This window comes from Lissotriton vulgaris, chromosome 8, assembly GCF_964263255.1.
Source record: "Lissotriton vulgaris chromosome 8, aLisVul1.2, whole genome shotgun sequence".
Taxonomy (NCBI): Eukaryota; Metazoa; Chordata; class Amphibia; order Caudata; family Salamandridae; genus Lissotriton; species Lissotriton vulgaris.
Genome location: NC_141696.1, coordinates 179,180,943 through 179,253,031, shown reverse-complemented (window position 1 = coordinate 179,253,031; position 72,089 = coordinate 179,180,943).

Here is a 72,089-nt window from a genome sequence, read left to right as displayed (position 1 = left end):
CATTGGAAATGTAATCCGGACATCATGCGGCCCTGCCACTGCAGATTTCTTTCTGTAGTTCTACTTTTTGCACTGCTTTACCATGCTCAATGCTTTGAAGGGCAAACAGATATCTGGATGGGGATCATCTTCAAATTACAAGCAAGCTTTTCCGTGAAGGGTGAGGTGTGTGAGAAAGATCCTTTCTTTCGCAAATAGATTTCCATTGATTTATTTTCTGCACCCTCTTAATGTGCAAATGAAAAATACCGATGGGAAAGGCGGCCTCCACGCATTCTCAGTCAGCCGGCCAAATACCTACACACATTAACCTGCTAAGCGATATCACATAGTGTTGGTGTGTTCTCTGAAATAAAATGCCGGCTTCACATGTTTACCTTGGGGGTTATATGAATAAATTAATGGGTAAATAAATGCATCAGAAAATCTGCCACTGAAGTTTGAGTATAATGGCTCTGAGGATGATATAAGAAGCAGAAATCCGTTACAGTCTTCTTACAAGTTCTTTGTTATTAGAGAGCAAAACTGACAGCATCTGCAAATGTCACTTCCATACTCCTAAGTATGTACACCACACCCACAATTTTGCCTGGTAGTGGTACTTATGTGCACTAATCCCATGCAGTGTTACTCAATCAATCAATCAATCACAGACATTTATAGAGCGCACTACTTACCCGGAGGGTCTCAAGGCGCTAGGGGGGGGGGGGGGGGTGCTGCTACTGCTCGAATAGCCAGTTACTGAGTGCAGTAAAACTGTACAGAGTTGCACATATGCAAATACACCATATGTGTGTCCACCAGAAGTCACGCTAGTGGGCATCTTGACCTGTACAACAACAGTTCAGAACTCGGGGGAGGTGGGGCTCTGTCGACATTTGGCCCATGCCACCCCAATTACTGTCAATGAGGCAGAAGACTTCTCAATCATGGCGCGATTTTGTGTGTTTTTTTTACACTGAATGGCTTTCAGTGTAGGAAAGGCTGGTGGTTATCATGGCATGCTGGTACTGTCTGGATTCATGCTGTGCATGGAGGATGCGCTGTGCAGTAATATGCTGGCATGCACGGTCGACACATTGTGCTGTAGTGTGCTGGCGTGCATGGAGGATGTGCTGTAGGTGCAACCTACATCAATGTGTGCCAGACAGAGTGCTTCATTTCCAGGGAGGTACAGAATTTGCAATTCTTCGTTGTGTTAACAGAAGTGTCTGGTGCATCTCATCGTATCACACACCAGACCTTGTGCCTGGGCAAGACCCTGATCAACGTGGACCGGAAGGGGTGCTCCTCAGACCTCGTAGTTTCCCTTTATTTCCCATTCATCGCTTGTACCTTCCTCGCACTATCACAGGCCTCATCACAGTGGACCAATTGCCCTATTCCCACCTGGCCCTCCCAGGGAGGTCTTGGTGCCTGGTAGGTGGGAGAGTAAGTGACTAGGCTAAAGGAACACTTCTGAGAAGGTTCTGAAGCTGGTTAAAAGACTGAGTGACCCCCCTGTGCTTCTCAGAACTGGGCTGGTGTCAAAAGGCCCGGGCGGAAACCTGTTTCTAACCAGTTATTGCCCCAAACCGGCTTCTGCTTTACAACCTATTGGTGAACTTCCCGAGTGTCGCCAAGACCCCTTTGTTTGTGTTTTACTCTTGTTTATTTAGACTACTTATCCCCACCCGCTTTCCAGGGACCCAGACTATTTGTGACCTCGACCGCGTGTGGCCTTGTCTCTGGAGGGGGGCTGGTGATTCCCATCTACGGTGTCGGGGACAGTGGGTTTAAATAGGAGGATGATGGGAGACTTGGAGCCATGGGGTCTTCAGTGTGATCCAAAAAGTACAGACGAGCAAAGTTCTATATCAGAAGAACAACCAATTTTGCAGGGAAGGAAAAAAAGGAAGAGCGGCACTCCTCCCTCACCATCAGAAAAAGAAGCAGCAAGTGCTCCTTTAGGAAAAACTGCACACAGCGGGTTAATAGAGCAAAACACAACCACGAACAAGACCTTGTCAGACAAACCTCCCCCGCATAATGCACAGGTGCAGGGCCAAAATTCCAACCAACTCCTCAATCCACCTGGAAGTACGACGACGTTAAACCAAGCACCCACCAACAGTCTTGCCAAACATCATCCAGGTTCCTCCCCGGAGTATGAGAAAGGAGCCGCAGCTCAGACAACCCGAGGAAAAAAGCAAAAGTGTCTCAGCGAACAGATCGAGGGCTTTTCCACATCCATACACAAATTAACAAATGCTCAACCAATGGGCCCTCTGATAAAATTAGACCAAATGCCTTGTGCCCAAATACCAGAGCTAAATCCTGGGCCGTCTAGGGCCTCCCTCAGCGGCGATCTAACTTCCATACTCTTTTACCCGGAGTATAAGTCCAAAGGAAGCCACGATATCTTGAATCGCGGGAACATCATAAAGCTGATACAAGCAATAGGCCTGTCAAACACCATTACCTCGGAAGACATCACATCAGTAGAATTTATTCCACCATGCCACGACCAAATAAATGAAACCACGAAGGTCACCTGGAGATCGGAAGAGGCAAGGAATAACATCTTAGGGCACATAGAAACTTTTAAACAGTGGGGCATACTCATACAACCGGGGAAGGAAGTGGCCTACCCTCATGTCCTGCATGCAAGCCGTCACACCGAGTGCACGCGAGTCGAAAGGGGAGCAGTATATTCAGTCCTTAGGGGTGCTTGCAATAAAACACCGATTTGTGACCATAAAGTCAGGAAACCAAGAGACAACAGGATCCCATCCAACAGGGATCGGGACGAGGCCGGATCATGGTCATGGCTGGCAGGCACCCTCAACACTACTCGGCTCCTACGCTGACAGCTCAACAGTGAAAGGAGCGCGACTATGTGTCCCCTAAAGATTTGCTCGTGGAACATAAACGGTTTAAACAACAAAATGGAGGACCAAGCGATAATCTCCTATCTTCGAAAATTCGACATATTATTACTACAAGAGACATGGCGATCTAACCCGCAGCACATAGAAGGCTTTAAAACTCATCACACTCCAGCCCAAAAATTGAAATCTTCGGGTAGAGGCAGTGGCGGCCTGGGGATCTACATTTCAATCGACAACGCAATTGCCTCATGGGAGTTAACGAGTTCATCACACTCCCTCCAATCCGTGGGCATTTCCTACACCGTCAACAAAGGCAAGCGCAGGTCTCTCGTCCTAATGAATGCCTATGTCCGCCCAAATTCGACATCAAGGCAATCTTTCACTGAAGAGGTAACAGCAACAATACTAACAGTGAAAACTGGATCAACTGGATCCCCCAATCCAGAAATAATACTATCAGGGGATTTCAACATGTGGCTAATGTCTGATTTACATAAAAACGAAGTAACCAAATCACACGAAAGCAATTGGGTCATACCACCGCAGGACCACCCAGGATGGAACAAGGACGACCTGAGGGGCCGCTCTCTACAAAGCAACCTTGAGAATCTGGGTCTCAGAGCCCTAAATGGGCGCTTTCCTCGAGACAAGCCACCTTGCTTCTCCTACGTATCGAAGACCGGTGCCTCGCTAATTGATTACACCTTTGTTAGCCTGTCACTTCTTCATGAAATAGCAGGGTTCAGTTTTGGAAGCAGAACGGAAAGCGATCACCGGCCTCAAGAAATAACGCTTATCTCCGGACTAACCCAACATGAAGAGGAAAGGGCACTGCCATCCGATAGGTATACGATCAACCTTAAACGAATTAAGTGCTCCTTCAGCAACTTCCAACAAATAGCAACTGAGGCCAAACAAATTATCGAGAGCACTAGCAGAAACACCATCGACCATATTGCAAACTGGTCAAATTTTGCAATTGAACTGATCAATAGACACGCCAAACCGATAAGACATGCCAACCCGAATGGGCAAAAGCTGACGCCTTGTAGGAATCTCGACATACAATCTGCAACAAGAACCATGAATCGGTTAAGGCGGGCTTTAAAAACAAATCCAAAAGACCCGCTAATAATAGAACAATGGAGAGAGGCCCGCAGCTACTTGAAGAAGGCAAAAAGAGAACAACGTAGAATTCATTGGAACTCCTTCTGGGTCAGACTACAGCACGACATCAAATCAAATAACTCTGCAAGGTTCTGGTGCACTATCAACAGCCTATCTGGGCGCGCTCAAAAAGTCGCATCGTCAACCATCTTGGAGTCCGAGTGGGTCGACTTCCTAAATACTCATTTTAATGAACGAAAAGATATCACCTTTTATCAGAATTCCATCGCTGAAGGCACTAAAGTAGGGCCTACTGATCAGGAATCCAAATTGCTTACAATGGAGTTATCCCTCAATTCAGATCAAAACATTGAAAGAATAACACAGGGTCCCAGGAACCGAAAAGGGAAAGAACCAAGTATCATCCAGAAGGACCAAATCGAAAAACGAATCAAAAAGGGTCGCAAAGATGGGGCGCCAGGCCCAGGCGGAATTCCTCAGGCTGTGTTTAAGGAGGACGTTACTTTCTGGGCCTCGAAGTTAGCCACCCTTTTTAACACCATCCTACATAACAACATCATTCCGCCCTCTTGGCAGGGGTCAATTCTTGCGCCAATTTTCAAAGGCGGGGATAAAACATCACCTGGGAATTACCACCTCATAGCCCTCATAGACAATGAGGCAAAGTACTTTGCCGGATTGTTGCTGAATTCACTTAGAGCATGGGCAGAAGACCACTCAGTAATTCCTCCAAATCAAACCGGCTTTACAAGCAATACTGGCACCTCTGTCAATCTAATGACCCTCTCCTGTTTGATTGACCAGGCGGAGGCCAGTTCCAGCTCACTCTATATGGGATTCATCGACTATAAAGCCGCTTTTGATAACGTGAATAGGGCAATGCTTTGGCAGAAGCTCTCCAGGTTAAACGTCCCAGAAGACATTTTAAGGGCCATACAGATTCTGCATCAGGACACATGGGTGAGGATCAAGATTGGGGACGGCTCTAGGTTATCACGCCCAATTCTGACAACAAAAGGCCTAAAACAAGGATGTGTTTTGGCCCCCACCCTTTTCAATTTGTTCCTATCAGACCTTCCTGAAGCCTTAAATAAGGTAAATTCCCAAGCTCCTAAAGCAGCTGGCTTCGTTTTGTCAAACCTGCTATATGCCGACGATGTGGTCCTCCTTAGTAAAACAAAGATTGGTATGCAAAGACTATTGGACGCAATCTCCGAATATTCAACCAAAAATGAGCTTCAGATCAACAACACGAAGACAAAAATTTTGGCGGTGCGTCCAGGAAGGGCAAAGAAGCTGGTTTGGGTCCTGAACCGGGAAAGCATAGCTGAATCCAGCTGCCATAAGTACCTTGGCGTCTTTTTCAATAACAACGGCAGATATAAAAACCACCTTGAAGAACAAAAAAAGAAGGGAGCAGCACTTGCTTTCGCAATCAGCACCCTACACAAAAAGCTACTTGGCCCAACATTTGCACCAACAATACAGGTCGCGCAGGCAAAAATCATTCCAACATTAACCTATGGTAGCGAGGTGTTAAAAGGATTGGACAGTGGCAACTTGGATAAAATCATCGCAAAAACTTATAGAATAGTGTTCAAGCTACCAAACCAAACATCACCGGCGCAAATCAGGCTGGAACTGGGCATCTGTAACCAATCATTGGCCAGAGCCAAGAGCTTCTTAATGTGCTGCCACAAATTGAGGTCATCGAAGGAAGGCAGCCTAGGCCAACACCTATGGGCCAGTCTTAACAAGAACCTTTGGCGAGCAGGACATGACTATTGGGAAAAAGGGCTAAGAACCCTAGGTTTGAACGACCTTTGGAATCTGCAAGTAAGCCAAAATGAATTCAAACGATTAGCAAAAATAAGCGCTAAAAAACTTTCTTTAGTGGAAGACAAGGCTCGGCTAGCAAAAAGAAGTCACGGCTGGATGACCTTGCAATCCTATGTCCAGCTGATTCCACAGCCGTACCTAACCTTAACATTCACTGCACGTACAAAACTAAGCTTCTTAAAATTAAGAATGGGACTCATCAACTTGTCGTGTCACTTGCCAAAATGGAAAAGAGTCAATGGCCACGAACCCTGTCGACTTTGTGGGAAACACAAAGAAGACATCACACACATCCTATGCCTCTGCCCAAACCTGTTGCACGAAAGACGGATCCTCTTAAGGAAACTTTGGAACAAAAATATGGTGAGATCATGCAGGGCTGCAGTTCTGGCATGCTTTGATCCCCGGAACACCAAACTAAATTGTGCCCTGGTCAGGTTCTTGGACCAAGCAGAAAAAAGAGTTAGTGATGTGATCGATCCAAGTGACCTTCCATCAGCATAATATTTGCTACTTTTATTTATACTGGACTGGAATTTGCATTCCTTTTTTTACATATGTACACTTTTAAATACTTTTATCTTTTGTAACTTGCAAAGGTTTTTTTAAATCAAGCAATAAAGTATATTAATCAGTGTGATATCCGTTTAAATGCCGGGTATTAGTGGCACCACATTAGGGTGTCGGTGTGTATGTGTACGAGAGTGTCCTGTACAGTCTGGGCTGGTACCTGTTTATATGTTGATTTCCTGCCAAAATTACATGCAGTTTACACTGGTTTTACCCAGGTGGCCCGGCCTGCAGTGCTGCTAAAAAGTGTTATCATTCTTTTTATGTACATATTACTGATGCAGTTGTAGCCTAAGGTGAACCCTTAAACTGTGTGATTTTGCAGTAATAGGATTGTGGGGGGACTTGGGACTGACAATGTGTTGCACCACATACGGGTGCTGTGTGGGTTTTAGAATGTAACTTTTGCTCATGTGTGCATATATTGAAATCCTATCAACACGATTGGGCCTAGTACTGCTAATAATATTGCAAAATGTGATTTATGCCGATAAATACATGATATTCATGTTGCATTGATTAATGTATGTGCTGACTAAAAGCAAAATTTGGTGTGATGTCTCTTTTGTGACGTTCGGTGTATTTACCCGTGGTGGCGTGCTAAGCCTTTGCTTTAAATATTACCTCTGTAATAATCCGGACTGCTCAGTTCCAAGCTGCCCAAGGATTAGCGTGGGTATTACAGGTTGTGTAATAACCTGCCCTAGACTGGAGCGATGGATTATGCCTGGTTGGGGGTACCCCTTCAGCCAACCAGATGGTGCTGGTTCCAGAAATTGTCCCATTCAGAAGTTAACCAGGCCGGGATTCCAGCAGGTAACCCTGTGTTAGCCAATGGGGCTACTAACTTTCCTCAGCAAAACAAAAACTTTTAGAGGTTTTACAGCTAAGCCATATATAAACGTATGTGTCTTGCTTAACAATATAAAGCTCCCGGCCCAAGGGCTCTATAGGCCTTCCTTATAGTAGACTTACACATACTGGTGGCTTTGCCATTAGTTGTACTGTTAAAGTTGAGCTTGCAGTGAGACAACTGTCTTTCCAGTCTGCAGTGGCAGGCAGGGAGCAGGGGTTTAACACAGGCCCCCGCAGCCCTCGTGGTGCAGGGGGCCCCCTCAACACCGCACTTCTGCTGGAGAGCTCCAGATTGAGCCCGGAGGGGGCCCCTGCACACACTCTGCAGGGGGGGCCCTCAAGTTTTGTTACGCCACTAGTTTGCCCTACAAATGAAAGGGTGGTCCTATTTTTCGACCTTCAGTAAACCATATGTGAGCATGTTTTGAAATTTAGGGGCCTAATGTATATACAAATTAAGAATTAAGATGCAGTATTACCTTTTGGTGATTAATTAAAGGTCACTTTCACATACATTTTCAGTATTACGAATCAGCAATTGCAGCAACAAGTGAATCCTTATCTGTCATACAGGGTACTAAAACAAATTTGGCTGGGAAAGCAGAAAAGTATATTCTGTTGGAGTACCCCAAAATTGCATTAAGGAGATTCAGCAGTGGTGTCAACTGGCACAGGAGGAGGAGAGAATGAACTTCTAATGATACAGCATCTATACGAATTGCAGACCTTATTGAGGTTACTTTAAAAGGCGTGAAAGGAACCAGTCAAACTGGAATAGCATGAGGAGCAAAAAAAACTATGGATTTAGGCCCATATCTCGGTACTGGGGTGAATGTATGACATTGTTCTGCATTCTGTCCATCAATTGTTCTGTTTTTAAAGGAACCAGTCACATTGACACATTAGTAAGATCCCAGACAAAGGTCAATGGTTTGCCCACCCCCAGTTCTTTTGTAGTTGGTTCACATTTGGATTGCATGACCATGTATTTTGTAAATTTCTACCTCAGCCACCCTGTCCTTACACCATATTTGTATCACATTAACCCACCGATCATTAGATGAGAGAGGTAAGGAGCATTACGGGAATTGTAGCAATTCTTTTAATATATTAAGAAATACTCCAGTGATGTGGGGAGCCTGGGACTCACGTCTGAGCAAACACTGTGTTTTTTGCAATTTTCTCCCCGAGTGGGCTGGGTATGCTCAGACGTGAGTCCCAGGCTCTCCACATCACTGGAGTCAAGGCTGATAGCCAGAAACCGGTCCTTGGATGCTTGATTCCGGTCTAGGAAAGACATGGCTTGGTAGTTTGGGCTGGACTGTTCCCATGAGGCACAGGGTCAAGGCGGATTTGCATATAGCCGTTGTCTGACCTAGGGTGGTGTGGAGTGCAAAAAAACGATAGATTTACGCCCAGATCTTTGTACTGGGGTGAATGTAAGACATTGTTCTGCATTCTGTCCATCAACTGTGTTTTTTGCAATTTTCACCCCGAGTGGGCTGGGTATGCTCAGACGTGAGTCCCAGGCTCTCCACATCACTGGAGTTAAGCTATCCAGGCTGAAGAAGACTTATAGCCATAAACCGGTCCTTGGATACTTGATTCTGGTCTAGGAAAGACATGGCTTGGTAGTTCGAACTGGACTGTTCCCATGAGGCACAGGGTCAAGGCTGATTTGCATATAGCCATTGTCTGACCTAGGGTGGTGTGGAGTGCAAAAAAACGATGGATTTAGGCCCAGATCTTTGTACTGGGGTGAATGTAAGACATTGTTCTGCATTCTGTCCATCAACTGTGTTTTTTGCAATTTTCACCCCGAGTGGGCTGGGTATGCTCAGACGTGAGTCCCAGGCTCTCCACATCACTGGAGTTAAGCTATCCAGGCTGAAGAAGACTTATAGCCATAAACCGGTCCTTGGATACTTGATTCTGGTCTAGGAAAGACATGGCTTGGTAGTTCGAACTGGACTGTTCCCATGAGGCACAGGGTCAAGGCTGATTTGCATATAGCCATTGTCTGACCTAGGGGGGTGTGGAGTGCAAAAAAACGATGGATTTAGGCCCAGATCTTTGTACTGGGGTGAATGTAAGACATTGTTCTGCATTCTGTCCATCAACTGTGTTTTTTGCATTTTTCACCCCGAGTGGGCTGGGTATGCTCAGAAGTGGGTCAAAGGCTCTCCACATCACTGGAGTCAAGCTATCCAGGCTGAAGAAGGCTAATAGCGAGAAACCGGTCCTTGGATGCTTGATTCCGGTCTAGGAAAGACATGGCTTGGCAGTTCGGGCTGGACTGTTCCCTTGAGGCACAGGGTCAAGGCTGATTTGCATATAGCCATTGTCTGACCTAGGGTGGTGTGGAGTGCAAAAAAAACGATGGATTCAAGTCAAGTCAAGTCAAGTCATAAAATTTGTATAGCGCACTACATACCCAGAGGGTTTCAAGGCGCTTAGGAGGGGGAGGAGGATTATTTGTCAAATATCCACGTTTTAAGCTGCTTTCTGAACGCTAGGTGGTTCTGGGTGAGGCGAAGGTAAGCGGGGAGTGAGTTCCATGTTTTAGCAGCCAGGTATGAGAAGGATCTGCCTCCCATGGTGGTCTTGTTGATGCGGGGTACAGTGGCGAAGGCTTGGCTGGAAGAGCGTAGTTGGCGGGAGGGGGTGTAGAAGGACAGTCGAGAGTTGAGGCAATCTGGTCCGATGTCGTAGAGTGATTTGTGTGCGTGGGTAAGCAGTCGGAAGGTGATCCTTTTATTGACGGGTAGCCAGTGGAGGTCTTTAAGGTGACCGGAGATGTGTTCGTTGCGTGGGATGTCTAATATGAGCCTGGCTGAGGCGTTTTGGATTCGTTGGAGTTTCTTCTGGAGTTTAGCGGTGGTACCTGCGTAGAGGGTGTTTCCGTAGTCCAGTCGGCTCGTGACCAAGGCGTGGGTGACTGTTTTCCTTGTTTCGGAGGGGATCCAGCGAAATGTTTTTCTGAGCATGCGAAGAATGTTGAAGCAGGAAGAGGATACGGCGTTGACTTGTCTGTTCATTGAGAGTGAAGAGTCCAGGATGACGCCAAGGTTCCGTGCGTGGTCTGTCGGAATGGGTGCTTTTCCGAGGGCTTCCGGCCACCAGGAGTCGTCCCAGGCAGAGGGGGATGTGCCTAAGATGAGGACTTCTGTTTTATCTGAGTTCAGTTTCAGACGGCTTTGTTTCATCCATTCAGCGACTTCTTTCATTCCTTCGTGTAGGTTAGTTTTGGCGGTGCTGGGGTCCTTGGTGAGAGAAAGGATCAGTTGAGTGTCGTCCGCGTAAGAGATGATGTTGAGGTTGTGTTGGCGGGCGATGGCCGCGAGGGGGCTCATGTATACGTTGAAGAGGGTGGGACTGAGTGATGATCCTTGAGGCACGCCGCAGATGACTTCAGAGGCCTCGGACTTGAATGGAGGAAGGCGGACTCTCTGGGTTCTTCCGGTGAGGAACGAGGTGATCCATTCAAGTGCTTTTCCTTGTATTCCGATGTTGCTGAGGCGTTGTAAAAGGGTGCTGTGGCAGACTGTGTCGAATGCTGCAGAGAGGTCGAGGAGGATGAGGGCGACTGTGTCTCCATTGTCCAGTAGAGTACGAATGTCGTCTGTTGCTGCGATGAGGGCGGTTTCAGTGCTGTGTTTAGCTCGGAAGCCAGATTGAGAGGGGTCGAGTGATTTGTTGGCTTCGAGGAAGGCGGCGAGCTGGTTGTTGACGGCTTTCTCGATGACTTTGGCCGGGAATGGGAGAAGCGAGATGGGGCGGTAATTTTTTAGTTCGGTGGGGTCCGCTGTGGGTTTTTTCAGAAGGGCGGTGAGTTCAGCGTGTTTCCAGCTTTCCGGGAAGGTGGCGGAGTTGAAGGAGCAGTTGATGACGTCTCGGAGGTGCGGAGCTATGACGGAGTCAGCTTTGTTGAAGATGTGGTGAGGGCATGGGTCTGTGGGGGATCCAGAGTGGATGGAATTCATCAGGCGGATGGTGTCCTCAGTGGAGATTGGGTTCCAGGCGTTAAGGGTGTTAACGGGGGGAAGATGGTCAGCTGATGGAAGGGTGGGTTGGTTTCCAGGTTGGTTGTCGAAGCTGTTGTGGATGTCAGCAATCTTGTTGTGGAAAAAAGAGGCTAGGGAGTCGCAGAGGGTTTGAGAGGGGGTGATGTCGTTAGAGTTGGCCGAGGGGTTGGAAAATTCCTTGACGATGTTGAACAGTTCCTTGCTGTTGTGGGCGTTGTTGTCAAGTCGATCTTTGAATGCTGTTTTCTTGGCTTTTCGGATCATTTGGTGGTGAGTGCGGATGGCGCTTTTGAAGGCGTCCTTCTTGCTGGTGGATGGGTCCTTTTTCCAGGCATTTTCAAGGGAGCGGCACAGTTTCTTGGACTTCTTGAGGTCGTCGTTGAACCATGAGGCCTTCTTGGTGCCAAGTTTGTGTTGACGTCTTTTCAGTGGTGCTAAGTTGTCTGCGGTGTTGGATAACCAAAGGGTGAGGTTGGAGGAGGCTTCGTTGGTGTTAGAGGAGAGGGCTGGGGAGGTTTGAAGGAGCGATGTGGAGATCTGCTCTGTGGTGATTTTGTTCCAGTTTCTTTGTAGAGTTGGTTGTAGGTGGATGATGGGTTTCGGCATGTTGTAGGTGAAGTGAACGCAGCTGTGGTCAGTCCAGAGGAGATTCGTAGTGTGGCTGAAGGAGACATGGTTGCTGGAGGTGAAGATGGGGTCGAGAGTGTGGCCTGCGATGTGGGTGGGGGAAGTGACCAGTTGTTTAAGTCCGAGGTTGGCGAGGTTGTCCAAGAGGGTGGCGGTGTTGCGGTCGTTGATCTTTTCAAGGTGGAAGTTGAGGTCTCCCAGAAGGATGTAGGGATGTAGTCTTTGGAGGGGAGCGCGTGTGGGGTGATGAAGTCCGTGATGTCTTCACTGAATTTTGCGCGTGGTCCTGGTGGCCTGTAGAGGAGGGTGCCTCTGAGTGTGGTCTTGGGGTCGATGTGGATCTGGAAGTGAAGGTGTTCGGAGTTGGCGAGGTTGGCGTCGGAGCTGGTTGAAATGCGGATTGATTTCTTATGGACGATAGCGATTCCACCTCCTGTATGGTCGGTGCGGTCCTTGTGTGTGATCTTATAGTCATCAGGGATAGCGATGGCGATGTCAGGGGCGGAGGAAGCGTTCATCCATGTTTCCGTTAGGAAGGCGACGTCCGGAGAGATGGTGTCTAGTAGGTTCCATAGGTCAATGGCGTGCCTGTGCACCAAGCGGGTGTTGAGAAGGATGCATTCTAGGTGGTTGGGGTCGGGGATCTGTGTTGTGGTCGTAGCGGAGATGTTGTCGGTGCCGCTGAATTTGCAAGAGTAGCATGAGAATGGTCCATGGGTGTGTCCGGGAGCGGCTTGGACGCAGGTGGGGGCGCGACCGGGGTTGAGGGCTAGGAGGGTGGCGGCATCGTAGGTGACGCGGGGGGGCTGGGTAGCGTGAGGGGCAGGGGGTCTGGCGCTGGGCGCGGTCCAGGCGCGGACGGGCGTAGACGGGCTTACCTTTGGCGCACCTTCGGCGTGTCCGTAGCGCGTGGACGCTGCGCGTTGGGACATCAGGCATTAATGGATAATGGAGGGGGCGGAGCGTGGGAGGGGGATCTGGGAGGCGGGAGCGAAGGAGGAGGGTCGGGTTGCAGGCACAACAAAATGGACGGGGACGGGGAGATAAACAACAACAGGACCGGGAAGTGCGGGCTGGCGCTGGGACACTGTCACAATTATAGCAGTCTCAGTTAAGTGAAAGCAGTGCGCAGCTTTCCTAGATGTTATATGCAAATCAGGCTAAGCAATGCCTATTAAATACAATTCACGAAGAGTCACAAGTAGAGCAGGACAAAGCTGTGCACTACGCGGCCAGAGCGGGAGCAGGTCCAATTAATGCAGAATCAATAATACTATACAATTCACTAAGTAATTACTAGTACAGCAGGGCAAGGCTGAGCGCTACGCGGCCAAAGCGGGTGCAGGTCTAATTAGTGCAAATTCAATGATAGAATACAATTCACGAAGTAATTGCAAGTAAAGCAGGGCAAGGCTGAGCGCTACGCGGCCAAAGCGGGTGCAGGTCTAATTAGTGCAAATTCAATGATAGAATGCAATTCACGAAGTAATTGCAAGTAAAGCAGGGCAAGGCTGAGCGCTACGCGGCAAAGCGGGTGCAGGTCTAATTAGTGCAAATTCAATAATGTCAGAGGTGGGTGAGCAGCGCTACGATACCACAATCAGCGCTAAGGTTCAGGAGGGATGGTGGAGCGGCCGCCTCACACGGAGTCAGGCAAGTCACGGAGGCTCCTCAGTTGGGACGATCCTGGTGTTTCGTGGGTGGGAGGGGGATCTGGGAGGCGGGAGCGAAGGGGGAGGGTCGGGTTGCAGGCACAACAAAATGGACGGGGACGGGGAGATAAACAACAACAGGACCGGGAAGTGCGGGCTGGCGCTGGGACACTGTCACAATTATAGCAGTCTCAGTTAAGTGAAAGCAGTGCGCAGCTTTCCTAGATGTTATATGCAAATCAGGCTAAGCAATGCCTATTAAATACAATTCACGAAGAGTCACAAGTAGAGCAGGACAAAGCTGTGCACTACGCGGCCAGAGCGGGAGCAGGTCCAATTAATGCAGAATCAATAATACTATACAATTCACTAAGTAATTACTAGTACGGCAGGGCAAGGCTGAGCGCTACGCGGCCAAAGCGGGTGCAGGTCTAATTAGTGCAAATTCAATGATAGAATACAATTCACGAAGTAATTGCAAGTAAAGCAGGGCAAGGCTGAGCGCTACGCGGCCAAAGCGGGTGCAGGTCTAATTAGTGCAAATTCAATAATGTCAGAGGTGGGTGAGCAGCGCTACGATACCACAATCAGCGCTAAGGTTCAGGAGGGATGGTGGAGCGGCCGGGATGGTGTTCTGCATTCTGTCCATCAACTGTGTTTTTTGCAATTTTCACCCCGAGTGGGCTGGGTATGCTCAGACGTGGGTCAAAGGCTCTCCACATCACTGGAGTCAAGCTATCCAGGCTGAAGAAGGCTAATAGCCAGAAACCGGTCCTTGGATGCTTGATTCCGGTCTAGGAAAGGCATGGCTTGGTAGTTCGGGCTGGACTGTTCCCATGAGGCACAGGGTCAAGGCTGATTTGCATACAGCCATTGTCTGACCTAGGGTGGTGTGGAATGCAAAAAAACGATGGATTTAGGGCCAGATCTTTGTACTGGGGTGAATGTAAGGCATTGTTCTGCATTCTGTCCATCAACTGTGTTTTTTGCAATTTTCACCCCGAGTGGGCTGGGTATGCTCAGACCTGAGTCCCAGCCTCTCCACATCACTGGAGTCAAGCTATCCAGGCTGAAGAAGGCTGATAGCCATAAACCGGTCCTTGGATGCTTGTTTTCGGTCTAGGAAAGACATGGCTTGGTAGTTCGGGCTGGACTGTTCCCCCTTGAGGCACAGGGTCAAGGCTGATTTGCATATAGCCATTGTCTGACCTAGGGTGGTGTGGAGTGCAAAAAAACGATGGGTTTACGCCCAGATCTTCGTACTGGGGTGAATGTAAGACATTGTTCTGCATTCTGTCCATCAACTGTGTTTTTTGCAATTTTTACCCCGAGTGGGCTGGGTATGCTCAGACATGAGTCCCAGGCTCTCCACATCACTGGAGTCAAGCTATCCAGGCTGAAGAAGGCTGATAGCCAGAAACCGGTCCTTGGATGCTTGATTCCGGTCTAGGAAAGACATGGCTTGGTAGTTCGGGCTGGAGTGTTCCCATGAGGCACAGGGTCAGACTGATTTGTATATGGCCCTGTCTGAACTGGGGTGGTGTGGAGTGTAAAAAAACGATGGATTTGGGCCCAGATCCATGTACTGGGGTGAATGTAAGACATTGTTCTGCATTCTGTCCATCAACTGTGTTTTTCGCAATTTTCACCCCGAGTGGGCTGGGTATGCTCAGACGTGGGTCCCAGGCTCTCCACATCACTGGCGTCAAGCTATCCAGGCTGAAGAAGGCTGATAGCCAGAAACTGGTCCTTGGATGCTTGATTCCGGTCTAGGAAAGACATGGCTTGGTAGTTCGGGCTGGACTGTTTCCTTGAGGCACAGGGTCAAGGCTGATTTGCATATAGCCATTGTCTGACCTAGGGTGGTGTGGAGTGCAAAAAAATGATGGATTTACGCCCAGATCTTTGTACTGGGATCAATGTAAGACATTGTTCTGCATTCTGTCCATCAACTGTGTTTTTTGCAATTTTCACCCCGAGTGGGATTTGTATGCTCAGACGTGAGTCCCAGGTTCTCCACATCACTCGAGTCAAGCTATCCAGGCTGAAGAAGGCTGATACCCAGAAACCGGTCCTTGGATGCTTGATTCTGGTCTAGGAAAGACATGGCTTGGTAGTTCTGGCTGGACTGTTCCCATGAGGCACAGGGTCAAGGCTGATTTGCATGTAGCCATTGTCTGACCTAGGGTGGTGTGGAGTGCAAAAAAACGATGGATTTAGGCCCAGATCTTTGTACTGGGGTGAATTTAAGACATTGTTCTGCATTCTGTCCATCAACTGTTTTTTGCAATGGTCTAGTAATACACCAGAAAAACATGAGTTTGGAGTGTACAGTAATAAATACCTAGGGGCCGACTATAACCTGGTTAGGAAACTCTTCTGATCAAATTGGTTTTGGAATCATTTCCGAATTAATCGGGTTCTGCAAGTCCAACAGACTGATTATGATGCATCCGTATGCTTCCGGATGGGATCAAGGGAGCCTGTGTTCCGAACAAGATCAAAGGCTCCCATTGAAAAAAGTGATTGTTGGGGAAAACCATGCACCCTGTTATTTGCAACCCATGGTGCTTGCCATAATGTGCAAGGTTGTAAAGAGGGGTCTCATGTCTACTCCCACGGGCCCTACCCAGAGACCTCAATCAATCAATATATTAGATTACTAGTAAAGCGCGCTACTTACCCGTGAGGGTCTCAAGGCGCTATGGGGAGGGGGGTGCTGCTACTGCTCGAAGAGCCAGGTCTTGAGGAGTTTTCTGAAGGCAAGTAGGTCTTGGGTCTGCCGTATGTGGGTAGGGAGGGTGTTCCAGGTCTTGACGGCGAGGTAGGAGAAGGATTTGCCGCCAGACGTCGTTTGTTGGATGCGGGGGACAGCGGCGAGGGCGTGGCTGGTGGAGCGGAGTGGCGGGTGGGGGTGTAGAAGCTGAGTCTGGTGTTCAGGTAGGCTAGTCTGGGGTTGTGGAGTGCTTTGTGTGCGTGGGTGAGGAGCTTGAAGGTGATCCTCTTGTCGACGGGGAGCCAGTGTAGGTCTCTCAGGTGGGGGGTGATGTGGCTGCGGTGGGGGACATTGACGATCAGTTGGGCGGAGGCGTTTTGGATGCGTTGTAGTCGTCGTAGGTGTTTGGCTGGGATTCCTGCGTATAGTTTGTTGCTGTAGTCCAGTCTTGTGCTGACGAGGGCTTGTATCACCGTTCTTCTTGTTTTGGTCGAGATCCACTTGTAGATCCTGCGGAGCATGCGGAGCGTGTTGTAGCAGGAGGAGGAGACGGCGTTGATCTGCTTAGACATGGAGAGGGAGGAGTCAAGGATGAATCCTAGGTTGCGTACATGGTCTGTGGGTGTTGGTGCTATTCCCAGTGTGGTCGGCCACCAGGAGTCATCTCAGGCTTAGGGGGTGGGTCCGAGGATGAGGACCTCCGTCTTGTCCGAGTTCAGCTTCAGACGGCTGCTCCTCATCCAGTCGGCGACGGCCTTCATTCCCTCGTGGAGGTTGGTTTCGGCAGTGTGTGAGTCCTTGGTGAGAGAGAGGATGAGCTGGGTGTCGTCGGCATAGGAGATGATGTTGAGGCTGTGATCGCGGGCCACTTGTGCGAGGGGGGCCATGTAGACGTTGAACAGCGTCGGGCTGAGAGATGAGCCCTGTTGGACGCCGCTGATGATGTCGGTGGCTTCGGATCGGGAAGGGTCAGAGGCGGACGCTCTGGGTTCTGCCGGAGAGGAAGGACGTTGTCCAGTAACGGGCCTTCTCTTGGATTTCGGCTTCTAGGAGGCGTGTCTTTAGAGTGCGATGGCAGTCCGTGTCGAAGGCAGCTGACCGGTCCAGGAGAATGAGGGCTGATGTTTTGCTGTTGTCTAGAATGCGCCTGATGTCGTCTGTAACGGTGATGAGGGCTGTCTCGGTGCTGTGGTTTCGTCTGAATCCGGACTGGGACGGGTCCAAGATGTTGTTGTCTTCCAGGTGGCGGGCCAATTGCATGTTGACGATTTTCTCGATGACCTCTGCTGGGAATGGGAGCAGGTAGATGAGGTCCGACTTGGGCTTCTTGAGGGTGAAGGGGTGCCTGCTATGGGCCCTTGAAGTCAGATTCTGACAGACGTTTCATTTCTGGCAAACCAAATCGGATCGGCCATCCGAATCAGTCATCATAATCTCTTGTTTGGAAACCAAGTTCATAGAGCTGTACGAATGACTCTGTCTGTCCGAATGCCGTTCAGACAGCTTGAATGGTTTCCTTACATCATAATCGGTCGTCCGGAAAGGTCTCCTATTCGGTCAGAAACATTGGTTCTGAATTGGATTCGCCGAACCCAAATACCATTCGAAGCCTTTCCGGTCTATATTGTAATCGACCCCATAGTGTGTAAAATACTGTAATATGTGTGCATACATGTGTTTTCATTGTATGGAAAAGGAGCGATCGTCACAGATAATGGTGACGTTGCATAGCCCCAAATAATCATGAAAGCAGAAAATAGGCCTTAAAGATAGTTTTTAAGAAACGTAGTACAAAAATATGAGTTTGAACATGCTTTAAAAGAAGTAATTATATATTAATATGTGTAGTACAATGTTCTTAATGGATATTTTTGCATACTATTTTTGGATGTGTTGGTGGTCATTAAATGCCTGCTTTAGTTTTCTGTTTTCGTGACATGTCCACGGGGATCGCTAAATCATCGCGAAGATCCTCAAAAACAAAAATAAAACATAAAAAACGTAACAATATTTTGGGTACTAGGGTGGCTCTGACAAGAGCCTAGTTGTGTGTATATGGCTGCTACACATAAGACCGGTTGCAAAATTTCAGGTCACTAAAAACACCCTGTTGCCTTCATCTGTAAATTGCACTCCATCATTTTTATACATTACATGCATGTCAAAACACAGATTGTTGTTATAGATACAGCCCATGAGATGGTCTCTGAGGAATGCAGAAAAAGTTTTATTAACATGTTTCCTGGCTTTGTCAATCTATTGACAGAATTGATTTGACCACTTCCATTTCTGTCTTTCGCATATATTAGAGTACACCAAGACAGTGTGAGGGAAAAGCGACATCAGTTTTGCAAAGTTTTCTTTCATTAAGATATCCAGCGCTCCCTCAGTCAATGTGCTTAGGTCATTGCCACCACAGTGCACAATCATGAAATGAGGCGCTTGGGAATCCACAATGGATGTAAACAAAGCCAGCAACTGATGAAACTTTAACCCTCTTTGGGCAAACCAAGTAATCAGCACATATGGCAAATCCAAGTCCCTGTCAAAACCTCTCTTTTTTACAGCTTCCTTAGCCCACTAGATGTAGCTGTGGCCCACAATCCAGTTAAAATAGAGGTTTTTGAAATAATATATATACAGGTGATCAAGATCGCAGAGGCGATCGAAACGCGTCTGAGGCGGACACTTGTCTGTTTTATTTTGGTGAAGAATAAATTCACGATGAAATCTTTAAAAAACAGCCTTCGTAGCTTCTTGGGGGCATCCTGCTGTGGTCTGTGCCTGTGACCTCCCTCCGTGGACTTGAAAGGGTCAGGATTTTTGTTTGATATATATATATATATATATATCGATAAACCATGACATTGGACTAACAGCGATCAAATATTTTCTTGATCAACAACCCATCACCCAGAGAGAGCATTCGAAAATGATCATGGAAATGATCTCACTGTGTTTGCACAACAATATATTCCTATTCAACAAACTATCTACAAACAATGCTGTGGCACAGCGATGGGAGTTTCCTTCTCTCCAAGCTACGCCAATCTCACCATGGGATGGTGGGAGAAGGGCGTGGCTTGGAGAGAAGAAAATGACCATCACATGGCCAAAGTGGCCCTTTGGCTACGTTTCATCGACGATCTCTCCCTTTTATGGAAGGGCACTGAAGCAGAATTCCTGACATTCTTCAACATCCTCAATGAGAACTCTCTTGGGTTGAAATTCACATACACCATCAGTGCGAAGGAAATAGTCTTCCTGGACACAAAGGTTTATATAGCAGATGGAAAAATCAAAACAGCGACCAACAGTCTTCTCCACGGCCTGAGCTTTCACCCCCAAACATTGAAAAAGAGCATTCCGTATGGAGAGCTCCTGCAAATGAAAAGAAATTGCTCGGAGGATGTAGAAATGGAAAAGAAATTCAAGGAAACGAAAGAACGCTTCAAACAGAGGGGCTACAAAACCACAGACCTCAACGCATGTGAAACAAAAGCAAGATGCAAATCAAGAGAAGACACCCTCATCAACAAACAAAGCATCGTGACCGTTGCCACAGAAGAAATCACACAAAACAAAACAGAGGATCAACCCAGGATGATAATGACTTTTAGTAAAGAAAGCTACAAGATGCAAAAAGCCATGATGAAATTCTGGCACGTACTGCGCAAAGATCCAGATATAGGAACAACCATAGGAGATCATCCCTTAATCTCCTATAGAAGGGCACCGAATCTCGCAGACCAACTAACCCAAAGTCATTTCGAAATGAAAAAAACAGAGTCCTGGCTTGATACAAGAAAACATGGATTTAACAAATGTGCAATCTGCAAAGCGTGCAAGATAGGACGGAACATCAAAAACTTAAAAGACGCTGCCGGAAAAAACTTTGTAATTAGAACCAACATTAACTGCGAATCGTCATTTGTTGTATACATGATCCAATGTTATTGTGGAAAATCCTACATTGGAAGCACGACATGCTCGGTAAAAACACGAATACTTCAACACATTCGAGCCATCCAGAACAGCGATTACTCCTATGCAATTGCAAAACATCTAGCAAATCATGAAAACAAAACTTGGTTAGATGTTAGATATTTTGGACTTGCAAGTGTACCACAGCATGAGAGAGGAGGCAATCGCATACAAAGATTAAGACGACTTGAATCCAAGTTAATCATGAGGTTCAAAACTAAACAGCCTGTTGGCCTCAACGGCGATGAAGAACTTTATGTTCATTTATAAGGACCAAGTAATAGACTATCCTGCACAAGGCACAAACTCTTGATCAATAATTATATAAATTGTTTCTTTGAACCAATGCTATAGTAACCTTGCTAATAACAGTCACGTTAACTGAGTTATTTTTTGGTTAAACAGGACCGCCAAACATTGACAAAGTAATGAAATCTCGTGGGCAGCTGCATACATTGGGGACGTAGGGCACTCAGCCCTTTAATGTCAAAAGGACCTTAAGTCCATACAGTTACGCATTACAATCAACCCTCAGGTAAACAGAGAGTTGATTACATATGCACGTGTCTTCACGAGCGTCAATAAAGCGACACTGTCCTTGCTAACTGTGGACACGCTTTTTACATGCAGTAACATAAATAAATGCCCCAATGTTGCAAAAACCCACGACCTTGAAATGGATAATTGAATTGGCAATATTGTCAATATAAACTACAAGTCCCAGCATGCCTTAGTTAAACATAGGGTGTGCCTACAGGCTGAATGTTTAGAAATAGTGAAGGGACTTATCACCTAAGCTACCGTGAACAGGAACTACGGTTCGAAACGCGTAGGGTGTTTGTCACGTTTGAAAATAAAGAAACTGCTAAATTATCAAGGAGTGTGCAGCGATTTTCTGGTATCGTACGAATTTGGGACACTGTCCTGGTCCCATCGCTGGCACCAACTGACCAGTGCTCCCGCTGCGACAGGACAACTCGTGAGACTATATATATATATATATATATATATATTCCACACGTTCAACCCAGCGCAATCCTTCCAAGGATAGTCGAAAAGGAATCACACAGGAGCCGTGGCCTCTATTCAAGTGCAGGTGTATTCCAGACACAACGTCCTACGCGTTTCGGAGTAGGATCACTCCTTCATCACGGGCAAACTTTGTGCATTTCATCATTGTTAATATAGTAAAATAACGTGTCATGTGATACAATCAACATAAACAAAATACTACTTCATATTATTTTCATCATATGAGTGTTTCATGTTCATAATAAAAGGTTTTTAAGGGCATGGGTGACTGACTAGCATAATTTCAACATTTACACCAAGTCCCAATTGCAAATTACTTATTGTTCGTATGATGATGTCTCATGGTTTACGAATAGCGGGTTTAACAAAACACATGACTTTCTAATGGTTTTTTGTCCGATTTGAGACACTTCTAATGTTTTCTCGTCCATGTAAATAAATAAATGTGATTTACTTGTAATTGTGGAAACAAAAGAAATCATTTTCAACGGTCCTGAGATTCGAACCCGTCATCTCAAAAGACAAAACAAATGCGTATGTGTGTTTAAACACTTGAGCTACACGCAATTTCTATCACTCCGCCCTGAAAGTGGCAGTATTTTCAAGTGAAGTCAGCTATTTCTTAGTTGACTGATTAAACTATGCAAGTAACAAGATACAGTGTTCATGGAACATAAGATCCTTAGAAGGACTCGTATATCACGGTCAGCACATAAAGTTAACGCCCAAGTGGGCATAAATCTAATTTTAGGGGGACTGTCGGAGTGCTGCCCAAGTGGGCAAATGTTCAAAGGGGTAGCCAATTCATCACCTCTTCCCAAGCATCTGTAACCTTTAAGAAAGATAAGACAAAATTTCTATTAAAATCTTCATAACACATAAAGAGGTTAATGAAGAGCACACACAAAATTCTAAAAACAGCAAACTGGAAATAGGCAGCAGAATACACAACAAATTTGACTCAAGCAAACAAAGACAGTTTAGTATAAATGTACTGATAATTCCTCATCCATATTTAACCCATGGGGCACATTGGTGTTAAATCTAATAATGAATTTGGACTCCAGTTTCCTGAGTTCTAGCAATCTATTGCCACCTCTCACATTAGGGGAAACACAATCAATGGCTGCAAATTTGATAAGATTGGCATTGCTATTGTGGTTCTCTTGAAAGTGACGGGCTACTGGGTAGGTGTTATCATTTTTGTTAATAGCCCTCAAGTGCTCTAACACTCGTTTCTTGCCTTTGTGGATGGTGCTCCCTATGTAATATTTTGAACATGGACACTTAAGAATGTACACCACATATTCCGTATTACAATTCAAATGTTTTTGTATAATCCATGGAGCTTCGTTGTTACTGAATTTCACTGACTTTATACTGTTACTGTATTTACAGGCCTTACATTGATTGCAGGTGAAAAAGCCTTTAACTGCATTGTCCTTTCGAGGATTGGGGATCATGTTACTGCATAATTGATCTCTTAATGACTTGGGTTTTCGAAAGGTTAGGGATGGATAATCTCCTATATACTCTTTCAGGTCATTGTCAGTTTTTAGGACTTCCCAGAACTTTTTAAGGCTCCTTCTAACTTCCCATGCATGTGTGCTGTAGGTGGTGATGAACCTAACAGTTTCTTTAGACTTACTTGTAGGTTCATTTACAGTGGGAAATAGAAGTTCCTGGCGATAAAGAGCATCTACTCTATTAATGGCCCTTTTCACAGTTTTAGCACTGTAACCACGTGCTAGGAATCGTTCTTTCATGATTTCTTTTTCAGTTTCAAAGTTATTGGTTGTGCTGCAATTTCTGCGAGCACGCAACAGCTCTCCAAAGGGTATACTCTGTATAAGGTTATGTGGATGGCAACTGTCAGCATGGAGTAGACTGTTGCCAGCCGTAGATTTCCTGAACAATGAACTTTCTATGGTGTTGTTTTTAGTCTCAAGTTTGAGATCCAGGAATTCCATGGTCTCTTTGCTGATTTGATGTGTGAATTGGAGATTCATCTGGTTAGTATTGAGTATCTCAACAAATTCAGAGGCTTGTGTCTCAGTGCCACTCCACACACAAAAGATATCATCTATATAGCGTAGCCAGAGGACGGCATGGTTTTTGAATAGCACGATCTTGTGGACAACCTGCTCCTCCCACCAGCCCAGGTAAAGACCTGCGAAGCTGGGGGCGAAGCAGGTTCCCATTGCCGTCCCCTGGGTTTGCCTATAGATGTTCTTATCGAAAAGGAAAAAATTGTTGCTCAAACACATCTCAATCATTTTGAGCAACATCTCTGTGTGTTGAAAAAAACCTGCTGGTCTACTTTGGAGGAAATATTTACAAGTTTCTAGGCCTAGAGTTTGCGGAATGCTCGTATATAAGCTGCAAACATCTAGTCCCAGCATGAGATAATTTGGGGACCATTCAATCTCAGTGATGTGCCTTAAAAAGTCACTGGTGTCGAGGACATATGACGGGAGAGATTGTACCAGGGGCTGGAGAAAGTAATCTACATACTTTGAAGTATTCTCTAAGGCACTCCCACAGGAGGAAACAATCGGCCTCCCTGGTGGTCGTTGGGCATTTTTGTGCAATTCAGGAAGCAAATATAACACAGGTAATTTTGGGTATTTGCATGCCAAGTAGGAAAATTCATCTAAACTTAGTATGCATTCATTCTTCCACTCAGTAATTTGGTTGGCAACCATAGTCATCGCCTGATCATAAACTGTTCTTGTAGTTTGGCAGTATCTACTGGTATCAGATAGTTGTGAAAGTCTTTCTTGTCTATACATGTCAACAGGCCAGATAACCACATTTCCCCCTTTATCACTCTGTTTGATAACAAAGTCCCGGTTGGATTCAAGTTTGTTCAATGCTTGACGTTGATTTATATTTAAATTAGTTCTTCAGTGTATTCTGTGGCTTTTCAATCTTTTCAATTCATTGACCATCCCTTTCTCAAAACAATTTATTGCTTCGCAATTGATTTGAGGTAAAAACACCGATTTAGGCTTAAATGGAGTTTCAGCCATCAAATCAACAGGTAAATCGGTATTGGCTGTATTTGAAATGGGGTCATCGACCGTTCCTGACAATTCCTGAACCACATGTAGAGTCTCAATGTCTCTTATTTGAAGATCCAATTGGTCGTTAGATCGTTCAATGTCTTGTTTTTTAGGTTTATTCGAAAACTATTTTTTCAATTTCAACTTTCTTATATATTGGAATAAGTCAATTCTAGTTTCTGTATAATTAAAGCTAGATTTTGGGCAAAATGATAAGCCTAGCATTAAAACATCTAATTCATCATTACTTAGTTTGTAATTAGAAGGATTTACCACAGTTCTGGTCTTCATGTTTTCTTGGCAAATTTGCCCCTTGTTCTTGTTCCCACCGGGCTGTCTGACTGTATAGAATAGTTTGGCTTTCTGCCTCCTCTTCCTCCTCTTCCACGACCTCTTGCCCGGCTGTCGCTGTTGGTCATTGTGTTTGACCTTTCTTTTGTCAGCAACTCGTATTCCTTTAAAAAGCGAGCTTTTAGTATTTCTGCTTCATTGTCTTGCACGTTATTGGTTGTTTCAGAATCACAACGCATGATTTGTTCAGTTATTTGTGATATGCCACTGCTTCATGCCGTAGGTTCTTCCCCTCCTACTGCTCCTGGTGTTGTAGTTTCAATGTGTTTAATTTGGCTCTTCTGTTCATTTCTCAATTCTTCAAATTTCTTGCCAAAGGTTAAAATCTGGCCATTTTTATAGTCTATTTCGTCTCTTTCGAATTTAGATCATTTCTTCATTTTGATTTCTTCTTCCAGTTTTTCCAGTCTTTTATTCATTTTCTCCATTTCAGTATTGAATTCTTCATCACTCAATAATTCTTTCAGCATCACAATTATTTCTTCGCTTTCTTGAGTTAGTTTTACACTTTCCTTTTCAGCAAATTTAATTAGTCGCTTCAACATGTTCATAGAGCAAATGTGGGTATTTTCCATCCACTCGGATATAAGTTCTGGATCCGGTTGTTGGAGTGTTGGGGTTTTATTTATTTATTTATTAAAAATGTAAAGGTTAATTTGTTCAAAATCGCAAATCTCCGAAAGTTCTTCACCGATTGCTTTGAAATTTTGACACAACGTTGGATTCGAATATGCACGTGTTTTTATATACACAACGTTGGATTCCAATACGAGCGTGTCGAATACGTGCGTGTTTTTAACCGAAAGCCCGAACAGACACAAAAAAATGTCAATGTTTGTTTGTTCAAAATCTTAAGTCTCCGGAAAAGGCAGGCTCAATACGTGGGGAAGGGAACAACAAAGGGCACCGAAAAAACCCCAAATAAACCCACAACCAGAAGGGGCAGAAAGAGAAGCCAAACCAAAAAGAGGCAAAGGAAAGCAAAAGTAGCAACAAAGAAACTGACAATATCCGATAACATAGTAATAAACTTATCGAGTAGAGAATTATCGGATATGCAATTGTAACTCTTGAACAGAGGTCTTTCGTACTGCCCAACAAAGAATATAAATATACCGAACGCACATATTGATTTGTACAAATTTTGCCGCAAAGTAAAATTAAAGAAATATTTTGCTGAAAAAGATCCTAGAAAAATATATGCCTCCAAAACGAAGGAAGCACTGTCCACTGTCAAACAAAAGGACCTATCGGCCATCATACCATTAACATCGATCAAAGAGACTCCTTCAGTAAGTCAAACTGACAATACAATTTCACCACAAATGGAGATTGACTTTTGTGATACAATGGGAATAACCACAAATACAGGCGGAGATGGTGGGTTGAAAAAACGCTCAAGATTTTGCCCCCAGCTCCCACCCGGCAACAAGGTGGACTTGTTCCACGAATTAATGGTGGAAGAGATAACGAAGATTGCGGATAAATCTTTCAGCAACGTGAAAAATATGAAGAGAAAACAAAATCCCCAAAAGAATACAAAGCAATGTCTGAATTAAAAGATGATCCGACAATAATAATCAAATCATCGGATAAAGGTGGTAATCTTGTTGTGCAGGATGTGTCAGCCTATATTTCAGAAGCCAATAGGCAGCTTGACAATCAAGAACATTATGAACAATTAAAGAGGAATCCAATGGAAGAATGGACCAGTGAATATCACTCTTTGTTGTTAGGTTGGAAAGAGAGAGGCCTGATTGACTTCGACGAATATTCTTACTTAAAAACGGATAGTCCAATAACTGCCACCATATACTTTTTACCAAAAGTTCATAAATCCCTCATACAACCCCAGGAAGACCGATTGTGAGTTCCATAGGATGATTATTAGAATCAACATCAAGATTCATAGATATATTCATAATGAACTATGTGACAGCACTACCTTTTATCCTGAGAGATACAATGGATTTTCTAAAAAAGATCTCTGAGACTGAATGGAAGACGAATTATTTGATGGCAACCATAGACGTTGCCTCTCTCTACACCTCAATACGCCATGAAGATGGTGTAAAAACTGTCAAAAAGGCGCTTGAAGCATGCTCAGTAAGCCTTTTGGAACATTCAGCAATGCTGTTGGATATGCTTAACTACTGCCTGACACACAATGCTTTCCTGTTCTTGGGGAAGATGTACCTCCAAAAGCAGGGGACCGCAATGGGGACATCATTTGCGCCGACATATGCTAACCTCCTGATGGGGGCTTGGGAAAGTGAGGTAGTGGGGAAGGAAAAAGAAAATGGATCTAGAATTAAACTTTGGTGTCAGTTCATAGATGACTTGTTCATCATATGGGAAGGAAATAATGACTCACTTCAATTATTTATTGATTCCTTGAAAGAAAATGAATACAATCTTCATTTTACTTCAACCATCAGTGCCACAAATCTCATCTTCCTAGATGTGGAGATATTTGTAAAAAATAACAAATTGTGCTCTTAGATCCATAGGAAACCTACATCATGCAACAGCATCCTCCACGCGAATAGTGGACATCCTGTGAACCTAAAGTGGAGTATTCCATATGGACTGATGCTACGGGCAAAGAGAAACTGCTCAGAACAAATGGATCTAGAAGATGAAATAGAGAAAATGAGCCATCGATTTATGGAGAGGGGGTATCCAGAGGAGGTTATATCCACTGCAAGATCAAGGATGGTTGTGAAGAAGAGAGCGGACCTGCTGGTACCAAGAAACAAGAGAACAGAAATCACTACTGATAATGAAACTGAACAAAAGAACAAAGTGACAAGATTGATCATTGATTTTGACAACCAAAGTGGAGAAATGAAACGAGCATTACAAAAACATTGGAAAATCCTGCTCCTATATGAAACATTAAAAAACAACTTAACATCATATCCAACCATTGCTTATCAGAAAACTTCATCTCTTGGAGACATTTTGACACAAAGCCATCTTGAGTTGAAATAAATAAATAAACCAACCTGGCTAACAACTCCAGGGTTCTGGAAGTACTTCAAATGTAAGGCATGTGACCATGGCGTAACTATCAAGGAATACAAACTTCAAAATGGCAAAATAGAAAAAATAAAGAATTACATCACATATGAATCAAAATGTGTGTTTACAGATTACAATGCCCTTGTGAAAAATCATATATCGGGAACACGATTAATAAATGGAAATTAAGAATTTTGCAACATCTATGGGCAATCAAAAACAAAGACCCTAGCTACCCGATGGCCATACATTTTGCTAAGTATCATCAGAGCAACCCAGATTTGCTGAGATACTCAGGGATTACATTTAGAAAAATCTCAGAAAGGCGTGGAGATCGAATAATACAACTTCGAAAACTTGAGTCCAGAATGATACTGGGATTGGGAACAGAGGTCCCATATGGACACAACTTGGAAGCCGAACTGTTTGTACACCTGCAGATAAAGGAGATAAAATGGTGGGGAAATGAGAGACTTGATTCATGATCAGAGAAATGTAAATATATGTAAATAGATGTGATGAGGCAATGAACTGGACAATAAAATGTACTATATCAGTCAGATTTAAAGCAAAAATATGGTTGCATCCTAGGATTAAGGAGTTGTCAATCATGAATCATTGTTTGAGTTATGAAATACAACAATGAAGTGGATAACCATGAAGTAAAATGGAATGTAGGGGTTATAAGGATATGAATAAGTAATGAGATGTAATAACTTGTACTTTACGGAAATCATAAGAACTTATTTATGTCTGAATCATCTCTAAAACAGTACCATCACGTATGTACAGGATTAAGCAATACTAAAAACTGTGTGGAGAAATTGGTATAATTGTAAATAGTGTACATACATACATAGAAAGAATGACTTTGGTGAATAGAATTGGAGATGTACACCCTGAAATTCCAATAAGTAATATATATATTTGAGATGGAATGGTTGGTATTTCGATCTAAAGTACTTTACGTAATATAATCGAAAATAATTTGATTTGTGATTGGGTGAAAACATAACAGGATGCAAAAATTGAACAATGTAAATAATGTAGATACTATGGTTTTGCTTTGAGTTTCTTTAAATAACTAGAGTACTTTACTGGAATGTTGAAACGAAACAATGAGTGTATAATGGCTGAACCTAAAAGCCTGTAAAACTGTGCAAGGTTGATGGTCTAGATGACTATGGACAGGGAAGAGGGTACTTACACTGAGCACTTTAAATAAGGTCCAGACCCCAGGGACTCTATGGTCCAGTGGAAGGCTAGGAGTAGCCGAAACGCGTAAGCCGTCCGTTATTTGATGCAGGCTTAACTTTGCACATGGTGTGTAAATAAAAAGAAACTTTCTACAAACTGACCTGTTGCTGTGCCGTGACTTCAGCCGATATATATGTGGTGAGAAGAGAAGAAGCAATATATATATATATATATATATATCTATATATATATATATATATCTATATATATATATATATATATATATATATATATATATAGATATATATATATATATATATATATATATATATATATATATATATATCTATATATATATATATATATATATATATATATATATCTCTATATATATATATATATATATATTACCTACTGGCGGTCGCCAGTAGGTAGTTATAGTTAGGATTTTTTTCAATGTTAAATCTCAAAATTCTATTTGGAATAACTTTGGCACCGGTTGACGAATCTGCCTGAAAATTTCCTGAAATTGGCCTCGTCGAGCTCCGGTCCTTTCCTGAAAGTTTGGGGGGGATACGTCATGCGGGGGCCGAGATAAAAGGGGGGTCCCAAAACGCATTTTCCCCATGTTAATTTCCATAGGGCGGTCAATTTCACTTTTAGCCCGAACGGCTGAATGGATTTACACCAAACTTGGCAAAATTGTAGGGACTGGTAGCCCGATGTGCCTTTGCTATGTCTCAAGATATGTGCTCCAGTGGATTTTGAGTAATTTAGGAGTCAAAAAAATATATATATCTATAGGCGCTCTCCCGTGCGCGCACCGGAGTGCGCTCCAGGCGCGACACGCGACTTGCGCGCAGAAAGCTGATTGGCTCTCAGTTGTCTGTAAACATTCTAAACAGTCCGGAGCGGCCGCCATCTTGTGTCTCGGTAAAATCGAGACACAAGGGGTTTGAAAAAAAAAGGGGCTAATGACCATAAGGGGGAAGAGTAGACCCCCTCTGACTCCCTAGGTTTGATGTAGGGACTAAAATAGGGTCCTGCAGGGCATTAAAATTTTTTTTTTTGTTTTACGCGGGGGAAGCGCATGGTACGCTCACCGGCGAAGCACGGGGAAAATCCAGGACCATATTTATGAAGGCCTTGCGCTGCCAGTTTTGCGCCTCCTGTGCGTCAATTTTTGTGACGCACCAGCGGTGTAAAAAAATGCGTATTGTTATGCAATATTTAAAAAGTGACGCATCTATCTAGATGCGTCACTTTTTAAATATAGTGCAACGAGGTACATTTTATTACACTGCTGGTGCGATGCGTCACTTTTCTGTGCGCACTCCTTATGACGCGGTCGATTTCACTTTTAGCCCGAACGGCTGAATGGATTTACACCAAACTTGGCAAAATTGTAGGGACTGGTAGCCCGATGTGCCTTTGCTATGTCTCAAGATATGTGCTCCAGTGGATTTTGAGTAATTTAGGTTGAAAAAAATATATATATCTATAGCAGCGCACCGGTGCGCGCACCAGGGAGCGCACCGGGCGCGTGACGCGACTTGCGCGCAGGAAGCTGATTGGCTCTCAGTTGTCTGAAAACATTCTAAACAGTCCGGAGCGGCCGCCATCTTGTGTCTCGGTAAAATCGAGACACAAGGGGTTTGAAAAAAAAAGGGGCAAATGACCATAAGGGGGAAGAGTAGACCCCCTCTGACCCCCTAGGTTTGATGTAGGGACTAAAATAGGGTCCTGCAGGGCATTAAAAAATTTTTTTCGTTTTACGCGGGGGAAGCGCATGGTACGCGCACCGGCGAAGCACGGGGAAAATCCAGGACCATATTTATGAAGGCCTTGCGCTGCCAGTTTTGCGCCTCCTGTGCGTCAATTTTTGTGACGCACCAGCGGTGTAAAAAAATGCGTATTGTTATGCAATATTTAAAAAGTGACGCATCTATCTAGATGCGTCACTTTTTAAATATAGTGCAACGAGGTACATTTTATTACACTGCTGGTGCGATGCGTCACTTTTCTGTGCGCACTCCTTATGACATTCCAGATGTGTTATATTTAATGTATGACGAATCATGTTGCAAGGAGTTACAGATACGTCAGTATTTCTGACATATCTGTAAACATAAAAGTGATGCGAGGCAGGTGCAAGATTTTGACGCAACAGCATCCTAAAAGTGACGCAGAGAAATCTTATAGATTTCAGTACGTCGTTATTACCAAGCTTTTTGCGGGGGAATGCCCCCTTTGTATACATTATACCTGACGCAGATATAATGTGGCGCAGAGTTTTAAAAAGTGACCCATGTACCTAGATGCGTCACTTTTTAAAAATAGCGTCAGGTATAATGCATGCAGAGGGGGTGTTCTTCCGCAAAAAGCTTTGTAATAGCGATGCAGTGAAATCTTTGAGATTTCACTGCGTCAGTTTTAGGATGCTGTTGCGTCAAAATCTTGTGCCTGCTTTACAGCAGGTATTAGACTGAGGCAAGACCTTTCACATACTGCTTTCCACATTTGAAAGGACACATTACTGGAGTTGCGTCACTTTTGTGACGCACTCCAGCAATGCGTTACTTGGAATGTCATAAGGAGTGCGCACAGAAAAGTGACGCATTGCACCAGTAGTGTAAAAAAATGTGCCTCGTTGCGTTATATTTAAAAAGTGAGGTATCTAGGTAGATGGGTCACTTTTTAAAATCAAGCGCCACATTATATCTGCGTGAGGTATAATGCATGCAGAGGGGGTGTTCTCCCACTAAAAGCTTTGTAATAGCGACGCAGTGAAATGTTTGAGATTTCACTGCGTCACTTTTAGGATGCTGTTGCATCCTTTAAATATAGTGCAACGAGGCACATTTTATTACACTGCTGGTGTGATGCGTCACTTTTCTGTCCACAGTCCTTATGACATTCCAGATGTGTCATATTTAATGTATGACGAATCATGTTGCAAGGAGTTACAGATACGTCAGTATTTCTGACATATCTGTAAACATAAAAGTGATGCGAGGCCGGCGCAAGATTTTGACGCAACAGCATCCTAAAAGTGACGCAGAGAAATCTCATAGATTTCAGTACGTTGTTATTACCAAGCTTTTTGCGAGGGATTGCCCCCTCTGCATACATTATACCTGATGCAGATACAATATGGCGCAGAGTTTTAAAAAGTGACCCATGTACCTAGATGCGTCACTTTTTAAAAAATAGTGTCAGGTATAATGCATGCAGAGGGGGTGTTCCTTGCAAAAAGCTTGGTAATAATGACGCAGTGCGTCACTTTTAGGATGCAGTTGCGCCAAAATCTTGCGCCTGCTTCACAGCAAACCTTTCACATGGTGCTTTTTCCATGTGAAAGGACACATTACTGGAGTTGCGTCACTTTTGTGACGCACTCCTGCAATGCGTTACTTTTGTGTTTACAGATATGTCAGAAATACTGACATATCTGTAACTCCTTGCGAATTGATTAGTCATATATTAAATATGACATATCTGGAATGTCATAAGGAGTGCGTCCAGAAAAGTGACGCATCGCTATTTTCACGTAGCGATGCGTCACTTTTCAGAAATGAGGCCTCCAGTTTATTCACTGTGTCATAACTTTCTTTTCTAACACTCACCTTCTTTCATTCCTCCTACTTCACTTCCTTTCACCTCTCATACCTTTCTGTTCTTTCTTACTCATTCTCCTTTCAATTATCAATGCACTATATTTCACTTACTCTTCATTTTTTAAGATTATAGCTCTTTGATGAGAATTGGAGGTAGTTCTGAAAAGAACTTTTGGTTTTCTTCTTTTAACTGAACAGGAACAAAAACAGGGAATAGAAACTGCTCAACAGGAGCAAAAAGAAAAGAAAAAAATTAGGGGTGGGAAGGGCAGTGATGGTTCTCCAATGCCCGAACCATGAGCAGGACACTTTGCTCCCCATAGGTGAGGAGTTGATTGCAGTATCTGCATCTGACGACCCCATGGTTGAATGCAGGTTGAATGTTTGCTACCTGCCCCTGTGATTGTTCTCTTCCAGAAGAAGTTGCTCCTCCTGTTGATGTAGAGGCCCCATCTCTGGGAACCTCTTGTGCCAGAGCCCTGACACTTTCCCGGGCAAAATTCTGGGGGTGCTTCCTCTCCACATGGCGAATCATGGTGAAGTTGCCAAAAGAGTATTTTTTTTGGGGGTTACCCCGTGACAGGACCTGTTTGCAGATCCTGCACTCTACTTTTGGTGCATTCACCTTCTTCTGGCCTGCTGGAAACTTAAAAAATTTCCAGATGAAATGTTCCTTCACCTTTGGGGTAGGAGGCTCTTCATCAATGAAATCATTGGAGTCATCTTCACTGCTGGATGGTCTGGCAGCCATGATGAATCCAGGAATATGGAGCAGCAAAAAAGGCAGGTCTTTCAGTCACAAAAGTGAAAGAAGAAGTGAAGGAAATGGGTGGGGATTTCATTCATTGTAAAAAAAAACTGTTAGCAACCAATGAAAAGTGTTATTTTAGGGTCACATGACCCGACGCGTTTACGCTGCGCGCTCCGGTGCACTTCCGGGTGCGTTTACGCAGCGCGATCGTAGGCGCTTCCGGGGCGCAAACGTGGCGCGATCGTAGGCGCTTTTCCGTGCGTTTAGGCGCTGCGCACGTAGGCGCTTCCGAGGGCACTTACGTTGCGCGCCGAAGTGACGTCATCAATCTTTTATAGAAATGCATAATCATTTTCCATATTAAAAAAAACAAATTTTATTTGTATGGTACGAAATGTTTTGCATTATTATTAACTTTTCATTCATATTTTTTTTTCACGAACGACAGTTGCGCTCTGGGTGCGCTTTCAGATGAGCTCTCGGAGAAGCTTACAGGAGAGCTTAGCTGAAAGCTTCCCGGAGCGCGCACCCAGAGCGCAAAAGAAAAAAATTATTAAAAAAAAATGAATACTTAAAAAAAAACAGCAAATTGTAAAAAAAAAAAAGGTTAGAAACTCGATATACAAAGGAATTAGCATTTAAAAAACCTATGAAATTCACTGAAAAAACCATAGGTTTCACACCAGTTATAGTTAGGAATTAGCATTTAAAAAACCTATGAAATTCACTGAAAAAACCATAGGTTTCACACCAGTTATAGTTAGGAATTAGCATTTAAAAAACCTATTAAATTCACTGAAAAAACCATAGGTTTCACACCAGTTATAGTTAGCTGGAAATTTTACTGATATAAAACCATTGAAATTCCCACGTTATAGTTAGTCGGACTCACTATAACTTGCGCGTGCAATGCACTGCTGATGACATCACATATTACATCACTCATGACATGGTCAGTGACATCACTCATGACACCATCCTTGTGACATAGTGACAGACCTTCTTTCACTATAATGTAACCCTTGAGACACATATTCAAAAATAGAAACTGACATTTTTAAAAAAATGGAGATACCTATATCAGTTACAACAAGCAATTCAGTAATTCCACTATCTATATACACATCCACTCATTCACCAACAGTTCTATATAGTCACTCATACATATACTCACTCATCATATGAAGTGATACACCTATACATCCTGTTACACACCGACATTCATCCAAAAGTTACTCACACACATATTCTCACGTGCAAATAAACTATTGGACATCCATTTATTTGAATATAGAGTTATACACACACTTCCACCTTACTTCTATTTAAAATTACACATATTTATTCTCTTAAACAATCACTTATAGAAACACATACTTATTTAAACAGGAACTCTTACAATCTCTTACTCTCACATATACTCACTTATATACATCAATATTCACATATACTAGATTAAAACATATGTAGTTACTGATAAAGACACTAGTGAGACAGTCATTCACTCACTAACAAACACATATAGACACTCATCCACCCATACAGTCCTGTACATATGTTGTCTTCAAAACACATACAAACAAAGAGTCAGTCACTCATGCATCTATGTGCTAAGTAATACCCCCACCAAACCATATAGACACTCATACTGATACTAATAATAATATCAAATAACCCATATACATACACATGAGTGGATGTGTATTAGATGGTGGTATTACTGAATTGGTTGTTGTAACTGGTATGGGTATATCCACTTTTTTGAAAATATTAGTTTCTATTTTTGAATATGTGTTTCATGGGTTACATTACACTGAAAGGAGGTCTGTCACTGTGTCACAAGGATGGTGTCATCAGTGATGTCATGAGTGATGTCACTGACCATGTCATGAGTGATGTAATATGTGATGTCATCAGCAGTGCATTGCACGCGCAAGTTATAGTGAGTCCGACTAACTATAACGTGGGAATTTCAATGGTTTTATATCAGTAAAATTTCCAGCTAACTATAACTGGTGTGAAACCTATGGTTTTTTCAGTGAATTTAATAGGTTTTTTAAATGCTAATTCCTAACTATAACTGGTGTGAAACCTATGGTTTTTTCAGTGAATATATATATATATTGCTTCTTCTCTTCTCACCACATATATATCGGCTGAAGTCACGGCACAGCAACAGGTCAGTTTGTAGAAAGTTTCTTTTCCACACTCCACGCTGCCAATCAGCAACAAATGAGAGAAACAGACTCTCCAGATTTCATCAACAGCCGGTATTTATTTTTTCAATTTAAAAGTGCATTGCTGTGAACACCAAAAGCGTTTTGGTGATCCCTGTCGCCTTGCTCGCTGGTAAATTGTGCTGATTTCACCTTCACGTTTAAATATTTTTTACACCAATCACATGTGGTCATCACATTCTAGTTTAAACATAAACATAGATGTCAGACTATAGCTTCTTTAAGGTAAGGTTGAATGGAAAGACAGACTGTTTTACCATATACATTTCATTGATATAAAAATGCTTATCACAAGGTAATAAATGGCAGTCTTTTTTCTAAAATACCTACACATATATATTTGAATAAAATATATAAATAATACCTAGATTTTGACCGTTATAACTGTTCTAATACATTGGTATCGTTCTTAGTCATTCATTAAGCATTAAAGTGCGTCTGGTTACCTAATACCTATTGATTAGCCTACGTTATTCGTCTTAATGAGAAGACCACAATAAAAGTGCTTGTGCTAAAGTGCCATTAATAGAGTGCAAAATGAACTCCCAGCCGGGAGTAATAATTTTAACTCGTAGAGTAGTTAAAAGAAAAGGGGCAGGGTATCAGGGCAGAAATAGATATCTGTGTGTTGATCATTTTCTAATATATCTGTACTAATACTGAGTAGTGGGTTCTTAAGATAGATCCAGGGAAGGTTAAAGGGAAGAACAGAGGTATTTATAATGAGCATCTAGAGCCCTTGGAATACTCAATTCACGTGGTCAAAAGTCCATTGCCATGGCACAAATCAATGTCAGGATGACACAGCCCTCCGAACCGGTGGGCTCAAGCCAAACTATACATTGATCAGACCGCCACTTCAAAAGACCAAGGCCTACATAAAATGGTTAATATCTTTAAAAACAAATTGTTTAATAAATAGGTTTTAAGATAATAAATACATGTTACGATATTGAATTAGGCCCTATCTCCATTATATGAAGACTGTGCATAGACATAAAGTGCAAATGCTATTTACAGATCATAGTGCAGGTCTTCACAGATGTTGAGCCCTTTCGGAGTCTTTGTATCGAGCTCTAGTATGTATTTAGTTTCTAGTTGGCATAGTTGTTTTTCACGATCGCCTCCCCTCTTGTTGACTTGACTACTGTCTATCACAAAATATTGTAACGCGTTTAGGTTGTTATTATGTTAATTTTTAAAGTGTCTAGCCACTGGATAGGTGGGGTCAGAATTGACCATGGCCCTAAGGTGTTGCAGTATTCTGGCATGTACTTACAGTTTTGTACTGCCTACATATAGGAGGCCGCATATGCATTTTAACACATACACGGCATATTCAGTTTTGCACATGTAGTGCCCCTTGATTTTAATCGGGGTTTCAGACAATGTGTTAGTATATGTGGTGGTGTTAATTCCAAATTTGCAGGCCCTGCAAGTACTGCATTTATAAAAGCCTTTTTTAGTGGGAAGCCAACTTTCTTTGCCTGAGAGCACAGGGCTAGTTTTAACCAAATCTGTTCTCATCGAGTGGGCCTTACGAAATGTAAAATTGGGTCTAGATGTGTCTAGATGTGTTAACTTCATTTAAAACACGGTCAGTGAGCACAATAGGCCATTCTCTATTTATGATCTTGTTATATATATATATAATGAACATTGAAAGTGAATACAATTAGGTAGTGTGTTGCATGTCTTAGAAGGAAGACTTGCTATTGGCTGCTGTTTAAAAAAAATAATAATACAAACATGGATATGCTTTTGAGTATGTGAAGTAAACCATATCTGTAGTATCTTATTTGGAAGTAGCATGTTCCTTCTAGAATGTGTTTTGAACCTGTGACCCTCTGGCTCCACTGGGTTGCTAGGTACACTGAGCTAAGAGTTTTATGTTTCATATAGGTACCCCAATATAGGCTCAGGTACCTAACCTTTCACCTATATTATCCATTAACAATACCCAGCATAACAGTTCGTGGGACTGACCTGTTACCTAGTTACGGTGCTGCATGCAAGACGTGGGGTTTTCCCTGAAAACTAGCCTTATCCATTTTGCATGAGGATTGTTGGAAACTCAGCAGGACTACCATATCCTGTATAAGGTTCATTCCTTCCGTCATCCTAAGTCCAACATGACAAATCTTAACAGTGTCAAAACTTTCCAGAAAGAGCAAAAAGAACAATATGTCTACCCGCTCACTTCACTACATATATATAACATTTTAATTATATAAAATATTTTCATTAGAAATGAATATGTATATGTGAGTTTGATTAAAAAGAGTATCACAGTGATGTGAAAAAAATGTATCAGATTATTTGTATCTGGCAGAGACTATGGGCCAGATATAGGTAAGTATATTTTACAGACTCATAAATACCGAATTTTACCGATTCGGTATTTATGAATCGGTAAAATTGAAGGAGGGAGATTTAGGTAAATTCGGTAATTTAATTACCGAATCTGTAAAAATCGGTATTTACCGAATCGGTAAATACCGATTTGGTAATGCCCATTGATTCCTATGGGCCTTGAAGCCCATAGGAATCAATGGGCATTACTGAATCGGTATTTACTGATTCGGTAAATACCGAATCCTGCAAGGGTGCAGGGGGTGTCACTTTGACACCCTCTAGCACCCCAAATACAGGCATGTGTGCCATGTGGCACACAGACATGCCCTAAGGGCATGTCTGTCTGTCACATGGCATAGGTGTGCATGCACACATGTGCATGCACACCTGGATTCGGTATTTTACCACCCAATTGGATTGGGTGGTAAAATACCGAATCTGTATGGCCTTTGGGACTCAGAAGAGTCCCACCTACATCTGGCAGTTACCGAAGCGGTAAAAATACCGATTCTGTATTTTACCGATTCAGTAAATTTACCGATTCGGTAAATTTACTGAATCGGTAAAATTGGCCACCTACATCACAAATACCCGTTTACCGGTCGGTAACGGCCGAAATCGTCCGTTACCGGTCGGTAAATGGCCTCCTACATCTGGCCATATGTGTTTAAGATGTTATTACTGTGCAGAATAGATACATCTACATTATTTTCATTCTGGGAGTTGTGGTAGTTTTAGTCACATTATTAAACAAGAGTACTGTAGTCATGAATAAAACATAAGAAAATATGCTGGGCCTGTATATAAATGATAAAGTAGTAATACTTGTAAGGTATGTGTTAGAAAGTGTTTGTCAATGTTGTTTTTAATTTATATGCTCAGTTGCATATGTTTTGATGGTGAGATATGTTTTCTGGTTGCAGATAGTTATATGTACAATGAGACTGTTAAGTTGACCTAAAGATGCAGAGAACTTCATATTTTTGGAAAGATGGCCAAAAGATGCATATCTTTTATGAAATTATATATATGTTTACATGGTGATGTATGTTCTTCGAAGCTGTTAAAAATGCCTTGTATATAGTGAGGGTGGTTTATTTCTTTCAACATGCTCTGTTTAAAATTGGGGAGGGGTAATAGTGAAAAATTTCTTTCGAGAGTTTGTGTGCTAGCTTCACTAGGCATTTAACTCTTCTTTGAGAAATTCTGAATATTTGCTTTAAAAACACAAGAAATATTTGCTAAAGGATGTAAGTATGCTATTAGGAAAAGGTTTTGTGCTTTCAAAAGGTAAGAACTGTTGTTTTCAGTTTCGGAAACTTATTGATGCATGTGGACGCTGAGTAACAGAGCAATTTATACTCTTAGAGAGCCACATATGCAGTTATATATCAAGTGTGATATCTAGACTTATTCAATCACCCAGGTACTACACTTGCACTTTTCTAATCACACAAGCACTAATTATGTAATCACAGGAAGGCTTAGAGATAACTCTCCGCAATTCAATGGTGATAAGACGGAAGTACTATGTTGTGCTGCAAGTAAAGTACCAGCAGATTTCTAGCCAGTCTCTGCAAATAATCCCCCGTTTCCTGTCAAGACAGCTCGTAGTCTAGGAGTATCACTAGACAGTAATCTACAACTGGACTCTCAAGTGAATAAAACAGTAAGCACTTGTCTACCTCTGCTCTGAGCTCTTCGAAAAATAGTCCCTTTTGTACCAGCCTCAGCCAGACCTCAAGTGGTAAGGAGTATTATTATGAGCAGATTAGATTATTGTAATGCCCTACTCCTAGGAGCGCACTGTTCACCTGGCGCTCTGCACCTTAAACACTTAATGATTTTAACAAATTATGTCTTTGTCTGTCAACATAAGTATTTATTTTTGTGTTTTCCGTTATTGCATCTTAACTTTCCTTGATTCCACTATTATGTGTTAACTACTTTTTCAACTGCTCATTTGTGCATAAAAAACATTGTTACATCATCACTTATTGTAGCATAACATATTCATATCCATACACATATTTTTTACAACAGAGCCCAATGCATTTCGGCACCTCTGCGGTGCCTTCATCAGGGGCGAATCTGAAAATAAAAAAGATATACATCGTGTAAGTGTCACTTATTGGGTTGTGCATGGGGGTGTAAACTAAATTATATCAATGGCGTACCTGTTTTCTACCTCAGTAGATGTGCCTGTGCGTTCCTTTCTGATAGTAATGCTCTGCTTGAATTACAAAAATAGTGTGATCAGAGGTCAGTTGTGGTTATTCACAAAATTTTTAACATCTGGCATTGTGCTTGTGCTGCTGCCATAAACATACCTGGTAAGATCTCTGTGTAACCTGAAATAATAAATGAATCCTGTCAATATTCTACTCATACTACCAAAAATAAAAATAAAAAGGAAACTGGGTTGCTTAGAACCTAGATTCTAAGTGCCCTACCTTATCTTCTGTGTATTCTGTTTCCTGAAAATCGGAAGAATATCACTATGTCAATGTAATATACTATTTCTTAGCGCTAAATCCCGATGTTAATCTAAGCGTCCCGTACCTGTTATGCCAAGACTTCTCACTGTCACGAAAAACCGCTGCCCTTGACTGCTGTTTCACTCGGTGCCCGGGTGGACTCCATTTAAACTTCGCGTGTTCCGCTTGGTTTGGGAGTGATAATGATGGAAAACGGACTACTGTTTGGTGAATAGCTCCCTAGCTGAGCGCCATCTTAGTCCGGGAAGTCGTCATGAAAACGGCTCGTGTGTTGTAACTGCGCTATGCTTAAAAAACTTTATTGCCGCTTGTGATGTGCTCGAATGGAACACAAAAAAAGATCTATATATTAATTGTTTGAATCGGTGAAAGGCCAACGCCGTATGAATACGGGTGGTATCCTTGAGATACTGAAGATTAGGGAGAATGATGTTGCTAAGCAACCCTCAATGTTATGGAATCGAGTGGCATCCGCCGTCCCTTGAATTCTATTCATGAGAAACTTAATTTCCTAGCTTGTACTGTGAGTTCTAAATAATACTCAGACTTAATCTGAGGTTCTCAATGATCCGTCTGTGCTGTGAACCCCTATGTATTAATTACTCCTTGTGTGTTGTTCTATGACTGTGTGTTGTTGAACTTATATATACAAAACATAAACAAAAAATAAATACTTATGTTGACAGACAAAGACATAATTTGTTAAAATCATTAAGTGTTTAAGGTGCGGAGCGCCAGGTGAACAGTGCACGACTAGATGGGTTAAACAACCCACATAACCTTATCATTAAACCCAGGAGTGACTATCCTGATCAGTCGTAGCACCATTTCTAAGAACTGGATAATAAAGTACAAAATCGGAGTGCTCCTCTCGAACTCTATTTACCTTGATCTACTCCTAGGAGCCCCAGCTTCCCTGCTAAAAAAGCTGCAAAGGATACAAATAATCGCAGCTAAGCTTGTATTACACAGACAACGCAGAGCCCTATCCTTGCTTGCTCTAAAAGATCTTCATTGGTTACATATTGCGCAGGGAGTTCAGTTTAGGGCACTCTGTATTGTCTATAGGGCAGAACATAAATTGGGGCCTAACCTCTTTCCGAGAAATTCCTCTGGTATTCTGTATTGTGGAGAAGTGTGGCTCAGGGGGTGGAGAAGTGTGGCTCAGGGGTTAGAGGCGGCAGACCTGAAGCTTGAGTTGGGCCCTGGACCAGGGTTCAATTCTCCGCCTCGGCGGGTCTTGGGCTCAGAAATTTCCACAGGCTCGTTAATTCTCGCTCCGGTGCCTTCTCGACTCACGGGTTCACAATCTGCGACTCTGGGCAATAGCTTTCTTAATCTCCACACCGGCCCCTCGCGGTGGGATGCCTGGCTTTCACCTTGTGGATACCCTGCCAGGGTTATCTCACAGGGGAATACCAGGACGGGTTCCCTAAGCAAGCGCTGAGATGCCCCAGGGTAAGTCGTGCGCTATATAAGTTTCATTCATTTCATTTCATTTCATTCTCCAGCTAGAAGCCTCTGCTCCTCTTCAGCCAATCTTATACGCATTCCACATTTTAACAAAGCTCGACTGAGTGGCAGATCATTTAATCTTGTAGCTTCTAGACTCTGGACTACACTGCCAATTGAGCCCAGACAAATAAACACTTTGAGACTTGAAAACCTGACTTTTTCCCAGAGATTAATCTTCAGCCCCTTGATTGGACTTTTTAAAGTTCAGTTACGCACAGTGTCCCTTTTTTGGTAATCTCATCTCCATGACACCCGTTGGGTGGCAGCCGCGCGATAGAAATGTTACTTACATTACATTACAATACATTACTTGAACTATGCAGGCAAAACACATGCATTCATCCTATCACCCAGATAGTAGCAACATAGTTATGTGAATACACAGGCAATAACTATGCAGATATAGAACCACTGATGGAGTTCCTTTATACTCTGAGAATCACGCAGCCACAACCTCTATTCTGAGGGAATTATGTACGAACTATCTATGCACTCATACAATCATCCAGGGACTACAGTCATACTCAACCAGAAACACATGTATTTACAAGTTTTAGTAAGAAATATGTACTCTTTTGGAACCATCTGGTGAATTATATATGTAATCTCTCACACACTGTTTGCATGTACTCGGAAGAATTAGTGAGCTTTATGGTGTGATACACATTAATGTACAGATTTTTATGTGGAGTGTTTCCCAACATTTATATCTGACACATCTAAGTAGAAAAGTATTGAAACATGAAATGTACCGGTGACACAGTTGTAGAGAGGCATAGAAATACTTTTTGTTGTGTTTTGGGATTTACAGTACTGAGACACTGTATGTTGTAGGAGAGGGTGCAATATTTAAAGGATAGTGATCAATTAAGTTTTGTGTTTTGGTTTGGGATTGGGAATGGTACATTGAAGTAAGTGCTTGGAATTATGTAGGTAGGTTGTACATTTAAAACTACACATAACAAAGACATTTTTATTTTCAAGCAAGTAGTAAAGTAGCTGGTACATTGGCTAGAAAGAAACATTCAAATATAGTTTGTTTTTTCACAGAACAATATTTGCAAAATTACAGACAGATTGCATACAAAAGCTTGGATGGAAAAGGAACAGAATCAAGTTCAGTATCTATGCAGAACTGATACTCAAAAGGGGGAAAATGAAGAAAAAGTGGTAAACGAAAAAAGAGCAATTGATAAGAGGACAAACTAATTTCTTAAAAAATATATGTAGACATTTCCAAAGATTATGAAATAATGGAAGTAAAATTCAAAGTATGAGAAAGAATAACAATGGACAAAATCTATGTAGCAAGAACAGGAAACAATGTTACAACGACGTATACACCTTAATCAAGAGGCAGAAGTAGTTTAAGGAAATCAGAGCTAGGATTTTTCGTAGTAGAGTAGTCAAGTCAAGTCAAAACCACTTTATTCGATTAATAAAAATCATAAAAGTATGCTATACATATACAATACAATTAAAAATATTTTTAAAAAGTGTATATGCAAGGTAAAAAATACTGTACAAATTAATTTTACAATCAGCAAACACTTTGGAATCAGCACCCATCAACAAAGTAGTTCTTGTACAATACAAGTAATGTCCTTTAAGATAATAGGAAACATCCGTATCAAATGAACAGGACCGAGCTGGATAGACGTGTATTTTCAATCCTTTATTTTTTGTAGACAAATGATCAAATCACAATGAATTTTTCTTTTTTCTCTTTTCTAGCCAACGCGTTTCGTCTCGTGGATTCAGTTCGCTACTCTGAATCCACGCTTTCTGTTTAGCAGGTCACCATGCCGGTCTCGAGTCATTCCTGAATACCTATAGGACATGACAGATTCTACAAGGTTCTTGTGAATACCAAGAATTCTCCAGCCCATACCGCTTAGTATAAAGACAGGTGTTTTGAGCCCTGAAGAAGTCTCATCAAAAGAGACGAAACGCGTTGGCTAGAAAAGAGAAAAAAGAAAAATTCATTGTGATTTGATCATTTGTCTACAAAAAATAAAGGATTGAAAATACACGTCTATCCAGCTCGGTCCTGTTCATTTGATACGGATGTTTCCTATTATCTTAAAGGACATTACTTGTATTGTACAAGAACTACTTTGTTGATGGGTGCTGATTCCAAAGTGTTTGCTGTTTTGTTTAGGACTTTTGTCCTTGAGAGGAACTTATAGGGTTGTGTTCCTAGGTCTCTCAAGCACCATCAGAATATTCTAAGTCACGGACTACGACAGGTGCAGGTACTTTGCTCCAACCCTTCCTCTTTTAGCTTGCTGTAATTTTACAATCATTAACAATCATTTACAGTGCAATTGGGTAATGTACTTCAGCTGTTTTTAGGGGGAATGGGTTTCTTGTGCAGCTTTCAGTCTCGCCCTCCTACTTCTAACCGACATGGCAAAAAAGCTGGCAACACAAAACATAGATAGAGGGGATTCCAACAATTGTAAAAACAATAAGGCTGGTCTACACTGAATAAAGTTCATATTCTTCAGTAAAGGGAGAATAAACATTTTCCTAGCATCATGATACAAAGGACACAAAAATTTAAAATGCAAAGTATCTTGAGGGGAAAAGTCATCACATTTGCACGGAGCTGCAACTTCAGGTGTACTCCACCCATGCAAATCCCACAATACAGTATGTATTTGGTTAAACCGGAATTTTGTCAGTAACCATCTATGGAAGGAATTAGTCACTGTAGACAGATAGGGAGACATCATTAATGGCATGGTAACCATAACATGGCCCCTAACCGATGGTTTACTTAGTTCTGTAGCTTCCCGCTCTGCCTCCCTTAGCATAGTAAAATTAGTTTTTACCCACGCAATATCTGACTTACATAAAGATTTCCGGTCTCCCCAAATATACAGCTAACATTTTTATGTACGCCAGCCACTGAATTTCCATTGTGTTATCTAGGTTGATACAATCCTTTAGGATCTTATGGTTTAAGGAAAGATTCTGATTCAACCAGATCCTAATCCATAGCAGAATGGGGGCTATATTAATTATATCTGCTATATACCCTATCCCCAATTCAAGGTGGATAGAATGGGTAGCTGTGGATTGCTGGAGGCCTAGAAGTGTCCGTAGAAATGTATTTTCTTCTATTTGTATGTGGTCTAGTTTAGTAAAACCCCATATTGCTGCCCCATATCTTGCAATAGCCAGGGTCTTAGCCCTGTAGATTGCCAGGATCGCATCAAAGGGTTTCCCCCACAACCTTTTCGCGAAACCTAGCACTGCAGCCGAGGAGCTTCTCACAGTATTTACCTTCAATGAGACCTGTGGGGACCACGTACCCCTGTCATCAAAGACTACTCCCAAATAAGTAAAAACCTTTACTCTGGAGATTTCTTCCTTTCCACAGAAAAATGTCTTAACTTTGTTTTTAGAGACACCCAATGACATGACGTGTGATTTGCCATTGTTTACTACCAGATCCAGGTTTTTCATAAAATCCCCGAATGCATCCAGCAATCTTTGCAGAGCCAACGGGGTCCTAGCTAGTAATAAATACGGCGTCGTCCGCATATAGGAGCACCGAAATCGGGGTGCCTCCCATACGAGGGACGTCGGGCGTAGCTGTTAACAGGTTTACCTCCAACGAATTCACATATAGCGTAAACAACATGGGAGCTAAAATACATCCCTGGCGTACCCCTCTACCAGATTTAAAACTTGATGTACATTTCCCCTCATTAGTCATCCTGATCGAGGCCTTTAGATCTCTATGCAACTCGGCCAGAAAATACACTAAGGACCGGTCGAGACCCATCTCCAAGAGCATAGTCCATAGCTTTGACCTATTGACAAGGTCAAAGGCTGTGGGCAGATCCATAAAACCCAGGAAGATAGAGCCCCTGGCCGCCTTCGTGTATTTAGCTACGATCAGGTGAAGATTCAGGCATTGGTCTTCCGTGCTCCTCCCTGCTCTAAAGCCGTATTGAGCGTCGGACAGTATTTTATTGACCGAGGCCCACTTAGTGATCCTTGCTAAGATAACCTTTCCCAAGATCTTTATGGACGAATCGAGCAGGGATATAAGCCTATAGCATCCGGGGTCTCCTCTTTGACCTTTTTTAAACACTGGGACTATTATTGATCGAGACCAAGATTTTAGGGGGTCCCACGCAGGCCGAGGTATTAAAGACATTGGTCAAGATGTTTGCCCAGTACAAGGGGTTTGCCTTGTACATATCAGAGGGTACTCCGTCTGGGCCTGGTGCCTTTCTCCCTGCTGTGCCCTCTATTGCTTTAATGACTTCCGCTATATGAAACCTTATTGGCGTAACAGGGGGTTCCGAGGATGGGGCAACAAAGATATCCAGGTCCATATGGCTTCCATATATTTTTTCAAAATGGTTCAACCAATCCTCCTCAGATATATTTACTTCTAGTGCATTGTTTTGGGAACAAGAAAACAGAGGAGTGTTTATAATGGACCTGACCTTTGCACTATCTTTTAGGGTAGCTTTGTCCATAAGCTCCGCCCATGCATCCTGCTTAATTTCATTTTTCCTTACTTGTACAGTTTTGGAATACTCCCTTCTAAGCTGGGCTAAACGGGCTTTGTTCCTAGGGCGCTCCTGAAGAGCTTTTTTAAGGAGGTTATGGGATTTAGTACAATTATGGTCGAACCAGCCCATTACCACTTTATTTTTAGCTGGTCGGCTATTGATAGTAAGATGAAATGATCAAATGAAGTTATTACTTCCTCCCCATTGGAGAGGATATCCTCACAGATGTTTAGATCATATGCCGTCTTATTTGTAATGGTAATAAAAAACTCCTCCGGCACAATTTTACTCCACTTTAGCCTCCTCCCCTGATCTTTAGCCTTAACCTCCACTACTGCACGTGGCGAAGCAGTTTTGTTTAAAAGGGAAAGGCCATCTACCAGCTCAATCATCACTGGATTGTGATCACTAAAAGATGAATTTACAGCATTATACGCGATAACATATCTTAAAAGTCCTGGAGAGAGAAAAATGTAACTGATTATTGTTTCACAATCCCTGCCTATATACGTGGCTATACAAGTGCTTTTATCAGAAAACCCTGCTTCATACAGGTCATTTGTAGACAGGAGTTTTTCCAAAGCTTCCCCCTTATTAGTATGTTCAAAATGCTGCGGGGATGTGAAATTTGGACCATCATAATCAAATAAAAAACAATTCTCACTACAAAGATGTACATTAAAATCACCCAACCATATATATTGGCAAAAAGTGGTTTGCTTTACATTATAGGTATTTAAAAATTCTGTCAACCAAGCCAGATGTTCATTTGGAGAATCACCTTGCTGGGAGTTATAACAATTCGCAAGAATCAATTTGGTATTATCTGGTAGACTTAGTTCTAAGACAAGAAAGTTATGTGTAGCACAATCTACCCTTTTCACTTTTCCCCTTATGTTCACAGTTACTAATAACATAAGACCCCCTCTGTCCCTTCCTGCTGTTGACCTCAGTGCAGGGACAAAATACAAGGTGTAACCATCCATCCAGAAGTCACATTCCCTATCCTAAGTCTCTTGGAGAGCCACTATCATATTTTTTAACAACGTTTAACCAGTTGCTATCCTTTCTCTTGGTTCGCAGACCAGCAATGTTCCAACTTATCATCTTAACCGTTTCCCCCACACCTTTGTACTTAGTTACTGGAATGCAGTGGGCGATGACAGGGGTCGGTATAGTTTGGTCTGATGTGAAGGAAACCAGGGCTGGGGGAGGCTCTTCACTGGATCCCACAATGACCTCTTGTCAATCACACAGTTCTAGCCCGGAGAGAGCATCAAATCTATTTTGTGTGACAATATTATGACAATAATTAAAATAAGCCGAAACCCATCATCCACCTCCAACCAACCCTACAAAGAAACTGGAACAAAATCACCACGGATCAGATCTCCGCATCGCTCCTTCGAACCTCCCCAGCCCTCTCTTCTAACGCCAACGAAGCCGCCTCCAACCTCACCCTTTGGTTATCCAACACCGCCGACTCCTTAGCACCACTGAAAAAACGTCAACACAAACTTGGCAACAAGAAGGCCTCATGGTTCAACGATGATCTCAAGAAGTCCAAGAAACTATGCCGCTCCCTTGAAAAGGCCTGGAAAAAAGACCCATCCACCAGCAACAAGGACGCCTTCAAAAGCGCCACTCGCACTCACCACCAACTGATCCGAAAAGCCAAGAAAACAGCATTCAAGGATCGACTTGACAACAACGCCCACAACAGCAAGGAACTTTTCAACATCGTCAAGGAATTCTCCAACCCATCGGCCAACTCCAACGACATCACCCCCTCTCAAACCCTTTGCGACTCCCTAGCTTCTTTTTTCCACAACAAGACTGCTGACATCCACAACAGCTTTGACAACCAACCCGGAAGCCAACCCACCCTACCATCTGCTGACCATCTTCCCCCCGTAAACACCCTTAACGCCTGGAACCCAATCTCCACTGAGGACACCATCCGCCTGATGAATTCCATCCACTCTGGATCCCCCACTGACCCATGCCCTCACCACATCTTCAACAAAGCTGACTCCGTCATAGCACCGCACCTCCGAGACGTCATCAACTGCTCCTTCAACTCCGCCACCTTCCCTGAAGACTGGAAACACGCTGAACTCACCGCCCTTCTGAAAAAACCAACAGCAGACCCCACTGAACTCAAAAACTACCGCCCCATCTCGCTTCTTCCATTCCCGGCCAAAGTCATCGAGAAAGCCGTCAACAACCAGCTCGCCGCCTTCCTCGAAGCCAACAAATCCCTCGACCCCTCACAATCTGGCTTCCGAGCCAAACACAGCACTGAGACCGCCCTCATCGCAGCAACAGACGACATTCGAACTCTACTGGACAATGGTGACACAGTCACCCTCATCCTCCTCGACCTCTCTGCAGCATTCGACACAGTCTGCCACAGCACTCTTCTACAACGCCTCAATAACATCGGAATCCAAGGGAAAGCACTTGATTGGATCACCTCGTTCCTCACCGGAAGAACCCAGAGAGTCCGCCTCCCACCATTCAAGTCCGAGGCCTCTGAAGTCATATGCGGCGTACCACAAGGATCCTCACTCAGTCCCTCCCTCTTCAACGTATACATGAGCCCCCTCGCGGCCATCGCCCGCCAACACAACCTCAACATCATCTCCTACGCGGATGACACTCAACTGATCCTTTCTCTCACCAAGGACCCCAGCACAGCCAAAACTAACTTACACGAAGGAATGAAAGAAGTCGCCGAATGGATGAAACAAAGCCGTCTGAAACTGAACTCAGACAAAACAGAAGTCCTCATCTTAGGTACATCCCCCTCTGCATGGGACGACTCCTGGTGGCCGGAAGCCCTCGGAAAAGCACCCATCCCGACAGACCATGCACGGAACCTTGGCGTCATCCTGGATTCTTCACTCTCAATGAACAGACAAGTCAGCGCCGTATCCTCTTCCTGCTTTAACATTCTTCGCATGCTCAGAAAAACATTTCGCTGGATCCCCTCCGAAACAAGGAAAACAGTCACCCACGCTCTAGTCACGAGCCGACTGGACTACGGAAACACCCTCTACGCAGGTACCACCGCTAAACTCCAGAAGAAACTACAACTAATCCAAAACGCCTCAGCCAGGTTGATATTAGACATCCCACGCAACGAACACATCTCTGGTCACCTTAAAGACCTCCACTGGCTACCCGTCAATAAGAGGATCACTTTCCGACTGCTTACCCACGCACACAAATCACTCTACGACATCGGACCAGATTGCCTCAACTCTCGACTGTCCTTCTACACCCCCTCCCGCCAACTTCGCTCTTCCAGCCAAGCCTTCGCCACTGTACCTCGCATCAACAAGACCACCATGGGAGGCAGATCCTTTTCATACCTGGCTGCTAAAACATGGAACTCACTCCCCGCTTACCTTCGCCTCACCCAGAACCACCTAGCGTTCAGAAAGCAGCTTAAAACGTGGATTTTTGACAAATAATCCTCCTCCCCTTCCTAAGCTCCTTGAAACCCTCTGGGTATGTAGTGCGCTATACAAATTTTATGACTTGACTTGACTTGACTCCTAGTCCCTGTGCAGAGCCTGGTGTCTGGACCAAAGCTGGTGTATAAGGTCTCCTACTCATGCTGTGTTGGGATGCTCTAGCTAGGTGATTATAAAAGAAACCAAGTGGTCGCACTCCAATACTATTTGCATCTTGCGTCATAAAGCTGCCCTTAACAGGACGGTAGCTACATGCTGTGGGTGTCTAAAATTTACAACTACACAGTCTCCTGTGCAGTTCTTCCTAGTAGGCCCAATCCAGTTTGCCCTTCTAGTTGTTATAATATCCGGGGCAAATTTAATGGGAAAACCACACTTCCTGTTTAGCCATGCCACAGTTTTGTTTTTAAGGGAGTCGTGCGTCTCCTCAAGTGTCTGGGCAGAATGCGTGTCCTGAGGTGGAACATTGGTTAATACCACTACATAGGGGCTACATTTTGGGGGAAGATTTTGATATTTACTTCTCCTCACCGGTATGTTACTAGCTATGACTTCAGGCCCCATTATTGGACGTGTGACTACACTAATCGCTGTGGAACAAGCCTCTGTTACTAGGTCAGGGGTTAACAATGGGGTGGGTGGTGGCTGGATCTCAGATGTAGTTGTCTGCTTTTTCCCACCCATGCCTTTTCCCATCGATTTTGTACTATCTACTACCAGCGGTTGTTTAGCTAGCAGCTCCCTTAGACTCTTCAATTCGGCAGTTACACTGTCAAGTTTGCTAACCCGGGGTTGAACATACTGGAGTAATTTTGCCTCAAATGTGGCCTCCATGGAACAGAATAATTGGGTAATTTGGTCTGAACATAGTTTGTTATTGGACATAGTGCTCTCTTCTTGTACCATACTAGACTCATCGGAGTTAGTCCTTGTTGGTAAATGTGTAGCTGCCCTTTTTTTGGGATGCTTACCCCCCTTTTGCTTAGTTGCTTCCTACAGTTTCTGACTGGTCTCGTAGGAGGCAGAACTTCTTCATTGTTGTCGCTCCCAGTGTTGAGATCTGTAGGGGGCGGCTCAGTGTGAATCTGGGCAACCACCATAGTACCCCCCGTATGATCCGACAATGCAGTAGCAACCACAGGGGTAATCTCAGAGTGAGTCGGGGGATCTTCGACAGTGTTTGGTGGACTACTCCTACCTAGTGAGGCTCTCCTATCACTATTTATTTTATTCACCATCTTAACTAGGTAATTATCGATAGGACCTCCCCCCGAGATACATTTCTCCTTAGTAGCACTTGGCATGATTTGACCTGATGCCCTGTAAAATGAATAAGGCTAAAAATTAAGACCACCGTTCAACACGATTATTTCCAGGGGTAAAGATTCAAATAGCCAAATGTCTGTGTACAAATACCTTTGGTCACCAGTAGTCCCAACACAAAACGGCCAGAGTTTGTGGCCCTGCCTCTTCCTGTCTATGACTGTCATAGACTGTCCCGCCCTTGTCCCGTGCTTCTCCCGCGTGCGACTCACGAGGCGAGTGGAGGGTGTGAGCTATTAAGCGCCTCCGGTCGCGCAGGTGACTCCTCCCTCGTGCGCCGGTCCTGGGACTGCTGGGTATTGTAGTTCCCCGATGGGAACTACCGCCGTTCCCCTCACAGCTTTCCTGGTCAGCGCGGCCGTTCCCCTCACGGCGCTGGTGTCGGATGGAATGCCCCTCTGTGCCCCTGCCACGGGCTGTGCAGGTAAGGCTTGGCTTTGTTCTCCCCAGGGGCTCGCCGAGGGCGCGAGCTATTAAGCGCCTCCGGTCGCGCAGGTGACTCCTCCCTCGTGCGCCGGTCCCGGGGCTGCTGGGTATTGTAGTTCCCCGATGGGAACTACCGCCGTTCCCCTTACGGCTTTCCTGGTCAGCGCGGCCGTTCCCCTCATGGCGCTGGTGTCGGATGGAATGCCCCTCTGTGCCCCTGCCACGGGCTGTGCAGGTAAGGCCTGGCTTTGGTCTCCTCGTAGTAGAGTAGTTATGAATCTACAGAAAATATTAGGAAGGAGAAATGCAGTGAAATAGAAACAATGAGTTCAGAGAGTAGTTGATAAGGCCTTTGCTTTGAAGGTGAAGGTTTTTATTTTGATTACAAATAGAATGAAGACTCTTGACAAAATGGTGCAGTACTTTAGGAGACAAAAGCAGAAAAAAGATTAGTGAATAGAAGTAACTTTTGAACAGTTTTAGTGGAGAATGCATACATACTTCTAATACAGAATCTTTCTTTAATAAAGAAAGCTATCTCCAGGATAATAGATTAGTGAATGCCATTGATTACAGAGGACAATGTTAAGAAATGAAGAATGGCATTCCTACAGTGAAAGGTGGAACAAGTTAAGGTAGAACAGGTAGAAGGAGTCACAGCCTGTATAAAAATGGAATTGTAGTGGTGTTTGTATTATTCAATAGCAATTCGTTGATATATTAGGAACATTTCTATATATCTTTCCAAGGCGAAGGTTAAAACAGAAAATAAAGACTTTAGAAGAATTGGAGCTTTGCAAGGTTAGAAAGCATACACATTTTCAGGGACAATCACTAGCCTGTTTATCAAAAAGAGTGTGCCATAGCACTTTTCATAATTTCAGGATGTTAGTTGTACACCACTCAACAATGCGAACTTTAGTTAGGAGGCTGTATTATGTAAATGCTCCTACTTTATGTTTACTAGAAATGAATAGAGCACTTTTGTATGGAACTCTGGCAGGTGTAAAAAAGGTTTGTGATGATGTGCAATTTCGCATCTTTGGTCCTCAGTAAGATTCTAGGGAAAATGAAGAGTTGTTAAGAGTTGTAGAACAGGACACAGACATTACAGTTGATAGTTTTGAAGGAGAGATTACAACATTTTACACAGTGCGGTCTAAAAAACCAGAGCATGTTTGTTTATGTTGTTGATGCACTCACTAGAAGTTTTAAACACAGACTGTTGACTTGTATTTAAAAAGTGGAAAAGTAAATAATGATAACTGGCAAAAGTTAGCTGTCTATTTATTTGTAGAGGAATGCCTTGACCTGTCCGCACAGCACGTTATATGCATCTAGTGTTATAATAAATCAGAAGATAACAAAATGAAAAACACATAGCTATTAGATACCCAGTTTGTACGATAATAAAATGCCTATTAATGTAGAAAATCTATGAAGGGCCAAAAGTCGGAAAAAAATTACATTAATGATTCTTTGCAGCATTGTTCCAGCTCCAGCGCTTACTAAAACTCCACAATTCATGCAGTATAATGCCATCTGGGAAAATTGTGGAGCCAAATCAGGAGGTTCAGATTGGACCCCTCAAGGGACTATCTGCCCCAGTTTTGATGTGGCTGTATTGAAGTTCGGGGTCCTTCAGACTTGTGTTGCCTTCTTGCTGCTTTACCACTGGTATTTTGGTATGTTTTTAGATGGTAAAGCATTGACATATTCTCACAAAAATATTTTTTATCTGTACAGCTTGACAATGTCTTGTGACATACAATATGTCACAAGACATTGTCAAATCTGCACAAATCTGCTACCTACGAACTCTTGAGGAATGTTCAAGATAGATAAATGGGTGTAGTCTTTTTATATTTTTAGTTGACTTTTTTTATCCAATGATATTCCTTTATGTCTCAGGGGCATGATTTTCTGTTTTGTTTTTCATTTTAGTTTTTGTGGTTTTGTACGTGGCCATTCTTGAAAAATCTGCAGCCATATCTGTTGCAGTATTCTGCACCTCTCAAATACCTTTTTGGGTGGGAATTGTTGATAGTGTCACTGATGTAGATGGTCCCCTACCTTCCCTCTACTTGATTGCCAGTTAGAGATGTTTTCTTTGTTAGGTATTAAGATGATAGGTCATGGATGTCATCCCACAAGAATATATTTTTTTCGTCCCTCTAGAGTGGATCACAGTGTGCAATATACTGGTTTTGGAGCAGTTTTTGATTCCTTTTGAGTCTGGGTAGGAATGGATAGTTTTAAGGGTGATTTATAGTTATGCTTTATTCCAGAGTTCTGATGTTTAAAATTATTTTTTCAAATTGTTGTTTTTGTTAAATGTGTTGTTAACAATAAAGTTAAACCATTATACTACTAAACAGGTAGACTCAAACTTTGTGTAAAATATGTTTAAATATCTGTTTTACATTTTGTAATTTGTATTTCTGACTACTGATGTCATTGAGACCTTCGGTGTAGCGGTGACGAAGGAAAATCCATTTTTGATGTCATTATTCCAACAAATGTAAACAACAAGGAAAGTTAAATTAGTATTTTAGGAAATAACTGCACTGATAATTTATGTAAAATGCGTCTATTTATGTGTTTTACACTTTGTAAAAATAAAACGGGTATTCGCAGTATGTCCTTGGCAATGGCACTCATAGAATCACACAGGCAATACCTGTGCAATCATGAAGGACATCCTTTCTCCACCACTCTGAAAACGCAACTCTTGGCACAGTACTAGCTGGGGGTTGCAGTCCCCTTGGCAATGAAGGTCATTGGGGGCCAACTACCACTCCTGCTGCTTCCAGCAAGTCCCACACAGTCAGGGGTATATATATGTGCATGAACTGCCATTAACTAGCGTTAGTGTTAGTTAGCAGCAGTTTTCTTAACACGGCCTAGCACCAAAAACTATCACCCTGTTAGCGAGGTATTTACAACATGTCAATACATGGTGATAGTAACAGCTAGCAGCGGTGAAAACTGCAGCTAACACTAGCGTCAAGGCGATTCAAATTTTGTCGTTAGGGGGAGTAAAGTGTAGAAAAGCCTGTTAGAGTCAAAAAAACTCATGTTAGCTCGATGTGACTTTTTTGCCTCTAGAGGCAAAAAAAAGCCTATAAGTCCACCTCCAAAGAACCTTAAGAAATAAAACCAATGGAATGCAGAATGGAGCAGCCAGGGCCAGGTGCAGCAGCGATCAATAAGCCCCCCAAACCACTCAACAGCCGGGATGACCATCCAGAGTCCTGGGGGAAGAGGAAATGCAGATTCAGGGCGACAGTTATGAAACGAGGTGCATTGCTGGAAAACAACAGTGATGCATCACTTTTTATAGCGCCCTTCTTGCAACACCATGGCAGTCAAAACCTTGAAAGCAGGGAGAGTCCCCATGGCCCAGAGGCCTTGCTGGGCCTGCGTCTGTGAACCAGAGTGAGAGGCTGTGGTGGCAGACATTTAGGCGATCTCTCTCACCTGGTGGTGAAGTCTGGCAGGTCACACAGAGACATATTGCTGACCTGTGTGAGAAGATCTTGGCTCTGTGAATGGCAGAGGTGCTCCTGCGTACTCACGTAGGGAAGTCTGTATCGCATACCAGGCATCACCACTACTCTGGGGTACATGAAGGAGATTACCAATGGTGGACCACGCCTCTTTGCATCACAGGTCAGAGGAAAATGTGAGGGCTGGAAGGTGTGGAGGGTGAAGCCCTTGAGCTGCGCCTAACATGTGTGGTGGGAGCGCTGCAACTTCATGCCTAGGGGGCCCTGTTACAACACCTGCATCAGGAGGTTCCCAGCGGACTTCGCGGTGTCTGCTGTACCCAGGCTTGTGAAATCCCACCTGACTAAGGCTCCTGCTGGCTGAGTCACACATTTGGAGAGAGTGCAGCACATTCCGCCCGGTGTCAATGTTGAGGTGAGGAGAAGGTGGGACGCGTAGCGGAGGAGGTCCAGGGGCGAGTCAGGCCCAGGCCTTTCGGTTTTCAGCTTGATCCGCCGTTACTCGCTTGGGAACTGGGGAAAACAGAATCTAGTCACCACTGTTAGATCGGAGGAGGCACTGTTAGACCGGCTGGTGCAGCCATTCCTTGCCCCCTGCTAGTTTTCTTTTGGGTGAAAGAGGGCTAACCCTTAGTAAGCATCGGCGGAAAATCCGTTCCGCTCGCGGATTTTGCGGATTTTCGGTAAATTCACAATCCGCAAACTCTCGCGAATTTACCGAAAATCCGCAAATTCGCACGGAGCGGATTTTTTTTCTTGGTGATACAATATTGCGGCGTGCGGCGTTCACTTACCATCATTCAGCGTTTGCCAAGTTGTTTTTCTCGATATTTTGCGAGTGCTGCGCCATTTTGGATCTTGCTGCGGGATCCCGTGGGAGTTTGGCGACCGCGATTACGTAATCGCGGCTTGCCACCTTGCACAGCACGCATCGCGAGAGTTCGCAATTGCGAACACGTAGATGCGGCGGGCAGCAACAATCTCGCACTCGCGAAATTACAAAATTTGAAATTCTGCACAAGAAATCCACCATCTGATGATTTTTATCAGAATAACTCCTCAGGTTGACATTTGCTTGCACTTTTTTTTGCAAGGAGTCCATTTTGGGGGGGGGTGGGAGGAAGGAAGTGCCCCACAGTCTCCAACTTCCTGTTCCTGTCCAGCAGGCTCCTCCCAGTGCTTTCTTCATGTGCTGGTCACTTTCATTCGGATTCTTGACCTTGAAGGATTGCTTTTTGTGGATGCTGCAGGATATTTGTATTTGAGGCCTTTTTGACTTTCTTTGGATCACTTTTGGATTAGAAATTTCACAAGTAAGTTTGTTTGGTGCATTACAGTTGCTGCAACTACAATTTTGGAATTTTCGATTTTTGGGCTGTTGTTGGGGCCTTTTGACCAGGGGTAGTGAGTGGTGCATGGGCCTAGTCTTTCTGTGGGGTGTCTTGAATTTAAACATCATGGAGGGCATGGATGGCATGGGATTGTGCTGATTTTTCTGTGTTTTTCGAGTTTTGGGCTGTTGTTGTGGCCTTTTGACCAGGGGTAGTGAGTGGTGCATGGGCCTAGTCTTTCTGTGGGGTGTCTTGAATTTAAACATCATGGAGGGCATGGATGGCGTGGAATTGTGCTGATTTTTCTGTGTTTTTTTTATTTTTGGGCTGTTGTTAGGGCCTTTTGACCAGGGGTACTGAGTGGTGCATGGGCCTAGTCTTTCTGTGGGGTGCCTTGAATGTAAACATCACGGAGGGCATGGATGGCATGGGATTGTGCTGATTTTTCTGTGTTTTTTGATTTTTTGGGGTGTTCATGGGGACAGGCCATGTGGATGGGGGCCATTTTGAGTGCTGGTACAGGCAGGCCCTGGCCATGTGCTGGGAGGCAAGGGGCCATTTTCAATGCAGGCAGTGTTCCTAGGCCTGCAACCATTTTGCCTAGCTTTCAACCATTATGCCCAGGGGTAGTGAGTGGTGCATGGGCCTAGTCTTTCGGTGGGGTGTCTTGAATTTAAACATCATGGAGGGCATGGATGGCATGAGATTGTGCTGATTTTTCTGTGTTTTTCGAGTTTTGGGCTGTTGTTGTGGCCTTTTGACCAGGGGTAGTGAGTGGTGCATGGGCCTAGTCTTTCTGTGGGGTGTCTTGAATTTAAACATCATGGAGGGCATGGATGGCATGGGATTGTGCTGATTTTTCTGTGTTTTTCGATTTTTGGGCTGTTGTTGTGGCCTTTTGACCAGGGGTAGTGAGTGGTGCATTGGCCTAGTCTTTCTGTGGGGTGTCTTGAATTTAAACATCATGGAGGGCATGGATGGCATGGGATTGTGCTGATTTTTCTGTGTTTTTTTATTTTTAGGCTGTTGTTAGGGCCTTTTGACCAGGGGTACTGAGTGGTGCATGGGCTTAGTCTTTCTGTGGGGTGCCTTGAATTTAAACATCACGGAGGGCATGGATGGCATGGGATTGTGCTGATTTTTCTGTGTTTTTTGATTTTTTGGGGTGTTCATGGGGACAGGCCATGTGGGTGGGGGCCATTTTGAGTGCTGGTACAGGCAGGCCCTGGCCATGTGCTGGGAGGCAAGGGGCCATTTTCAATGCAGGCAGTGTTCTTAGGCCTGCAACCATTTTGCCTAGCTTTCAACCATTATGCCCAGGGGTAGTGAGTGGTGCATGGGCCTAGTCTTTCTGTGGGGTGTCTTGAATTTAAACATCATGGAGGGCATGGATGGCATTGTGCTGATTTTTCTGTGTTTTTCTGTGTTTTCCGATTTTTGGGCTGTTGTTGTGGCCTTTTGACCAGGGGTAGTGAGTGGTGCATGGGCCTAGTCTTTCTGTGGGGTGTCTTGAATTTAAACATCATGGAGGGCATGGATGGCATGGGATTGTGCTGATCTTTCTCTGTTTTTTGATTTATGGGCTGTTGTTGTGGCCTATTGAACAGGGGTAGTGAGTGGTACATATGGCCTAGTCTTTCTGTGGGGTGTCTTGAATTTAAACATCATGGAGGGCATGGATGGCATGGGATTGTGCTGATTTTTCTGTGTTTTTCGATTTTTGGGCTGTTGTTGGGGCCTTTTGACCAGGGGTACTGAGTGGTGCATGGGCCTAGTCTTTCTGTGGGGTGTTTTGAATTTAAACATCATGGAGGGCATGGATGGCATGGGATTGTGCTGATTTTTCTGTGTTTTTCGATTTTTGGGCTGTTGTTGTGGTCTTTTGACCAGGGGTAGTGAGTGGTGCATGGGCCTAGTCTTTCTGTGGGGTGTTTTTCGATTTTTGGGCTGTTGTTGTGGTCTTTTGACCAGGGGTAGTGAGTGGTGCATGGGCCTAGTCTTTCTGTGGGGTGTCTTGAATTTAAACATCATGGAGGGCATGGATGGCGTGGAATTGTGCTGATTTTTCTGTGTTTTTTTATTTTTGGGCTGTTGTTAGGGCCTTTTGACCAGGGGTACTGAGTGGTGCATGGGCCTAGTCTTTCTGTGGGGTGCCTTGAATGTAAACATCACGGAGGGCATGGATGGCATGGGATTGTGCTGATTTTTCTGTGTTTTTTGATTTTTTGGGGTGTTCATGGGGACAGGCCATGTGGATGGGGGCCATTTTGAGTGCTGGTACAGGCAGGCCCTGGCCATGTGCTGGGAGGCAAGGGGCCATTTTCAATGCAGGCAGTGTTCCTAGGCCTGCAACCATTTTGCCTAGCTTTCAACCATTATGCCCAGGTGTAGTGAGTGGTGCATGGGCCTAGTCTTTCGGTGGGGTGTCTTGAATTTAAACATCATGGAGGGCATGGATGGCATGAGATTGTGCTGATTTTTCTGTGTTTTTCGAGTTTTGGGCTGTTGTTGTGGCCTTTTGACCAGGGGTAGTGAGTGGTGCATGGGCCTAGTCTTTCTCTGGGGTGTCTTGAATTTAAACATCATGGAGGGCATGGATGGCACGGGATTGTGCTGATTTGTATGTGGTGTTTGAGTTTTTGGGCTGTTGCTCTGGCCTTTTGACCAGGGGTAGTGAGTGGTGCATGGGCCTAGTCGTTCTGTGGGGTGTCTTGAATTTAAACATCATGGAGGGCATGGATGGCATGGGATTGTGATGATTTTTCTGTGTTTTTCGATTTTTGGACTGTTGTTGTGGCCTTTTGACCAGGGGTAGTGAGTTGGGCATGGGCCTAGTCTTTCTGTGGGGTGTTTTGAATTTAAACATCATGGAGGGCATGGATGGCATGGGATTGTGCTGATTTCTCTGTGTTTTTTCGATTTTTGGGCTGTTGTTGGGGCCTTTTGACCAGGGGTACTGAGTGGTGCATGGGCCTAGTCTTTCTGTGGGGTGTCTTGAATTTAAACATCATGGAGGGCATGGATGGCATGGGATTGTGCTGTTTATTCTGTGTTTTTCGATTTTTTGGGATGTTCATGGGGACAGGCCATGTGGGTGGGGGACATTTTGAGTGCTGGTACAGGCAGGCCCTGGCCATGTGCTGGGAGGCAAGGGGCCATTTTGAATGCAGGCAGTGTTCTCAGGCCTGCACCCATTTTGCCTAGCTTTCAACCATTATGCCCAGGGGTAGTGAGTGGTGCATGGGCCTAGTCTTTCTGTGGGTGTCTTGAATTTAAACATCATAGAGCGCTTGGATGGCATGGGATTGTGTTGATTTTTATGTGGTTTTCGAGTTTTTGGGGTGTATAACTGAACTGATGTTCCTCTGTCTTCCATTGCTTTTAGGTGCACAAGACTCAAGAGAACCACCAGTGCCAGGAAGAAGTCCTGTAGCGATTTGTGTGTGCAGCATAACGTCACGCGACATCACATCTGGCCACAGACAACTCTGCAACTCGTGCAACTGCGGCCTGCTGTTCTGACCTCTGAAGAAGATGGCCCCCAAAAAAGTTTTCCGTAGCTCCTCTAGCAATAAAGTTGCCAGTAAGGAGCAGAAGAAGCAAGTTACCAAGGAGACTGGTGTGCCGCCCGCCACATTTTTTGGGAGTAAAAAAAATAAAAAGCCTGCAGCAGCAGCGGGATCTGCTGGGGACCAAGCTGGGAGCAGCACCCCGCACTATTGGGCTCAGTGCCACCACCACCACCACCACGCCAACGTACGTCCAAGCCCTTGAGTGCTGCAGAGGCACTTAGTCTAGTTGTTCAATCAGCATCGACCAGTGATGTTGGCTCATCGCAAGAAAGTAGCAGCAATGTCCCTCAATCAACACAGGTTGTTGTAACTCATTTGACGAATGTTCAACAACCACAGCCGCAACAACAACCACATGTGCAAGTACAAGCCCAAGTACTTGTGGAAGGAGAGGCAGCGCAAGGAGATGCGCAAGCAGAGGTGCATGGAGGGTCACAAGTGCCCACAATTGTTGTTCCTCCCGAAGTAGGGGCACATCAGGAAATCGACAATCAAGCCGAGGTATCATTTGAGGAAGCCACTCCTCCTGATTTTCATTCATTGTCTTCCTCATCCCTAGCAAGGAAAATATCAAGGGTGGTGTCTACATCTTCTTCAAGCCCACCTCCTTCTGATGATATGGATCAAACTTCGGAACCGCCACTGCCGTCTGAGAGTGAGGCACACCATGATCTGACAAAGGTAGTTAAGCGTAAAAGGAAGGTCGTCGAAAGTCTAATAGTTATGGAGTGTGATGAGGCTCAACAAGAAGTGGCGGATACTACTGCTGATGAAGACTCTCACGACGACGACCCAGTCATCATAAAGGTCACTGCAGCCCCAGCGGGCATGCAGCAAACAGACATTTTGACCCTAGCCCGAGAAGCTGCTGAGCGTGATGATGTTGTCGACGAGGAGGCAATGGAAACACCACAATCATTGGAGTTAACTAGTACACCAACAGCTACCGCTTCCATATTTCTTCCTCACCAGAAGGGACCTCCATCCACCTCGACCTCAATTAGTGGTGGTGAAAGTGCACAACGTAGTAAAGTTCGGTAATCCACATCCTCCACTTCATCTGGCATTAGCAGCATGACCACCACCACCAGTATCACCGCCTCCTCCGGCCCCACAGACGTTTCAAGTCCGGAGTTTGGGACTTCTTTAGTGTTTGCCCAAAAAAGGAAAACTTTGCCATTTGTAGCATTTGTAAGCATGCAGTTAGTCGTGGTAAGTTTGGTACCAACTATGGTATCGGAGGCCAGAGAGATCATCTTAAGAGGCAGCACGCTGTCCAATGGTTTGCGCACCTAAAGGAGATCAAGGAAGCCTGAATTGCAAGTCAAGAAAACGTTGATGTTTCATCTGATGATGACGAGGAGGAAGAAGTGTCAAACACTTCACTTACACCCAGAACCCCTGTCAGCAGCACACCCCCTGTGAGCCACACTAAGAGTGTGGGAGAGAGTGAGACACCAATGCGAAAAAACTCATCAGCGAGCGTAACTGGGTCGAAGAAGTCATCATCATCATCATCCTGTAAAAGCATGGCCCAGGGCAACATTAGAACCATGTTGTTTTCAGCAGCGCCATATGATCGCAACCACCCACTGACGCGTCTGTATAACACTAAGCTGGCTAAAATGCTAGCTCTGGACCTTCTCCCTTTTTCTTTTGTAGAAGGGGTTGGTTTTCTAGAATTAGTGGCAGCGCTCTGCCCTAAATGGAAGGTTCCTAGCCGGTTCTATTTTGCCAGAGTTGTGGTTCCAGCACTACATGAAGATGTGCTGGAGGTGATTTGGGCAGCTTTGCAGAAGAGTGCATTTCACACTATACATCTGACAACAGACATGTGGACCAGTGCCGCAGGCACTGATTACATGTGCATCACTGCACACTGGGTCTCTTTTTCAGGGGTTAAAGCAAAGCTAAAGGCAGGTGTTGACCCGGACCAAGATTTTAAAACTGCTCGGAAACATGCAACACTAGCCATGTTTTGGCTTGGAGAAACGTCATACAGCAGAATACATTTTGAATGAGTTTAGCACAAAGGTCTTTCACTGGCTGTCCCCAAAAAACGCCAGATTGGTTATGTTTCCACGGATAATGGTACCAATGTAGTTAAGGCCATGGATCTGGGTCACTATTTCAGAGTGCCGTGTTTGGCACACTGTATAAACCTGATTGTTAAAAAATTCTTGAGTGATGAAGACAGTCCAGCGTGCGAGTTAGTGGCCACCTGCCGAAGAATGTGCAACCATTTTAGCCATTCTTTCAAGGCCCGGAAGTATCTGAGGAGCCTGCTACATGAACGTCGAATGCCAGTGAAAGCACTCATCCAGGAGGTGCTAACACGTTGGAACTCAACCTTCTACATGCTTGACCGTCTGTATGAGCAGTATACGGTACTCGATCACTATTTCTTAACACTGGGTACAGCTCAGAAGGACCTGAGGCTAGATGCAGCGCAATGGAACCTAGTTAAAAGCCTGACAGACATGCTTCGTCCTTTTGAGGTCTTCACACATGCAGTCAGCAAGGAGGACTGTAATTTGGGAAAAGCTATCCCATTGTTGCGCATGCTGGAACACCAACTGAAGGCGGTGTCTTCTATGTTTCAAAAGGATGAAAAAAAGCAAGACGCTTTTGTTTTAGCGGAGAAATTATTAGAGCACCTACTTGGTGATGAACGTCTTAAAATGATCCACTCAGAACAGCAGTACATTTGTACTACTATTCTGGATCCACGCAACAAAAAGGCACTGGCAGGCCGAGCATTCTTTCCTTTTGATGATGAAGATGTTACAAAGTACAAACGTTGGCTAGCCTTGTCAGCCATGAGGTTTGAAAGAGAACGGCAGCAAATTGAACGAAAAGGTAGTACATCAGCATCAGCAGGCCATCCCTAGTCAAAAGAATCCACTTCTGCACCTGTGGCTGTGGCACAAGTGACCTCTCAGCCGTTAAAGACACCGGCAACTGGATCATCTGCACCACACACAACAGTAACATTGGATGCAGAAGAGGATTGGCTAACTTGGCTTGGGTTTGGTTCTCAAAAGGTCCCAGCAAAAAGTAAGCAAAGTGGAGGAACCTTGGAGGACCTTGAGTCGATGTTGCAGGACTATCTGAATGACTCAACAGAGGTCTATGTTAATGCTGACCCATTGGTGTATTGGCATGGGAAAAAAGAATTGTGGTCACAGTTCTCCAACCTGGCTATAAACTACTTGTCTTTCCCACTCGCAAGCGTGTCTTCTGAACGTGTTTTCAGTGCTGCTGGTGGCATTGTAACTTCCAAACGGACCCGCCTCTCGCCCAAAAATGTGGAGAGGTTAACAATGATCAAGATGAATCAGCACCTCATACCACCAGATTACAACGTACGAGAACAAACGCCGGATGAAGACGAGGAGGACAGCAACTTAGATGAGGGAATTTGTTCTCTGTTAGGTGACACTGACCTACTCCTGCCTGAATTCGCAGAGTATGAGGAAGAACTATTATTCTTATTCCCTGACACCGAGCCCTGAAAATGAGCCAATGAATCAATAACTTTCTTTTCCGTCCTTTTTCACTTTTATTCCTGTGTGTCTGTCTTTCTTTGTTTTGCACAGTTAATATAATTAAACCTTTAATCACCTAATCACAAAAACAAGCCCATCAGCAGAACTGTCTTCACTTGTTTGCTTATTGATTTGAAGGTGCCGCAGTCTGCATTTCTCAGGTTCAAAAGTTCACAAGAACATGCTCCTCTATCCTCTTCCTCCAGACTCCTATTTCCCTCAAAGCAGAGGGCTGGATTACGCCCAATGAAGAAAGACTCTGCACTTGTGGGGGTGTTCTACTTCTTTGCGGGTGAGTTGGCGGGTCTTGGGGCCATTGCTTGGAAGCTCTAATACCGGATAAAAGTGGTTTGGACCAAATCGGAGGCGATTTTTTTTGCGTTTTTGCTGACTTGCTTGCCTTTGAGGTGCTCTTTGGGGGGGGTTCCGGGTGTTTGTGGGTGGGCTTTGGGGTCTGGGAGCACTGCTGGGACAGTCTAATTGTGATTGCATTTGCTTTTCAGGAAATCCATGGTGGAAAACGGGAGTTATGACTAGGGCTCCCGGTTTGCCGTTTTTACGGATTTTTACATATAAATACAGACGGAAAAGTATTTATCCTTTGTCTGTATTTATATGTAAAAATGGCAAAATACGAGTAAATTTTGCCGCGCTGCCTTGGTTCTGAGTTGCTGTGCGACGCCACTGTTCGGGTGCTGGGAATTCCTTCCAGTGACGTACTGTGGTTCAGGGTCTTGAAGTGACCCTGAACCAATCCTGGTTGTTTTGAAGCGTCATGTGTGGGCGTGCTAATACCTCCAGCCCTGCCTTTTGAAAGCCGCTCCTGCCTCTCTTTGTCCCTCTGCAGCCTCGTGCCCTCCCTCCCCCTCCCCACCTATGAAGTGGCGCGAGCAGCTGTTCGCATCCTCGTGTTAATTTTTGTTTTTTTCTTGTGCTCTGCTTGGCTTCCGCACTGTAACCCCTGCTGGGAAAAAAGCACTCTTCGCTGTAGAATTTTCAGAGTTCTACCCGAGGTTGGGCAAAAGTATGCAAGTAAGTGTGTGGTGGGTGGCAGGGGGAGGGGCGCAGGGCAAGGGGTCTAAGTCTCCCAGCACACACAAGTACAGCCCCCCTAATTCTGGGGCTTAACCACTGGCCTCTCTAAACTTCCTCTCTCTGTTCGCATCCTCATGTTTATTTTCTTTTTTTTTCTTGTGCTCTGCTTGGGTGCCGCACCGTAACCCCTGCTGGAAAAAAAGCACATTATGTGTTATTTATACATGGTACACGCAAATGCTCTTTCACATATCGGGCATGGCCACAGCCATGGAATATTTCAGCACAATTCCTCAGCTTCATTTCATACAAAAATGCATTGTTCGTGTCTTGACTAAGCAATGGCAAAGCACTTGCCCAGTTTCCTGTTGCTGTAGCCAGATGTAAATCAGACTCTCTCACTGTGCACATCATACCAACAAATGGGGAAAATACTGCTTATCCTTACGGCACTCCAAGTGCATGTCATTGGAATTGGTTTAATGATGTATCCAATGTAAACTGAGTGGGTCGTTGTTGAGCTGGTATTATGCTCAGATAAGGTGAAGTAGAATCGGCTGTTCAGAAAGTTGAGTGAGCTCTTTGTGAGAGAGTGGAACTTATTGGCCTGCCACAGCCACACAGGCTGGTACATCTGATCTAAGGCCAGTAAATTAGCAAGGAGATTCCAGTTTGTTTTGCAGCTGTACTGGGTTTCTCTTCAGCATTTCTCACATGCATATTTTGGAAGTGAATTATAACAATATTAAGTGTAATCTCAACATCTAATTCTCACTCTTGTTGCAGCGCTTCTACTGGTTAAATACTGCTGCTACATTTTTTCTTGTGCCAGTAGATTTTCTTTTGGATAGTTCTTCGGTTTCATTAGAGGTGGTCCTAGTACGGAAGCTGGAGTGTAGCATTGGAATAAGGCATGCACGGGAGAACACGTTTCCCTATGCCTCCAGACATGCCATGAGTTACATCAGTGGAGCACCATCTCAAATTATGAAGTAGGAGTGAAGCAAAAGTCAGGAAAAGGGTAATATGTTGGTTCATTTGCGTATATCCAAGATTTTAAACTCCAAGGGCAGGGGTTTAAGAGTTGGGCATGGATGACATTTCCATTTCTTCTGCGTAATCTTGCATACTTTCATATCACACATATTACATTTCAGAAATTATTCTAGTACTCAACATTGTTTAGTTATGCGCTGCTCAAAACAAAATAAAGCACACAGGAACAATGAGAATGGCCAGAATGCTGAGGGCTGCTGGTTATGGCACTTGTGTTCTTTTGCACTATTCTTTAGTGCGAAATGTGTTCTCATAACCAAACTATGCAAGGACTCATTTCACTCTGAAATATAGCACCAAATGCCATGAAATTATTATTAGTATTAGCACACTGTTTAAAAGAGAGGTTGTCAATTTTGATTCCTTGGGCCCACTTGGCCTTTCATCCTTATCAGGTCGATAAAACACCTAGTTTTGAGTCTGTATGGTGTATGCCTACTGTGAGGGTAACTGTTCAGAGAAAAAGCACATCATAAAACATAAAAACACCATTTGACTAGCTGTCTCCCCACTGGAAAAATTAGAATTTGAAACCTAAAATAAAGCTTTTTTTAAGTCCGAGGAAATCCGGAACAATAAGGAAACCACTGCACTTCATTAACAAACCAGAAAGAGCCTCAAAGCACTCAAAGTCTCTCGAAATACACATGTGCTTGCTGCGGGGGGAAGCTGCCACTTCTGGGGAGGACCTGCCTGCCAGACGATCCTTGTGCCGTGAGGGGAACGGCTGCAAATCCATTTGGCCCAGCAACCCGACCGCCGCGAGGGCAAGGGACTACATCCCCCAGGTGCCCCGGCGGTCGGGTGACGTCACCGGAGTGCCCGGAGGCGTGGGACAAAGGCGGGAGAGCCGAGCGCTGCTGGTGAGCGCTGCGGGGGGAAGCTGCCACTTCTGGGGAGGACCTGCCTGCCAGACGATCCTTGTGCCTTGAGGGGAACGGCTGCAAATCCATTTGGCCCAGCAACCCGACCGCCGCAAGGGCAAGGGACTATATCCCCCAGGTGCCCCGGCGGTCGGGTGACGTCACCGGAGCGCCCGGAGGTGCGGGACAAAGGCGGGAGAGCCGAGCGCTGCTGGTGAGCGCTGCGGGGGGAAGCTGCCACTTCTGGGGAGGACCTGCCTGCCAGACAATCCTTGTGCCGTGAGGGGAACGGCTGCAAATCCATTTGGCCCAGCAACCCGACCGTCGCGAGGGCAAGGGACTACATCCCCCAGGTGCCCCGGCGGTCGGGTGACGTCACCGGAGCGCCCGGAGGCGCGGGACAAAGGCGGGAGAACCTCTCGCACCGCGAGTCACACGCGGGAGCGACCGGGCTAAGGCCGGGACAAGGGCGGGACCATCTAAAGCCATCATAGTCCAGAGGAGGCCGGGACGGGCCACCTCCCCTTGCCGTGTATTCAAAATAGGTAAAACTTCTTGTGCTAAGTCATTTCAAGTCCCTGCAGGTGCCTGCTGCTATTCACAACATGTCTTTTAAGGGGGCCCCGAAAATTTCTACTGGGACTAGGGACCTGGCCAAGGGGACGATGGTACACTACTTAATCAAGACAACACCGCCTACTGTCCAACAACCCGTAAGAATAGCACGAGATCGACTGTCTACCGACTGTTCCTTTAGTGACATCACTCCCCCTCAGTCTGCCGTCGCATCACCAAACCTATCATTACTGGAGGAACTTAATAGTTTATGCAAATCCAAATATGCGGCCGTTAAGTCGACATCAGAGCACACTAATGCCTCCTTTTGTCCTACAGTCATCACAAGCCCCCATCCCAGTACATTACCCTCACCCTATGGAAACCTCTTGGGTACTTCCCTCTGCCCACCTGAAACAGGTAACGCGAACCCTATAATGTTTTTCCAGGACCTTTCTGGCGAAAGAAATCGATCAGCGGACTTACATACAGGCACCCATGCTAAGGAGAATAAATTGCTTGCACCCTCAAATTCACCAACACTCTTGGCCCAGATACAAACTATGATTAACGCCACAATACACCCGTTAATAGAAAGAATGAATGATCTTGGGGATAGGATCACGGCAATAGAGGAAATGACCAAGACAAACTCGCTACTCCTAAAAAACTTGGCAGACCCTAATCTATTACAGCCATTACGCGATACGGTAAAGCCTTTAACAACTCCACAATGTAGTGTTCTCCAACTCCGACGGGCAACCCCAGGTATGCCAACTCAATCCAGCGAGAAAGTTCCCACCAAAATAAAATCAACACACAGCTGTTCCCTCATAACGGGGCTGAACAATGTAACAATACCACCTAAAGGGCCATTCCCCAAGATAAGGAACATGCAAAGGAAAACAAATCACATCCATTTACCACCGGAGGCTGCCCCGTTCATGGGTGTCCTTTCTGGGGTGCCTGAACTCACAAAGGGAAAAACTGAAAGTGAACAGGAGCTGGGAAATAAGGCACTATTTTGGCTAACAAAGAATAGACCCCCACCCCCTGACATCGATGGTAGAATACAATGTGTTAGAAGGGTGGGATGGTTAGGTCCGCTTCGAAAAGAGAGATCCGGTGATTTGGTGCTGATAAAGTTCATAAATAGCAATGTTGTCCCTTACCTCCAGTCTTGGAAACCACAGATAGGAGATGGTCCTATACACACCTGGGGTCTATCTGATTTTTATCCTAGAGAATCACTTCACCCCATACAAGATCATCGAAGAGACTAACTTTTGGTTGGGCCAAAACAGCTCCGGGGTGAGGGGCTTTTATTATCCAGACTCTGACTTGACATACTATTGATTTGGTACCTGACCTTTCTTAAAGATTTTATGTTATAATGTTATTCACCGTGATATGATCTGAAATGTAATTGTGTATATATTTTGCAATGTGCTTTTATGATTTTATACCTAAAAATCGAATAAAGCTAAAGTTACTTACTTACTTTACACATGTGCTTGTACTACAATGGCAAAGTTTTCAGATGAATGTATTGTGTTGACCAATAACAACCGGGCGCAGGTGTCCCTTGTCAATTTAAATAAATGTTGAAAAATACTAGCTGTAGCGTCGTCTTTTGCTTGTGGCAAAAAAAAATGCGGATAAATACAGAAAAAATGCCCAAAAAATAAATATGGATAAATAAAGACGGAAATGGCAAAAAAATAAATACCATAAAACGGGAGCCCTAGTTATGACCTAGCTGCACAGCGCGTTTGGACCGAAGGCCGATAAATATAGTAAGTATGAGATTTTCCTTTTTGGCTGTTTGGGGGTGTTGTGCTTTTTTGCGGTGGGTTGGCGGGTCTTGGGGCATTGCTGGGAAGGTCTAATACCGGATAGAAGTGGTTTGGACAAAATCCATGAGGGAAAGGTTTTTGCTATTTCTGACATTTCGCTCAATGTAGCGTTTTCGGGGGCCTGTTTGGGGGCTTCCTGGTGTTTGTGGGTGGGTTTTGGGGTCTGGGAGCACTGCTGGCTATTGATACTTTTGATTGCAAGAGGTTTGAAGCAAATCCATGGTGGCAGAGGGGAGTTAGGGCTTAGCTGCAGAGCGCGCGCGGAGTGATTTTGGAAATTGCCATGAAAATGACTAAGTCCCCATTTTTGTACTTTTGCTTTTTGGCTGTTTGGGGGTCTTCTACTAGTTTTCGCCTGAGTTGACGGCTCTGAGGCCATTGCTGGGAAGCTCTAATACCGGATAAAAGTGGTTTGGACCAAATCGGAGGCGAAATTATTTTGCGTTTTTGCTGACTTGATTGCCTTTGAGATGCTCTTTAGGGGTGTTCCGGGTGTTTGTGGGTGGGTTTTGGGGTCTGGGAGCACTGCTGGGACAGTCTAATTTTGATTGCATTTGCTTTTCAGGAAATCTGTGGTGGAAAACGGGAGTTATGACCTAGCTGCACAGCGTGTTTGGACCGAAGGCCGATAAAAATTGTAAGTATGAGATTTTCGTTTTTGGCTGTTTGGGGGTGTTGTGCTTTTTTGCGGGTGGGTTGGCGGGTCTTGGGGCATTGCTGGGAAGGTCTAATACCGGATAGAAGTGGTTTGGACAAAATCCATGAGGAAAAGCCTTTTGGCACTTTTTGTAACTTAGGGTTCGTTAGGGTTAGCCCTTGCAGCAGGATTGCATGTGTTTCGGGGTGTTCTAGATTTTTGCAACTGAGTTCTGGGGTCTTAGAGCACTCGTGGGAATGTGTAATTTTGGTTGCAAGTGATTTGAAGAAATTCCATGGTGGGAAAGGGGGGATTTGGCATAGTTAAAGAAAGCGTATGCCACTATTCTTAACTTAGGGCTTGTTAGGGTTAGCAGTATTTGTATTGCATGTGTTTGGGTGGGGGGCTGTTTGTGGGGGGGTTTGCGAGTCTTGGAGCGATGCTGGGTATGGATACTTTTGCTTGCTTGCAAGTGGTTTGAATACAATCCACGGTGGGTAAGGGGGTATTTCGGCCTACTTTTACTTTCAAAGTACGTTTTGTCACCAGTTTTCTACTAGGCCTCGTTTTTTGAGATCTGATTGGGGGCCTTCTACATTTTTGCAACTGGCTTTAGTAAGGGTCTGGGTGGGAGCACTGCTGGGAAGGTCTAATTTTGTTCTAAAAAACAGTTTACAGTACACCTAGCTTGAGGGGAAAGATCCGCTAAATTAATTTGCCCATACTTATTTATCCTTCAAAATGAGACTCAGACAGAGTACGCACTTTCAAAAATATTGTACTGTCTATTAGGAAACTCAAAGTGTGACTTTTTGCACTACACAGCATACATACCTTATATTTATTTATCAGTGGTGTTCTAATATCACTTCCTGTTTTTCCATCAATAATTACAGGCCGGGTTTCAGTCTGTGCAATGGGGAAAAAAGGAAGAAGTCAGGCTTCACATTAGCGAGCCGCAATTCAGCATCCGCCAGGCAGGCAGTGGACAGGGTGTCTTCTGGTCACCAACATTGATGGACGAACCGTCAGCTGGAATGGAGGAGTGCCGCTAATAAGAGGAATGGTTTGATGCGTGCAACTTACTTACCAAATTCAACAGGACAACTACAACAACATACAGATACAGTATCCATTATTTTCAAATTATTTTTTAAGTAATGTTATTGCTGTGAACTTCTATGAGTGTGACTCTGCATTTCTTGGATATCTCTCTGCTTCTAAATTGATCCCTACAGCCATTCTATAGGTTTTACTATTTTTTAAACCTAATTTAATGTAAGAAGTGTTTCTCTGAGTGCAGAGATAGGCAAGTGAAAACGCTGCAGCCCTGTACTGTCGCATTCTGTCATTCACGGTTGTCGAAAGTACTACTTACTTTTCAGTAACAATGCATGCAGTAGTGCATCCTTTCCTTTATGTCACTTAAAAGATTTATGGTTAGCTTTGTACCCAAAGATTTCTTTATCTTCAATTATTGTTTGTCCATGCTGTGCTTTTTTTTTCTTCTCTCAACAAAACTTACCCAAAAAGAAACCCCAATTCCCATCCATTTTCCAAACCCTAACCCTCTTCCCCCGGGCTGTGTGGTTTTGATTGATGTGTGACTAAATGACAGCAATAATTCCACACACTTGCTGGGGAGGATAAGGTCATAGCAACAGGATGGTGAAGGAATCCGAGGATATATTCTAGACTTACTCAGCTTCAGTACTATTTCTTGTAGAAGTAGCCAATGTCAAAGAAATTCAACGCAAGTACTAGTTATACTTTCAATACTTTACCATTTGTTAGGCTACATAGTAGCACTGTTCTAGTGTACTGTTACCTGCTATATTCTCTATCATACCGTTGTAATGCTCCAGTAAGGACAAAGCAGGTTTCATTTTCTTTTTTTCCATAGGCATGCAACTGCCACTGTGTCACGCCACTAGTACCAACGCAATGAGGACATTTCATCCGCCCGGGATTGCCAACCTTAATCGCCATTTCCCGTGGAGCCAGCCCTGGGCCTAGCCCTACTTTAAAACACAAATTACAGGTAAGATAAGTGTTTGGTGGGAGGTAGTATAATGGAGTATTAGGAGAGACGAGAGATTGACGGTAGTACTACTAAAGTCCTAGGACTCTTGAATTCACTTACTCTGTGAGAGGCACTTAGGGCCCGATGTAGGTAGGGCTTTACCGATCGGTATTGGCCGAAAATACCGATTTTTGGCCCTTACCGATCGGTAAACAGCCATCGAGATGTAGGGAACCAAAAACAGAACGAATCGGATAGAAAACCGATTCGGAATGAGTACCGAATGGGAAAGAATCCGATACGTACATACCGAAAATCGGATATGTAACGAATCGGAAAAACACCGAATCGGTTACAAAGACCGAATCGGTCCTTGTACCGATTCGTTAGTGACACCGAATCGGAAAATCACCGAATCGGACCTTGT